Below are 72,089 nucleotides of genomic sequence, written 5' to 3'. Positions count from 1 at the left end.
TTTTTTGTTCCTAAATACACATATTCAAAAATAAAACTAAATTTAAAAGGCAGAATAAAACCTCCAACCCTCAAATTAATCTATATATACTTCACATTGATAACTACACAGAAAAAAATGATATGGGTAACTTGTTTGAACATAGTACTTTAGCTATATAATCTTTAAAAAAATTAAATAAACATTGAAGACAGGTGATGAGTACGTGGTGGTTCGAAGTTTATTATACTCTCATCCCTACTTTTTTATGTGTTTCTAATTGGCGCTCGCCTGTAATTCCAGTGGCTTGGGAGGCTGAAGCAGGAGGACCATGAGTTCAAAGTCAATCTCAGGCAAGGCAAGGCACTAAGCAACTCAGTGAGACCCTGTCTCTAAATAAAATACAAAACAGGGCTGGGGATAGGGCTCAGTGGTGTACCCTTGAGTTCAATCCCCAGTACCAAAAAATAAAATGAAAATAAAAATAAGAAAAAGCTAGATCATAGCATTCTCCTGCTCATAATCCCCCAATGGAATATACATTTTTAAAAGGAAAAGCCAAAAGGAAAAATTTTTTAAAGGAATAAAAATAAAAGCCAATGTTATTGTATCATGACCTCATTAAGGCAATCCAGTCTCCATTACTTCTGGAGCTTCAACTGCTACCAACTATTGTTCCATTTACTGTGCCACACATACTCTGGCCTCTGCTGCCACTTGAATGTGCCAAGCACTCACCTGCTTTAGTGCCTTCTAATTTGCTGCTCTTTATTGCATGCTTCAATATTCATGTCTAGTTCCTTCAACTTTTCAGGCCATTTCTTAAAATCACCATATTGGTTTAAAGACTTTCCTATGCTTCCCCACTCTTTCCATTAGACAGTGAACACACAATAAATAAATAAGTGTGCATACTCAGGCTTATGTTTGGCCTTTCCTATTCTCCTTTTTCTCCTTTATTATTTTCTATAGCACTTATCACCATGAAGTATGCTACGTATTTTACTCATTTTATCTGTCTTTCCTGACAAGAATGTAAGCTTTCTTTTTTTAAAATTAATCATTTATTTTTTACAGACTGCATTTTGATTCATTGCACACAAATGAGGTACATCATTTCGTTTCAATGGTTGTACACGCTGCAGATTCATACCATTTGTGTAACCATACGTGTACACAGGGTAATGATGTCTGTCTCATTCCACAATTTTTCTTAAAGCAGGAATTTGTTTCATTGTTTCATTGCCATATCTCCAGTACTTATAGTTCTTAGAACGCAACACATGCTTAATAAATATCTGTTGAATTTAAAACACTGGTGTTTGCTAAATTTAAAACCAAATTTGGACTGGGCATGGTGGCACATACTTGCATTCCCAGTAGCTCAAGAGGTTGAAGAAGGAGGATCAAGAGTTCAAAGCCAGCCTCAGCAAAAGTGAGGCATTAACCAACTCAGTGAGACCCTGTCTCTAAATCAAATACAAAATAGGGCTGGGGAGGTGGCTCAGTGGTCAAATGGCCCTGAGTTCAATCCCCAGTAAACGGCCTCCCACTCAAAAAAAAGAAACTAAATTTGGTAGACTATCAATACTCAACACTATTTTTGCTTCATTTACCGAAATGTAAATACATATAAAATAGGTTATTTCCTTACCTATTTCACCATGCTTTGTAATGGGTCCTGCATGGATTTTCAAAATATCTAATCTTGCTTGTTCATTTGGTAAATCAATATCTAAAAATAAGAAATTATAATAAATTATTTATACGTATATACATAGTTTAAAGTAAAGTGGGAGTGAGGGAAGTTATAAAAAGAGAAATGAACACAAAGTAAAAACAGATAGCAAGTAAAGAACTTTAACTCACGTATTTTTCTATCTAATCTTCCTGGACGCAATAAAGCAGGGTCCAGCGTATCTGGTCTGTTTGTAGCCATGATCATTTTAACTCTATGCAGAGTATCAAATCCATCCATTTGATTCAGTAACTAAGAACATTAAAAACTGTGAGACATAGTCTACGAAAACATACTACTTAAAAATTAGATAGCACATACTTTTTTATGACTAATACCTTCAAATATGTTGCATACAGATAGAAATGTAACATTCAGAATGGTCATTTGATGAAATTCTGCTTCTTCCTTTCCTTTAGGATATACTGTCTATCCTCAAAGTTCCAAGATAGATTATGTTTTCATAGCTATCTAGTTTTAATAAATCTAAAGGTTTCCATTTAGTCAAGAATTATGAAATTAAACTATGTGGATCTAATTTCCAATGTTCAAATTTTTTTTCATATATTTTTTCAAAAACAATCTAACACATAAAATGATTGATATATCAGACATAACATTTACATTAAGATATGTGAATATAAAGCCTTTCCTATAATCTGATAATAAAGTATCTTTTCAAATAATTCTACCATACATAGAAATACTGAGAGACACCAAAAATATATCCTTTGATTCCTAGTTTTCTTCAATAAATATTGAAAACTCACTACATTTAACAAACTCTAAATATAGGCAGCCTGATAATGGGTGTTAGATGAGGACATTACCGATTCCATGAATAAAACTAATATTTGTGTTGTTTTCTTTGTTTTTTTTTTGGGGGGGGTAGTAGGGGATTCAACCCAGGGGTACTTAACCCCTGAGTCACATCCTCAACCCTTTTTTATTTTTTCTTTTGAGACAGGGTCTTGCTAAGTTGCTTAGGGTCTCATGAACTGCTGAGACTGGATTGGAACTTGAGATCCTCCTGCCTCAGCCTCCTGTGCTGCTGGGATTATAGGTGTGTGCCATTGCACCCAGCTGAGCTGCTTTAAAACAGTTAAGTTTAAGGTTTCTAAGAGACACTAGAATTCAATTTAAAAATACTACATTCTGAGTACATCAGCATTAATTTATAAAGAGTGATTTTCAAATTCCTCTAATGAGATAGAATTTAACATTGCATTGCCTAGTCTACCTAGTTTCTGTTTGCAGAAGTGGAAAAATGTATTTGGGATTATGCCATCACATTCACAAAATCTTGAGTGGGAAAAGAGAAATGTAGAGAAAGGCTTTATGTATACTACTCCATTCCATCATCTATCTTAATTATCAAAACCATTTTAGTTGCTTCTCAATCTCAGCAAGAGAGCAAGAAAGGAAAGAACAATTTTGAGTCATCTCAGACATAATTATAAACATATTGATTGCCAATTTTAATATGTTCATTAGTCCTAAAATGTCTTCATAAAACTAGCACAAGATCACATTCACTATATAAGATGCTCAATATACAATATAAACATCTAAATGGTTGATCTCAAAAAATACAATAGTATGAATGTATACCAAATGGAATTTTGTAGATTACCTTATTTTCTCCTATCTCCTTAAACATATAACATTTCCTTAAGGATAAAATATCTAGAATTCTTTTCTCCTAGCTTTTTGCAATATGCAGTACATAATTGTTATCCAGTCATCCTACTGTGCAACAGCACAACAAAACTTCTTCTTATTCCTAACTGTAGCTTAGTACCCATTGTTCACCTTTCCCTATCCCTCCATCCCCCTCAGTAATAGTCACTTTCTTATTTTGATACAGAAATGTTTTCATTCCTGTCCATATTTTCAAATTTCACTTTTCTTTTTCTTTCCTTTTCCCCCTCCACCAGCACTGAGGATTGAACCCATGTGCTCTACCACCATTTTTTTGTGTGTGTTTTTTGAGATAGGGTCTTGCTAAGCTGCTGAAGCTGGCCCTCCAACTTGCAATTCTCCTGCCTTAGCCTCCTTAGTCACTAGGATTTCAGGAATGCAACACCATGCCACCTTATTTTTAATTCTTCATTAAACTTTGGTACATATTTTGACCTTCAAATATGCAATCTTCAGTTCAGTTCTTCATTTAATAATTATTAATTTCTGTATGAACCCTCTGTACCAAATATTACCTCCATTAAGGTTCTCTGAATCTCTCTGTCAGCTGAAGTACCTTCAGAAAACCGACGACCACCTAAAACAACAGATTTTGAAATTTATATGCTTTACTCACTTTCTCTATAACCATCATTTAAAAAAACAAAATATTAGTAGTTCTAGGGTTAAAAATATTAACATAACTAAGAAAATTAGAAATGATTTTGGTATAATATTCCTCATTTTGTCAATATCAAAGGTTATTTAGTAAAAACTGGTTAAACTTTCTAATCTTTGAAAAATAATATCCAATCATTGTTATCTACTTCATACAAGTTACACTTACAAGTTGAGAGGGGGGGAGAAAGTTCTTTTAAAGTTCTAGAAAACTTTCTCTTAACTCTTTCAAAAAACTTTAAATAAAATCTAAAAGGTTTTATTCTTACCAATAGCATCTATTTCATCCATAAAAATGATGCATGGCTGATGATCCCTGGCATAATTAAACATTTCTCTAATCAAACGAGCACTTTCACCAATGTACTTGTCTACAATAGAACTAGATACAACCTGATTAAAAGAAAAATATTAAGTTAAATACAAGGCAATTTGAATAAAATTTAATTTCAACAACTACAAAAGAATTTTCCTTTTTGTCACCTTTAAGAAATTGCAGTCCAGTTGGCTAGCAACAGCTCGTGCCAAGAGTGTTTTTCCTGTGCCTAGGAATGACAAAAGAAGTTCTAATTAGATAGAAAGTAAAATAAATTTTCAAAAGTCTTTGAAAAATGTAATCCTTTGGCTAGTAAATTTTCCAAAATTAAAGATAAATTCTAAATAAAATTTTCATTTAATATTCTAAAGCTCAATATTAAATACTCAATATTAAATATTAAATTTTACTCAAAATAGCCCTTGTAATTTTATTTTATATTTATTTGTTTATTTATTTATTTTTTGGTACAAGGGATTGAACCCAGGGGCACCTTCCTACCGAGTCACATCCCCAGTCTTTTTATATTGTATCTATTGACAGGGCCTTGCTGAGGTTAGCTTTGAACTCATGAGCCTCCTGCCTCAGCCTCCTGAGCTGCTGGGATTACAGGTATGTGCCACTATGCCCAACTTGTAATTTTATTTTATTTTTTATTTTTTGGGGGGGTACCTGGGATTGAACTCAGAGGCACTCAACCACTGCACCCAATCCCCAGTCCTATTTTGTATTTTATTTAGAGACAGGGTCTCACTGAATTGCTTAGCACCTCGTCATTTCTGAGGTTGGCTTTGAACTTGAGATCCTTCTGCCTCAGCCTCCCAAGCTGCTGGGATTACAGGTATACACCTCTGCACACAGCCTATCATTTTGTTTTTAATTGACAAATAATAATTGAACATATTTAAAATGAGACACTGACACATGTTTATGCACTGGAATGATTAAATCATACTAACATATACTTATCATTACAGTGAGAACATTTAAAGTCTACTCTTACAGCAACTTTGAAGTAGCTAACACATTTAAAAAAATGTACACCTGACTTGGGAAGTAATTCAGTGGTAGAGCACTTGCCTAGCATGTGCAAGATTGTGGTTTGATACCCAACATTGCCAAAAAAAAAAAGGAAAAAAAGAAAAACATTAACTATGGTCACCATGTTATAAATCACTAGCATTTTTCCCTCCTATCTAACTGAACTCTGTACCCTTTGCCTAAATCTCCCCTGTGCATATCTGTATCTTCCTCCCTGCCAAATCACCCCTAGCCTCTTGAAAACCATTCTATTCTCTACTTCTATGATCTCAACTTTTCAAATTCCGCACATAAGACCACGTAGTATTTGTCTTTCTTGGCTGTTTTCCTGGCTTATTTCACTTAGCTTAATATTCTCTAGATTCATCCACATTCTTACGAATGACCAAACTTCTTTTTAAGACTGAAGAGTATTCCTTTGTGTATTTGTACATTTTCTTCATTTTTTTCATCAGCTGATGTGCATTTAGTTTAGTCTTAGCAATTGTATAGTGTTGCAATGAACATGGGAGTGCAGCTGTATTCCAACATATGAATTTCATTTCCTTTGGATATATACTCAAAAGTGAAATTGGTGGATCACATGGTATCACTGTCTGCACTGTTTTCCGTAATGGCGGCACCAATTTACATTCTCGCCATCAGTATACAAAAGTTCCATTTCCCCGAAATCCTTGCCAATAATTATTATCATTCATCATTCTAAAAATTTAGAATAACAGAATTAATAATAGCCATTCTTTAGAAATATATCAAACCCTGCTTACAACATGCATCATGATAAATACTTCTTTTAAATTAAAATGCATTGGTCTATACTGCATAGTAAACGAATCTTTTATCTATGAATATTTTTAACATCAAGCTTTGGTTATTTGGAAACTACTGGTTCAGTGCATTATGCAAATCTCCTAAATGTTGATATTTTTCATTATATAATAATTATCTGATTTATTAATATCACTGTACATCTTTTAAGCAAAGTCTCCAAGAATTAACATTAGAAAGTTGTCAAACTTGCAACACCAGACAATAGTTTTTAAAAGTTCTAATTTACTTGAAAGCTCAAATTTTACTACTAGTAGCAGATGATGTTGTCTGTTTCCTTTTGGTTACTTTTCTTTTTTTGCAATACTGGGTATCAAATCCAGGTCCTCATGCACATGAAGCAAGTGCTCTACCACTAAGCTACCTGCCAGGCCCCCCTGACCACTGCCCAGTCCTTCAGCTGTATTCAACATGATAAGCTCATTTTGTTCACTTTGGAAACAATTTGTACTGGTCTGAATTAGCAGTAACTATTAACCAATAAGCAATAACCAGTCTGAATGATCGCAGATTAAAAATTAGCCTTTTTTTTTTTATTATTATTGTATACAAATGGGATATTTGTTGTTTCTCTATTTGTACATGGAGTCAAGGCATACCATTTGTGTAATCATACGTTTACGTAGGGCAATGATGTTTGATTCATTATTTTTTTTCCCTTCCCCCCACCCCTCCCACCCCTCTTTTCCCTCTATATAGTCCTTCTTTTCTTCATTCTTACCACACTCCTTATCCCTAACCCTAAAATTAGCCTTTTAAGTAAAAATGAAATTCCAAGAAAAGCAGTTCATTCATCTGACAATTCAACTGCCCAAGTGCTTTTCCTAAATACAATTATCCTTTTCAATATGTAGCAGAAATACTTTGTGTATATATATATATACACTTTCCATTTTATCACATAAAACACAAAATTTAAGGATGAGGATTTAATAAAATTAATTTTTTTACTGCTTTACCAACATTTTAAAGTGAAAGTGGCATTTTTTATTATGCTGCAACTATGTGGCAATTAAGAGGACAATGACTATCAGTACTTTCCAAGCCCCAAACAACTGATTTATGTTGTAGACTCAAGTAATTTTACCTACAGAGCTTTTGTACCATCAACACAGATATTAACATGGTAAAGGAGCCAAATAACATGTTACTATCATGAAAGTAGTCTTTTTTTCCCTAATTCAGTAGGGAACCCAGGGCTTCATGTACAGTAGGCAAGTGCTCTATCACTGAGGAGCTATAGTCTCAACCATGAAAGTAGTTTTGATCTTGTTGATCCCAATAAAGTATCTCAGAGACACCTGGGTCTGTGAACCACACTCTGAGAATATTTCATCAAAATCAAATGGTCTGTTATAATACATATATTATGAGGTACAATGAACTAAACATGTCCAAGGGAACAGTAGACACACCTCTCCTATCTAATTCTCTTTCTGAATGTAGTAGAGGTTGGAATTTCCCATATTAAATCCCCACCTTATTTTTAATTCTTTAATTCATTCATTTATAGGTGAGGTAGACATAATTCAATACCAACCTGGTGGTCCATATAACAAACAGCCTTTTGGAGGTATTATTCCTACTCGCTGGAATAATTCTGGATTTGTAAGAGGTAATTCTATTACCTAGAAAAGAAATAGCACATTTCTTAAAAAGTTAGTAGATATTTTAACATATTTTCAAATATTAATTTGCATACTAAACACATTTTCAAAGCCTAATATCAACAGAGTGGGGCATACACATCATAATCCATAAGACATCTAGATTTCTATACTATGTAAAACCATTTATGTTAGAGGTTTATCCGAAATCTAAAAAAATTTTACATGATAGCTATTTTAACAAACTACATACTTGATTATACACAGGCATACAACATGTCAAAACACAGTGAAATGTACACTTAAAAACTGCATTTATCAAATGTAAATTATACCTCAACAAAAAATTGCATTACAAAAAAATAAATAAATAAATCAATGAAGCCAGGCTAGATGGCACATGCCTATAATCCCAGTGACTGAGGAGGCTGAGGCAGGAGAATGTCAAGTTCAAAGCCAGCCTCAGCAACTTAGTGAGGCCCCTACACAACTTAGTGAGATCTTGTCTCAAAAAAAAATAACATTAAAAGGGCTGGGGACATGGCTCAGTGGTTAAGTATCCCTGGGTTCAGTCCCTGGTACAAAAAATAAATAAATAAATAAGTGAACAAAAAGTTTTATACTAGTTTGTTTTGGGAATACAACACAAAATTATCCCAAAACAGGGAACAAATTTGATAAATTATAATTCCCAGAAAGAGAAAATTATGTATAAAATTTCACCTGAGATATATGCTCTACTCTCAATGTCCTACCACAATTAGCAATATACAGAAAAAAAAAAATGGAGAATAGAAAAATTGAATAACTATGTCTACAAGGTGTGATTAGGACAAGTCAAAAGTATGAAAAATCAATATTTTAAAGTGCCTACAGATGAAAAGTACATAGCTGTGTTTTCTTTTGCTTCTATGTTGAAGAACTGATGCAGCAAAATCACTGTAGAAACCAAGTTTTCTATTACATTGAAACAACTGTTCTTCCCTTGGCTGCCCTTTCACTAAATAGAAGGTGAGAACAGGCATTTAATTTACACTTAAGCCAAACTTTCTCAAGTATGATCAGAGAAAAATTTGGTTTCACAATCACCTGGAATGTTTGTTTAAATGCTAATTCCTGTGTCACATCCCTCAACAACTTTATCAAAATCACTCAAAGGACCTAAATATCTTCATTTTTTAATTTTTCTGGAGGCAACAGGAATCAAACCCATGTTGGTGGGCACTCTAAAACTGAGCTGCATCCCCAGCCTTTTAACAACTGAACAAGAATATGTAATGTGCCAAAGTCTAAGAACTACTGGCTTAGGGCTTAAATCAGAGGAGGTAAGACTTTTCAGCCACTCCCATGCATTCCTAAATATTTCCATTTTACATTGAGATAAAATCAAAAGGACATTGTAATCTGCTTCACAGATAACTGAGAAGAAGCCATGTGTGTTGTGATATAAGGCAATCCTGATTTGATCCTTCACCTAAAAGCTTCAAAGATTTAAACCACTCCAAGTCAGTATTTTTCTTAAATAGCAACAAAAGGCTTTAACAAAATAATCTAGCTAAGGCACAGGTAACTTATTCTATTGTAAGAGTGAGAAGCTAGCAAAAACTACAAAATACATGATATCCAAACGTGCTGCAGCTCAGTGGCAGAGTGCTCACCTAGCATACATAAGGCACTGGGTTCACTCCTTAGCACCACATAAAAATAAACAAAGAGCCGGGCACAGTGGCACACAGTGGCACAAGCCTGTAATCCCAACAGCTCAGGAGAGGCTGAGGCAGGAGGATCACAAGTTCAAAGCCAGCCTCAGCAAAAGTGAGTCGCTAAGCAACTCAGTGAGACCCTGTCTCTAAATGAAATACAAAATAGGTTTGGGGATGTGGCTCAGTGATCAAGTACCCCTGAATTCAAAAATTAAAAAAATAAGTTTTTTAAAAAAAGACATTCTGTCCATCTACAACTAGAAAAAGAAATTTAAGAAAAAAACCAAATGTGCTCCAACTCATATACACTATTTTGGCAATCAAAACCACAGATGGCAAGAACACCAGATTATATTTCTGCTTTAACACAGAAAGAACAAGATTTCTAACATCAAATAATCCCCAAATTAACAAATGTTAGTTATTCTCATGCTGAGAAATCAATGCTATTCTACAAGAGAGTTAATTGCATAATATTCAAGAACTATGTATGGACAAAAAGTAATTTTTCATTCTGCTTCTCCCTTCAGGCATCCAAACATCAGCACTATTTATTAGTAATTCAGAGATGAAAGCATAAGACACCAACCTCTCTTAATTCCCGAATCTGTTCTGACAGACCTCCAATCTCAGAATAAGAAACATTCCCAGGATCCTCATGAGACATGTTGTAAACAAGGGGATCCACCTCTCTTGGCAAATATCTAGAATAAAAAGATAGGCATTTTCTCTCACCTTACAAATAACTTGCTTGTAGGTGATCTTATGAGGATGCTTAAATCAATTAGAAATGAGTTAAAGGTAAAAAATACCAAAACATTCATTGATTTCAAGAAGCATATATTCTGGATAAAACTTCCCCTCTGTGAAAATAAAAGAAAACGAAACAATATAAAACCTACCTCATGATAGTTAGTGTAGTCATATCCAAAGCAACTCTTGTTCCTGGCTTCAGCTTACTTTTGTCAAGCTAGTTTTATAAAACAAAGGTATTACATAAACATATAAAATGGAGAATAACACTCTAACAAGAGCGTAATATTCACTTTTACCCAAATACTCATTTTTACTCTTAAAGAGAACACAAATATCAGATAATAAACTCCATGTCAACAGAAGTAATAATTTAAAGTTATTTCCATGTGCTCATTAAAAGAAAGCATTTTTGTGCAATTTCAGTGTTCAATCACTGACACACAGTTTGAGGTAAGTAATGGCCTACCTTTTTAAAAAAATACCTTTATTTTTACGTGATATTGAGTATTGAATCTAGTGCCTCATACATGCAAGACAAGTGCTCTACCACTGAGCTACAACTCTAGTCCTCCTCAGTTTTGAAAAAGGAATGGACTTTAGAATTCCACTTCAAACCCTACTTAATATAGTTTTGCTCATTATTTTGATTCAGGCCCTAAAGCAAAGTGACTTCAGGAACTGGTACAAAAACATTTATAGAAAAATCTCTTGGTGAATATTTTGGGAAGGAAAATAGGCATTTTAAAGGCGCCCCTTAGATTTATTTTGAAAAGTATAACTTCTAAGAAAAATGTGTTACAAAATTCACAAGCAACTGGGGGAAATGCATTTATGGACTTTTGTTTCCCCTTTGAAATTTTTATTAACATACTAAAGAATGCAAAAAGAAAAAAAATAAAGAACCAACAACAAAACTGCAAAACAAACAAAACAAACCCAAACCCAGCAGCTATCATTCATGCCTTTGCTACACGCCAAACACTAAGCCAGGCACATTATATACTACGGTGAATCATGCTAAACAATTTATTGGTATATCTAAGCATGGTAATTTACTTGTTTAGAATTGCATAAACTTATCGAATACACCCAGGATTTTACTTTTCAAAACTAAAGTTGTTGTTCGGTAGTTTTAACAACTTCGCCAATACAAGTTTATGACCACTTTTCATGGGATTTTACAAAGAGCTAGAAATTAAGGACTGAGTGCTAATTAAAATGAAGTGATGATAGGCAAAATATTAGGTTTAATGCAATGGATTAAGCTAGCCAAGGTACAAGGCACATGCCTAGAATCCCAGCTAGTCAGGAGAATAAGGGAGGAGGAGAGCAAGTTCCAGGTCAGTCTGTGCAACTTCATGATACCTTGTCTCAGAATAAAAATAAAAATAGCTAAGGATGTAGTTTAGTGGTAAAACGTTTGCCAAGTATACACAAGGACCTGGGTATAATTCCCAGTATTGGGAGTGGGCAGGGATGGGGACAGGTGGACTAAGTTAAAAAGTATTGCCTATAAGCGAGATCCCTGAAAAAAGTGTTTTTTACTCAATATGAAACTATCTCAATGTTTATTTATACCCACAAGGAATATATACATTGATATATTGATATGTTCCACTTTCCAAATATTCTTATACCCTCATACAAACATGAAATATCTTAGAAATGCCAATTTTTGGCATCCAGAGGGCCCTGAAGGGAAATAAAAATCCCTTGTCAGATTAGGAATCTAATATCTGACTTAGAAAAATGTTACTCACTTATATGCTAGGTAAAATCCTAATATGAGATTTATTCCCTGGGTTAAATTCTATTCTACATCCATGTTGTTATCAATGTTTTAAAACCTGAACCTGTTGTAACATACACTCAGATAAAGTTCTTCCAATGCATATATTAGAATGCTCTACCTCAGGTCACTTCCTAAAGAATAGGATAAAATGTAAGTTTATTTCAGATGCTACTGAATGATTCTAAACTATCTGTTGGCAGGTTTTGATGACTTTAACATGCATTTAGAGTTGTTTCTATTTGTCTTTTCTAATCTAAATGACCTCTAACAAAATTAACTTAGCTCCTAATATAGAACATAAGAAAGATTTTTGAATGTTTAAATGTAAAACATAGGTAACTCATAGTGTCTAATACTTTTTAAGTCCTCTTCAAAAAAGACATTAAAATAAAAAGATCTATTTTCCAGTTATAAAATTCCTTGATTTTTAAGTATGCGGATTTGACTAAGGCAATGTGATACAGTAGAATATATGGAACACCAGGAGACAAAACCCACGATTTGAATTCATGCTTTGCTAATAACTGCTCTGTATGAACAAATCACCCTTGGGAGTTATGAGCATCAGGCCTAATCTGCTTATCTCAATATGTAAATATAAGGTATATGAAAGCACTTTTGTCAATCATTAAGGCACTATACAAATATCAGGTATTACCTGTCGTCGACAACCCACAACATATCTTGGTCCATTTGTAGCTTTAACAATGACTGGAAGAGGAAAACAAAAGAATAAATTGAAAAAGAGTAAAAACACATGTGTATGTGTGTGTATGTATCTCCACATCAATGGAGAGTTGTGTTATTTCTGTCCTCCAAGTAGACAATAGTTAAAACAGTCCACACAAGTATACCATCTCCCTGCATTACTGTCCCTAAAGTAATAAGCATTTCAAAAATTGGGGAAGAACTGGTTATTTTTACTAATTAATAAGTTAATCCACTTACATTTTTCTTCGGTTAGTTGTTTAAGCACTTCACCCACAATCTAAGAAAGGAAAAAAAGCATTACTTGTTGCCAACAGCTAAAAAATACCATCACTCTCTACACCCCTGAATCCATTACCTACCTGCCCAACACTTTGTAGGGCCTTCAGATCATTTTCAGACTTTTCATACTGCTTGGTAAGTTCTTTTAATTGTTCCCTTACTGAAACAACATAATTTAAACATTTTAAATTGAACAATAATCTTAGTGCATTTACTTAAGTCTATTTCACTTTATGTAAATTTCATATCCATTATATCAAGTCAAAAAGAAATTCTGTCATTGGTAATGAAAAGGTAACAAGTGTAAAAATAAACTTTACAAAAAAAGCAATATATCTTTATTTTCTTGGTCTGCAATACTTGTTTAAGCAAATTTTAAGTTACATTCTTACAGATAGATATCCTTACACTTCAGGATTTGCTACTACAAATCCAAATGATTTAATCAGTAAATTATAGAATCATACGGTAGTGGTCTTCCTTCATTTAATCAAACCTCTCAGGATTTTCCATGGAGCACTATAAAAAAAAGTTAAGCGCTCAGGGTGTAAAGGAAACTTAGATGCTTGATATAGTAACAGGAAACACGAGAAGAGTTATTACGATCACTGGACCCCTTCTCTCCCCCACCAATAAGCCAATCTGCCTTCCTGAGGTTGCCCTCTCCGGATCCCCGAATCAACACTGCCTCCTGGCACAACAATCTGGGAAACATCCCTAGCCTACTTGTTTCCCACTTCCCTAGTCCTTTCCCACTCCCATCTCAAAACCCTGGATGTTCTCTATGTCACTCGGACTGGACCGGGCCATTTCCCCACCTGACGGGGTGCTATTCCCCGAGCTCTGGGCCGGATGACAAAGCGCCTTATCCCTGGACCCAGGCCTTCTCATCCCCAGGGCTCGGCTGCTGGGCTTAGTCAAAGGCCTCCTCTTTGTCAGAGGCAGAATTGAGTCCAAGGAAGAGGTTATGTGAAAAGAAAAGTGCACTCACACTCCTTAAGACGGCCGTCGATCTCCTTGTGCTCCAGCAGCTTCTTGCGGTAGTCCTGAAGCGCCTTATCTCTAGGGTCCGCCATGATGAGAAGCCGTCGCTCATAGGGGATGCTGGGAATGGCCATGGCCGCCCGGGCGGGGTAAGGGGCGGGGCGAGGCGGGGAGAGCAGTCCTGGAGGGGCGGATTTTCGAATGCCCACGCCCCTTCCGGTTAGCCCCGCCTCGCTACTCTACGGCTCTCGTCTCTGTGTCTTGTTTCGCCTAGAGTGCCCCTATGCACGAAAGAAGACCTCCTACTATGCCGCATCCTGCAGGACAGAAAGGGAAAAGCAGGACGCGGGTTACCGAAAAGCCTTGGTGTTAAGTCACTGCTTTGCTGGAACCGTGGAAAGCTCGGCATAAACTGAGAAGGGAGTGGAATAACGAATAATATCTACCTCAAAATAGGTCCGATGACCTATCGGTGTAACACAGATGGCCTTTTGGTATAACGCTTGCAATTACGGAACAAGTAAAAGGTTTCGGTGAATGAATGAGGTACTGATAGATCTGCTTATGATTTGGTAGAGAAATTAATAATTTCAAAGTTTTAAGTACTGTGATGGAAATGAAACACGATGATATGATGATAGTATCAGATGGGGATGATTAATTTAGAACAGACATCTGAGATGAGAATGCACCAGCCATGAATCAAACTGTAGAACCTTCTGAACAGAGGAAGAGCAAGTGCAGCGTTCTGAGTTGAAAAAAGAGCTCAGCTACTTCTAGAAACAAAAGGGTTCAATGAGACCAGAAGGTGATGGAGTAGAGAGATGGAGCACAAGATAAGAATGCTGACGTGGCTAAGACAGGGACTTTTGAGCTCTGGTAAAACTGTCATATTTCTGTGATTTTGGAAAAATCGCTTAACCTCTGGTTATCTTTGTAAAATGAACATAATTGGACATCTCTAAAAGGTTGCCCTGAGTATTAAGTAAGATAATGTGCCTAAAGTTGTTAACCCAACATCCATCACATAGTAAGCACTCAATAGTGTCCTTTTAAATGGTTATTTCTGGGCTGAAGGTATAGCTCAGTGGTAGAGCACTTGCCTGATATGTGTAATAATCCTGAGTTTGATCCCTTGCACTGCCAAATAAACAGATAAGTTCATATATGTACACACACATATATATATATGCACTACACTTTACAAACAAGTTGTAAATTTATGTGGATTATCAAATGTCACAGAAAGGATATCTTCAGATTTATTAGAAAAAGATCATATGGGTAATGTGTGAATATTCTTTTTTCTAATATGACTTCTTTGTTTGCAGTAGACAGTGAACAAAGAAGATGAATTGGGCAGGGATAGTCCCTTCTCCCACTCAGTTATAACTAATCTGGTTAGACTAGTCTGTCCATACCAAAATATATCAACACTGACTTCAAGAAGTAGGTAAGATAAGGCAGAGAAAAAAGATGAGTTTTGGTTTAAATCAACAAATATGAGCACATACTAGCAGAGTTATTTAACATCACTCTTACTAATATTTTAAACTCCTAGGACCTTTGTTCTTTTCCTTTTATACCAATTTGGCGAAATTCAATTTCTGATGAACTTTCTATTTTCCCATGGCTATACTAACCCTATTCCTTTTTTATATGCACCTATAAGACTATATTTCTCTCCTTCATCTAATATAGCTCAATTTATAATCGTATGTTCATATATGTGTTAACCTTTAGTGTCTTCCCCTCTTCCAGTAGACAAAACCCAAAAAGTTATATGAGGATTGTGATTATTGCTTATGACTGTATCCCTGGTATCTAGCACAGTGTCTAAAAATAGAAGATATATATATATATATATATATATGCACATATAAGTAGATTAGGAAACTTATATGTAAGTGTATATACATATTCAAAATGAATGAATATTTCAAGCACTATTATATATACGTAAACAGACATACAAAAAAGACTAAGAAATATCACTGGTACTCAAGGAATTTAAAATATCAGAATAGAAGAGATGTGGGAAAGTAGGGCAATATCAGTTTATTTTGGAGTCATAAAAAGTAATGTCATAACAAAAATCAGTGAGCTAGATTTAGGCATTCATAAAGCATGTAAGGATAGTCTCCTATAATCCAGTACTGATCAGTGTGCTGGTTTTAAAATATGTACACAATTTTTTTTTTATACTTTCTACTTTAAGCTTCCTTCCTCTTTCCAAGACTAGAGACTTTTTTTTTTTTTGTACCAGGGGTTGAACCCAGTGGGGCTTAAGCATTAAACCACATCCCTAGCCCTTTTTTTTTTGGGTGCTGGAGTTTGAACCCAGCGCCTTGTGCATGTGAGGCAATCTCCAGTCTTTTTTATTTTTGATTTTGAGACTAGGTCTTGCTGAGTTACTTCGGACCTCGCTAAATTGCTGAGGCTGGCCTTGAACTTTCACTCCTCCTGCCTCAACCTCCCAACTTGCTGGGATTGCAGGTATGCACCACCACACCGGACTGTCATAGTGACTTGTTATGATGAATAAAATAGAGTAGACGTGACAGTGTGTATCTACTGAAACAAAGTCATAGAAAGTATTATGCCTTCCTCTTTCTCCCTCTGAGCACTTCCTCTTGGGAGCCAGCTCTATGCCATAAGGATGCATCAGCAGAGCTACAGAAAGGCCTGCCTGGCAAGGACAGCCTCCTGTCAGCAGGTGTGTGAGTGAGCTGTCTTGGTAGTGGATCACTCACCCCTAGGATGACTTCAGATGACTGCAGCCCTAGTTGTGATTGCAACAGCATGAGACTGAGTCACACAACCCGGTACAGCAGCTCCTAAATCACTGGTCCATAAAAAATGTGAGATGACAAATGTTTGTTGTTTTAAGTCACTAACTTTTGAAGCAGTTTGTTACATAGGGATAGGTAACTAACACACTAGGAACTCATATTTTTTTCTAGAGAGAAATTAGGAAACATTACCATGAAAGCAAGTGACAACAATAACCTTGTTTGTTTGTTTATTTTGAGACAGGGGTCTCAGTATGTTGCCCAAGTTGGTCTTAAACACATGGGCTCAAGTGATCTTCCACCTCAGTCTACCTAGTAGATGAAAGTAACTGGGACTACAGACATGAACCACCACAGCCAGCAGACTCTTGAGTTTTTAGAAAATTTTCATCCCAAATATGTACTCCAAACACCTACCAGAATGTAGTTCATTAGATAGGTCTAAGGCTAAGCAGAAAGATGTCTGAGGTAGGACTAGACATTTGAGTCTCTAGGCTTCTGGAAAATACTCTTTTAACCAAAATAAGAATTATAATATGTGTTATGATTTTTAAATATACTACAAAGATTGGATTGAAAACAAGGAACCTATTACCCTTCCCTACTGTAACCCTGAGTCCCATTTCTCCATTTAAAAAACATGAATATTCTATATTTACCCTATATTTCTAAATAAGAAGCATATACTGCTTCCTTTTTTCTGCTGTATGGGAGCTCAAACTTAGGGCCTTATGCATATTAGGCAAGTGCTCTACCATTGAGCTACATCCCCAGTCCTTAGTTTTCCTAGAGACCAGGTCTCACTAAGTTTCCCAGACTGGTCTTGAAATTGTGATACTTCTGCCTCAACCTCCTGAGCTGCTGAGATTATGAAGGTGTATCACTGTGCCCAGCCTGTCTGCTATTTCTTGATATACCAATCTTAGGATTTTTTTTTTTTTTTTTTTTAGTGTCACTAGGGATTGGACCCAGGGGTACTTTACCATTGAGCTGCACCCCAAACTTTTTTCAATTTTTATTTTGAGATAGGGTCTCACTAAATTGCTGAGGTTGGCCTCTAACTTACTATCCTCCCACCTCAGCCTCCCAAATCACTTGGATTGTAAGTAAGCTTGACCAGAATTTATCTTTTTTTTTTTTTTTTTTTTTTTGGTGGTACTGGGTATTGAACCCAGGGCTTTGTGCATGTGAGGCAAGCACTCTACCAACTGAGCTACATCCTCCCCAGCCCCAGATTTTATCTTTTGGCTTTCCAGTTAAGAAGGTAAAGATTTACCACCTTCATATCACTCTAGACTCTCACTTTTCTTACTTCTATCTATAATTTCACTATGGGGCTATATATATCAAGTAAAAGGCTTTAGTTATATTTCCCTTATAAAACTTTTTCTTTTTTTTACTTTCTGGAATAAAAAGTTACCTTGTTTTAACAAATGGGCTTAGTTTTGTTTTATTTAATCTTTTATTTTCCCCAACTTTTCTGCACAATTGTAAACCTCCTCTGAATAGTGCTTTTCAGAAAGTCAGTCATATCTTGAATTCCCCAATTCTACTTTTCACCTATGGACGATGCTTCTGGAGTCTCAATCTTCTTGTTCTAAATTCTCTTAAACTTCTCTAACTCCTCTCCTAAGTGCTATCTTCTCTTTCCTGATACTTCAGTTTTTTTTCGGTTCACTCCTTTGGTTAGTTGGATCATATACTTTCAGTAATTTTCTGAAAAAGGATTCAAAGCTATACATTTGAGACCCTGCATATTTAAATATATCTTAAATCTACTCTAACACTTGAATGCCTGACTGTAGAATTCTCTCAGAATTTTGAAGGCCTTGATTCATTGTCTTGTAGCTTCAAGTGCTTCTAAAGCACCCTTCTGAGTCTTAGTTCTTGGCAGCAGACCAGGTTTCTGGTTTTTCTGAAAGTTTTGTCTCTATTAGGACCATTTTCTACCCACTGAAGTAAGCATTCACGGTCCCTATCAATCTAAAAAGTCATCCTTGAATTTTTGGCTATTTTTGGGGGGTTGGTGCTACCCAGGGTCCCTTTACTGTTAAGCTATATCCCCAGCCCTTTTTATTGTTTATTTTGAGATAGGGTCTCACTAAGTTGCTTGATCTTCCTGCCTCAGGCTCCCAAAGCACTGGTGCATAGGTGTGCACCACCGAGTCTAGCTTTGGTTAGTCTCTTGAATTACTTCTAAGGTTATTTCCTTTTCTCTGTTTTCTTGTTTTGTCTAGTGATACTCTCAGTTAGTCTGTTCTCCTTGGATTAATCCTCTAATTTGTCATCTTTTCTCATCTACCTCTTTGTCTATTCATTTCGCTCTCTGGAGACTTCCTCAATGTTTCTGTTGAAGCCTTTTGTTTTAATTAGTTTACAAGAGCCCACTCTTGTTCTCTGGTTGTTCCCCTTTGTAGAATTCATTTCATGTCTTTGAGGATATTAATTATCACTTTGCTTTTCTTTCTTCACTCTTCTTTTTCCTCGGTTCCTTTTTCCTATGTGTTTTGGTCTACTTCATGTTGGAGGCTTTCCTCATGAGCCTTGGTTTTCTGATCCTAAGAGTAGGTGAGGCGCTATAAAGACAGTGAAATTTTTAATGAGTGTGTGGTGGGGGGGCGGGGGGGTGGTACCTGTCTTGTTATTTTTGATGCCACTGTTTATTCTGGGAAGAATTTTACAATCCCCTTTCAAAATGGGAGAGAAGGGGATTGGGCAGAATGGGGTGAGTAGAAAGCAAGTGGGGATATGGGCTGCAGTCCAGGAGCTGAGCACTATCAGAGGAGGTGAGGGAGAGGTTTTAACATGGAGCACCTGGTGGGGAAGCGTTCAGATAATCCACTTTTTTTCCAGTTCAGAACTCTCTCCTTTCTTTGGAATCGTTCTGAATTTAGAGTCTCTAGAGTTTGTAGCCACTCTGAACTAGATAATACTGACCTTGAAATATTTTCTAAATGAATTTAGAAACTTTAATTTTTTTTCTAGTGAATCAACTGATAGTTGACCTCTGCTTTGTCTTTGGTTTTCTTGCAGCACCTTTTGTGTATTTTTGTCTTGTCAATTTGAATTCTTTTGTGTCCTATCCCTCACCCAAAATTACTGTCCAAAATTATTGCTTGGCTTCTAAGCTTATAGTATTTGTTTGACTATGTTTGTTTAAACAACACATTGCCCTGTGACATATTAGGTTGTTATTATCTTTTCAGGTTTGTTAATTAACTAATTTATTTGTACACTCATTAATTCACTCACAAGTTGTCTTCTGAAACACATATATACTACTAGGTGCTGAGGAACTGAAAATACTAAGACAAGTTCTCTACCTACCTGTTGAATAGAGGAAAACCTATACATAAACACATATTTTATTCCATATGGTAAGTACATTATACAAATGACCAAAGAGGAGGAACTAATTCAGTCTGAGACGAGGGGTTAGGGAAGACTTCATGGAGGTAACAGGGCCTGAGCAAAATTTTAAGGTAGTTAAAGTCACCCAAAGTGAGGCCTATAGCTTGGGGCAGGGTAAACATTACAGGAGTGGAAGCTCATTTCAGGTAAGAAAGATGTCAAGGCTGGGAACAACAGGCACGTACAGGGGAATGTTAGCAGTTGGATGATTTTAAGACAGAGCGCTATTGAAAATGAAGCTGGAGTAGATGGGAAAGATCATGGGGGACCCTGACTGACATTACAAGAGTCTTGAGCTTAATTTTTCAGACAACTAGGAGCATTGGAAAATTTTAAAAGAGGTATAATGTGGTCTCAAAAATGTAAATTTTTGAGAAATCAGCCTAGTGAGTAGCATGTTTTTTGAGGAGTACAAGCCTGGAAGCTGGGTGATTAGTTAATGGAATGAAGAACTAAATCAGGTGAGGGACAATAAAGTCCTTGGTCATAAAGATGGAGCAAAAGGAGTCAATGAAGATATATGTAGAGAACAGGCAGACAGGACTTGATGTATCAACAGATCATGGGAAGTGAGAGAGCAGCAGAAATTGAAAATAGCTTCCTGCTTTATAGATGCCTAGATATAGATGGTATAACCAAATGTTTCTGAGAAAATCAGAAGATGTGTCCAATTAGACAGTTGGATCTTGAAGTTCAAGGGGGAGATCTGAACTAGAGATACAGATTTGGGAGTGATGGGTATAGAGGAGGTATTTAGAATCAGGAGACTGGGTGACTTCCTCCTGGGGTAGGCTTAGATGAACACTGAACAAAAGATGGAATCATGGGGAATATTCACATCCTAGAAGTGGGTTGGGGAAAAGCTCATAGAGAACATAATTAAGTAATATTGGAAAAGTATAGAGAGCGTTGGTAATTAGGAAATGGAATTGAAGGAGAGAAGAATTGGCATTATCAAAACACGGCAGAGGTTCCATGAAAAATGATCACTGATTTTGGCACTAAGAATTTCACATAAAAAGGAGTTTCAGGAGGGTGGAGCCAGAAACCAGTGGATTACGGCATGAAATGGAAATTAAGGAGTGGCATCAGTGGCTATACATAGCTCCTCTTTCAGGAACTCGAGATAAAGGCAAAAACAGAGCTTGGGTGGCCTGCCTTCCCATCTCAGTGGATTCTAAGCACCTTAAGAGAGGCATACAGAAATGTAACATGCACATTTATACTTAGTAAAGATTAATTAGATAAGTGGCTTTAATCAAATAGGGCCAAACTCTTAAATTTTTACTTAGCCATTTTTCTTTGATAATTTTTTTTCTGTTTTACTTTATTTCCTTTCCTGTCTATTTGAATGTTGGAAAAAGTTTAAGTACTCAGAAACTTCCCACAGAAATCTCCATGTCCCATTTTGAGAAACTGGGCTCAAGCCATTTCCTGCTTTCGTCATTAAAAATAAATAAATAATCGCTGTCATTTGCACAGTAATCAGAATTCCATCAAGAAATGCTGTGTACATTAAGTTTAAGTTGTGTGTTATTATAATCACTAGTATTAGAATAACAAGGTTGTAATCATGTTCATCTCTAAAAAATTTGTTTAGTAAAGTCATAATAGATGCAAGGCTAGGCTTTCAGAAATCAAAGGTTGAACTATGTACCCTGTGAGTGCTCTTGAAATAGTTATTGAATGACTAACCAGTTATTTCATGGGCCAACATAGATGAGCACTGCCCAAGTAAGACTATTTGAAGAAGTACACTCACACAAAAGACTGACTTAGAGGACTCTCAGAGAGACTTCAGTGATTTTCAAACCACATGCATAAAACTATTAGACATGTCTAAAATCTCTTACAAATCTGAAAGAAAACAATTATAACTATCAAGATGATAAATTAAAAATGTATGTCTTGCATAGATATTATTTCTGATTTTAAGTTTGTTAGAAATCTGTTCTGAGCAAGATTTTGAGTTTTATGGGATAGAATTATCATGGGGATACTGAAAGTTTTAAACTTCCCCAGGTTACAGACTGTTGCAGCAGGGTGAAATCTTAAGCTGATTCATGCTTCCTTCTGAAGCTTTATTAATTTAGGTTCCTCTTTTCTTAGTGTGTGTCTTATTTTTGATGGCCTAATCTTTGATTAATACTTTGGTCATAAGAAAGTCATTCACTCCAAAACATGGCAAAAGGCTCCTTGTTAGTATCTCTGGAACTCTCAGGTATGTTTGAGACATAATCCGTGCTGAAGGAGTAATGTCATAAGATTACATAGTGATGCTGAAATAAACATGAGGGTGCAGATTTACTGATTTAAATTCATGTGCGTATATATGATGTGTGGTATAGATTCAAAAGATCATATGGTAATTTTGTGTTGAATTTCTTGAGGAATCTCCATACTATTTTCCAAGTTGGTCATCATTGGTGCCCGCCCCTCTCAATGGGGATGGAATCCAGGGTCTCCTACATACTAGGCAAGTGTTGAACCACTGAGCTACATCCCAGCCCTTTTTAATTTATTTGGAGACAAAGTCTCCCTAATTTGCCCATCTGATCTTGAACTTATGCTCCTTCTGCCTCCCAACTACCTGGTATTTCAGGCTCCTAAACAGCTGGTATTACAGGCCTGTTCCACTGCACCAGGCTATTGTCTTTCAGATAATAGCTATTTTAACAGGTGTGTTTTAAATTTGCATTTCCTTGATGGTTAGTGATGAGGTTACCTTTTCATATACCTGTTAGCTATTTGTATGTACTCTTTGGAAAGATGTCTGTTTAGCTTCTTTTCTCAATTTTTAAAATCCTGCCCAACCCCTCAGTGCATGGAGGAGCCGGACATCAGAACTTGAACCTGACCATGTGAGATGAACTCTACCACTGAGCTACACCCCATGTCCAAAATATCCCAACTTTTAATGTACAAGATGTTGTAAAGTATCAGTTCTTCTTAAAAACAACAATAACAACAAAAATTCATAGACTGATCCCATGACTGAAGGCACTAGGAATCAGAGGACTTGGATCTGTCGCTGCCCAGCTGTCAATTCTTGTTCACATCATCTCACCTCTCTAGGCTAGTTTTGCTCTATGTTAAATGAGAAGGTGGGTTTGACAATCCAGTTCACAGTAGCCACATCTGGCTATGAAATGTGCCCAGTTCGTATAGGATACACACTGGATTTAAAAACAAAAGTGAAATATTTATGAATAAAGTTAATGCTGATTGCATTTTGACATATTTTGCACATACTGGACACTAAACAAAACATTGAAAACAGTTTCACCTGTTTCTTCTTGTTCTTTTGATGTAGCTACCAGAAAATCCGAATTATAATATGCAACCCTGGTCTAAATGAACTCTAATATGCCTTTCAGCTTTAAGACTCTGACAGCGGCACTACGGACACGTAATTCGTACGGTCGATTTCCTTGCATTGAGATACGGAAGGATTGGCCGGCAGTGAACCGCTTGGGGCGGGGCGGGGCGGGGGCGGTGGCCCCGCAGGATAACACAGGCCCCTCGGGCTTTGGCTTCCTCAGAGGGTGGGCAGGACCCGGACACCGGCGCGGGGTCTGGGGGCTTCGGGCTGGGCCGAGTCTCCAGGCCCGGGGTGTGGGGGACTCGGGGCCTGGGGGCGGGCGCGGCGGGGTCGAGCCTGGAAGCGGGTTCGTGCGTCAGCCTCACGCGGCGGGAAGGAAGCCGGCCCCAGGCCCCGGGCGGCCAGCGCGGGCGCCGCCGCACGTCCGCAGGCTCTGCGGAGAGGTGGCGGCTGCTGAGAGGCGGGAGAGCCGAGGGCGGGCCTGGGAGGCGGCCGGGAGGTGGGGCGCCGCCGGGGGCCGGCCCGCGCGGGCTTCATCTTTGGGCGCGCGGCCTGCGCCTAGTGCTGGGGACTCGGAGGCGCGGGGCGACGAACGGCCAGAGCGGCTATGGGCCGCGGCTGCGTCTTCCTGATCGGCCTTCTGGGTGCTGTGTGGCTGCTGTGCTCGGGCCACGGCGGGCAGCAGCCCCCGGAGACGGCGGCGCAGAGGTGCTTCTGCCAGGTGAGGGTGTGCGTGTGGGTGCTGCGGGTCCTGGCACTCCGTGCCCCGGCTGCGCGCTGGGTGTGGAGATCCCGGCAGGTGACAGGATGGGGTGCGTCACTGCACCTCCTTCTTCCTGGAACGAGCCCCCTGTGCTTCGTCACCGGGGTCTGAGTCCTCGGTAGCTGGTCTGGGTGGGCGAGGACAGGTCCTCCACCGCTGCCTGGACCTCGGCGCGCCCTCAGGAGCTTAGCTGCAGGAGAGGGGTGTGGGTGCATGCTCTGTTTTTACCAAGTTGGTTTATGCATCTCTTTTGGCCTTCCGTTCCCGGGTGTGCTGACAGCACCCACGCTCAGTATTCCCTATTTTCACAGAACCTGGGTTTTCCTAACTTCTAACTTTACCTGGAACTTGTGTACCCCGTACCTGTGCTGGATGTCTCCGCCAACCTTTCTGGCTAGGACGGGCTTTTGTAGGCGGGGGATACTCTCATTCTTGTTGTCAGGCGGAAGAATGGCTTTGTGCGACTGTTTCTGTGTCCAAGCCTAGCTGCCTGGTGTCTTTGGGGCTCTTGGTTGCCCTATGGCCTCTCGCCCTGTGCTTTCTTTTTCCTGAATGTAATGATCTCTTATCGTGACACTTTCAAAGGTGGTCTGAATGGAAGGATGGCCAAGGAGTCCGATTACAAGCTTATTATGATTATTTCCTTCAGTGAGTAAGAGATGTGGAGTTCTGGGAGCAAAATATTTTCAAAAAAACTTAGTTTTCCTGTATCTCAGTATTTGATAGTTCAAAGTCATTTTCCTTAAAGTCACCTTTTGGAGGACTTCTATCAAATAAAAATTACGTTTTATACAAAATTGAGGCATCCAAATTATTCAAGTGGATTTTATTATTTGTGATCAGAAGTAACATTTATGGGTGTAGGGGTATGTTGCTATATCATGGATGAAAGAAGCACTTTATGGGAGCAAGAGGTGTCATCCCTTTCACTGCTTTAAATTCTTGGATCTCATTTTGCTGAGCGATTTGGGAGTAGAGATGAGTGTTATCTGGGAACCTGTAATGGAACTTGAAAGAAAATTGCTGCATTACAACTAGGACATTATAACCTGCTATGATTGCAAACAGCACACAATCAAGTACTTAAAAGGAAAAAGTCCATCTCCTTCTGAATGCAAATATAACATACACAAATTTTAAACATTCAAAAAATAAGGAAGGTAAAAATAAATCTTTAATGTATTCAGTGCTTAAAGATGTCTGGTGTAACATTTTCAATGACATTCTGGAGGTTTGGATAATGAAAAGCAGTTTTATTTAACTCTTTGACTTTCACTTTCTCCCCAGTAACCTTTTTAGAGATCTGCTTAAAATTGGGGAAGTTTTAATTATTTTACACTTTTTTCCTGATTAATGAGTAAGGTTTTTTTTCCCTCTTTCATAATATCCTCTGATGTACTTCCCAACATAAAAATATGGTTTCTTTTTCTTTTTTTTTTTTTTTTTCCCCTTTTAGGCAAGATTGGTTGTTTTTCAGAGTTAACTTTAACAAATAGTCAACTAGCTGGGTGTGGTGGCCCATGCCTGTAATACGAACTACTTGGGAGCTGGGACAGGAGGATTGTAAGTTCAAGGTCAGCCTGGGCAATTTAGAGAGACCCTGTTCAAACAAAACAACAAAACGAAACAAAAACCAAAATAGACAACAACAAAAAAACCCAAAACGGAATAGTAAACAAGGTAGCATAGCAAAAAACAATTTTAAGAGAAATTTAAAATGGTGTACTTAAGAACAGAGATCATCAATTCTCATTTAAAAAATAAAACAGGGGCTGGGGAGATAGCTCATTCGGTAAAGTGCTTGCCTTGCAAGCACAAGGCCATGGGTTCAATTCCCAGCACCAAAAATAAATAAATAAATAAATGAATAATTAAAAGTGTACTTTAGTTCTATTGTGACCAAAAATGGAAGGAATGAGGGTGAGAGGAGAAGTGGTATGGCCAGAGATGAATAGACAAGCAGAGAATAGAGACAGACATGCATAAAAAAAACAGAATGAGAGAGAACAGCAACAACAACAACAACAACAAAAAATGGAGAAAAGACAAGAAGAGATGAGCCGTGCAAATCATTTATTCAACAAACATTTATAACTGCTGTGTACATGATTGGAGAGTTTGGGATACAGAAATAACTAGGGTATGCTCACTCCCCTGAAGAGCTTGTAGTTTGGTGAGTGATATTCATTGGGAGCTGGTAGGACGTACAGATCCTAGGCACTTAAAAGAACAAGTTAGTAAATCTTGCTAGAAAATATATTAAAAACTAAAATTTCACCTAATGTTTGGAAATACAACTTAAAATATTCTCTGGTTTGATTTACAGTATCCAATGAGCTGCAAAGACTTGTGAATTCTGTTGTTATTAGTCTTATGTTTCTGTCCCTTCCTGTTATCTGTCCTTGCCACTTCTGCTTTGGGTTACCACATCACCATCTTATAGTAGCACGGGTGCTTGTCTTAGAGTTGGGGTTCAGTTTATAATATATCAGCTCTGATTTGAGCCAGAGCAGCATATAATTGTTCTACTTTAGGAAGTCATTGAAAAAAAGTGTATAGAGTTCTACAAATGATTAGATTAATTTAAATAAGTATTTGTTAAGGCCTACTGTCAAAAAGTTTTGAGAGATCAAAAAATGAATTAAAAGCTGGGCATGGTGGCACATACCTATAATTCCAGTGACAGGGGAAGCTGAGGCAGGAGAATCCCAAGTTCAAAGCCAGCCTCCACATCTTAGCAAGCTCCTAAGCAGTTTAGGGAAACCCTGTCTCAAAACGAAAAATAAAAAGGGCTAGGGATGTGACTCAGTGGTTAAATGCCCCTAGGTTCAATCTCTGGTACCTCCCATCTCAAAAAAAAAAAAAAAAAAAAAAAGAATTAAAACAGGATTTTGACTTCCAGAATACTTAATCTGGTTTATGATTGGTGCTCAGCATATATTAGGGAAATTATAGTACAAGATATAAGCACTATGCTAGTAGAAGTGTTGTTTAAAATTTTTTTTCTGATAAGCAAGGCATTTGCATGTTTTTCTGGAATAATTCTTTCAGAATGGGTTGATGGCTACAAATGTATTTTTGTTTGAACTTGGTCAGTTATTATATATGCCTGTTAGTTGATATCAAATCCTACTAAACCCATTTTTACTATATGTTGTAAATTCTTTTGGTAATAGCATTTCAGTGTCAGTTGTTCAAACAACTAATGATTAATTGCTTGGGACTTGTAAATCTTCCTTGTATACTAACCCTTGCTTTTCTTTTCTTTCTTTCTTTTTTTTTTTGTTTTAAACCATTCTGTTTTAACAAATTTACAGAAAATTGGCTCTTATTTTATTTGAATTTATAAGCCTATGAAGTTTAATATGTGTATAGTTTGTATAAACAACCTTATAACCAGGACCAAACCTTTCTTTAAACCAAAATAGTATTTGTAATATTTGTATGTGCTTAAGGCAAATGAAGTCCTTTTGCAGTTTATTATTTTTGCCAATTACTGTCCCATTATTTACCATTAGAAAGAATGAAATGACAGAACTTCAGTCCCAATTAATGGAATCCTAGGATATATTTTAAAGAAATAACCTCAGAAGCAGTATGGATGCAGTATGGACATCTTTTCCATTTAAGTGACTGTAAACTCCTATGTACTCACATGTTTTTCCAATCTTAATATGGCAAGAACTAATAACACTCAGAGCCACTGAAGTGTGGTAGATCTTCATCAGGCCAATGAGAGGAGAGTAGCTCAGATATTCTGAAGGGACTTCTCCAAAAGTGGATTATTTTTAGTTTGGAGCACATTGTATATATATTCTGCAAACAGGTATTTTAGTATATTTAACCTGTCAGGTGTCTTGTTAGGTCAATTTTTAAAGTGGATATAATTGTCAGCCTGAGTGACAGAGCCATGGGAGAGACACTTGGTAATACCTTGAATGGTGGGTGGAAATAAGCCCAGAATTAAAACCTGATCTTTGAAACAGGTTTTACTGGAGAGGTGTTCATTGACTCTGAGTGCCTGCTACATTCCAGGCTTTTCTGAATAAAAGTGTGTAAAACAAATATTTTCATAATGGTTATATATAACAAATTAAGTTTTAGAGAGACATCAGACTTTAAAATGGTAGTAACTCTTTGTTTCCCCCCTATTTTTTTGTGGTGCTAGGGACCAAACCCAGGACCTCCTATAAGCTAGGCAAGGACTCAGCTGCTGAGTACACCCCCAACCCTATTGAGCTGGTAGCTCTTACCATTCCCTGTCCTTCTACCTGGGATAGAACTTTGGCATCTCCATGCTCCCATTGACAGGGTTGCCCTAGTATACTGTCAATAAGTGAATCCTCTGCATGTTCTTCCTCCTACACTTGTGCTGTTTTTTATCCTTTGATCTACATCTTCTCATTTCCTTCTCCCCTCACCATAAGTAACCACAGTTTCAGTCTCTATATTTGAACACCCATGCTCCCTTTTTTACCTCCATAAAGTCTGTATATGAATAAGATCATGCAATATTTTTTCTGTGTCTTGCATATTTCACTTAGCATAGTATCTTCTAGGTCCATCCAGATTATGGTCAATATCGTGTGTGTGTGTGTGTGTGTGTGTGTGTGTGACATTTTCTTTATCCATTTGTGGGTGGGTATTTAGAAATCTAAATATGAGGACCATAGATAATAATAGTGTATCATATTCAGGATTTTTACTAAATAAGTAGATAATAGTTCCTCTTGCTATGGGGTTTGGGGTGGGGGGAAAACTGACATGAGGGATATGTTAATTTGCCCCATTAGTAAATGTTTTACTACATATCTATATCTGTATTTGTAATATCCCATGTTGCATATCTTAAATATGCACAAAAGATTTATTTTAAAAATTTCATTTTTTATGGTCCCAGAACAAAATAAAATCAAATATACCTGAAGCTCTGTACCAAATAAAGCACACTTTGAGCATATACATTTATTTATTTATGTCTCCCTCCTCTGTATTGAGCCATAATGGACAAAATTGCATATATTCAAGGAAAACAACATGATATTTTGATATACATATATTTTGGGAGATGATTACTATAATAAAACTGACTTACATATCTATTACTTCACATAGTTACCTTTTTTGTATACCTGCATGGTGAGATACTTAAAAATATCAAGTATATGATACATTACATGACCTTATACAGTAGTAGTCACCATACTGTACATTAAGTCTCCAGAATTTATTCATCTTTTAACGTCTCCCTACTTCCCCGCACCCACAACCCCTGGTAACCACTCTTCTACTTTCTGTTGCTGTAAATTTGACTCGTTTTTTAGATTTCACAAGTAAATGAAATCACAATAGCATTTGACTTTGTGTCTGGCTGATTTTGCTTAGCATAACCTCCTCCCGGTTCATTCAGGTCGTTACAAATGGCAGAACTTTCTTCTTTTAAAAGGTGATATAATAACCCATCATGTGCCATATTGTATTTTTTTCTTTTATCTATTCACTCTTTGATGGATACTTGGATTGTTTCTACATCCCAGGTATTGTGAATAATGATGCAATGAACATGGGAGTGCAGATATCTCTTTATTGAAATAGAGATTTTTATTTTCTTTGGCTATATATCAAGAAGTGGAATTGCTGGATCATGTGATAGGTCTATTTTTTTTTTTTTTGAGGAAACTCCATACTGTTTACCATAGTGGGACTGTACCAATTTACATTCCTACCAACAATGTATAAGGGTTCTGGTTTCTCTACATTCTCATCAATACTTGTTATTTATTTTATTGTGGGTTTGATCTGAATTCCCCTGATGATTACATGGTAAGTGATGTTGAGCACATTTTCCACATATTTGTTTGTTGGTCCTTTGTATGTCTTTGTAAAAAAAGTCTTTCAGGTCCTTTTGTCATTCTTTTAAAAAAATTTTATAATTTGTTTTAATTAGTTGTATATGACAATAGAATGCACTTTGATATATCATATATAATGGAGTATAATTTCTCCTTCTTCTGATTATACATGATGTAGAATACCACTAGTTGTATAGTTATATATGTACATGGAGTAATAATGTCTGATTCATTCTATTGTCCTTCCTACCCCCATACCCCTTCCTCTTCCTTCATTCCCCTCTATCCAATCCAAAGTAACTCTATTCTTCCCTAACCCCTGCCCCCATTTTGAATTAGCATCTGCATATCAGAGAAATATTCAGCTTTTGGTTTTTTGGAATTGGCTAATTTCCCTTAGCATGATATTCTCCCGCACCATCCATTTACCAGCAAGTACCATAATTTCATTCTTCTTTAAGGCTGAGTAATAATGCAGTATACACACACACACACACACACACACACACACACACACACGTGATTATATATATCACATTTTTTATCATTCATCTGTTGAAGGGCACCTAGGTTGGTTCCATAGTTTAGCTATTGCAAATTGAGCTGCTATAAACATTGATGTGACTGCATCACTGTAATATGCTGATTTTAAGTCCTTTGGGTGTATGCCGAGGAGTGGGATGACTGGGTCAAATGGTGGTTCCATTCCAAGTTTTCTGAGGAATCTTCATACCGCTTTCCAAAGTGGTTGCACAAATTTGCACTCCCACCAGCAATGTATGAGTGTACCTCCCCCTGCATCCTTACCAACAGTTACTGTTGTTTGTATTCTTGATAATTGCCATTCTGCCTGAAGTGAGATGAAATCTTCAAATAGTTTTGATTGGATTTCTCTAATTGCTAAAGATGTTGAACATTTTTAATACATTTGTTGATTGATTATATTTCTTCTTCTGTTTAGTGTCTGTTCAGTTCCTTTGCTCATTTATTGACTGGGTTTTTTTTTTTTTTTGGTGTTAAATTTTTTAAGTTCTTTATATATCCTGGAGATTAGTGTTCTGAGGTGCATGTGGTAAAGATTTTCTCCCATTCTGTAGGCTCTCTCTTCACATTATTGATTGTTTTCTTGGCTGAGAAGAAGCTTTTTAGTTTGAATCCATCTCATTCATTGATTCTTGATTTTACTTCTTGCACTCTTTAGGTGTCTTGTTAAGGAACTCAGATACTAAGCCCACATGGTGAAGATTTGGGCCTACTTTTTCTTCTATTAAGTGCAGGGTCTCTGGTCTAGTGCCTAAGTCTTTGATCCATTTTGAGTTGAGTTTCATGTAGGGTGAGAGATAGGGGTTTAATTTCATTTTGTTATATGTGCATTTCCAATTTTTCCCAGCACCATTAATTGAATAGGCTATCTTTTCTCCAGTGAATGTTTTTGGTGCCTTTGTCTAAAATGAGATAACTGTGTTAATGTGGGTTTGTGTCTGTGTCTTCTATTTTGTACCATTGGTCTACGGGTCTGTTTTGGTGCCAATACCATGCAGTTTTTGTTACTGTGGCTCTGTAGTATAGTTTAAGGTCTGGAATTTGATGCCTCCTGCTTCACTCTTCTTGCTAAGGATTGCTTTCACTGTTCTAGGTTTTTTATTTTTCCAAGTGAATTTCATGATTACTTTTTGTAGTTATATGAAGAATGTCATCGGGATTTTAATTGGAATTTCATTAAATCTGTATAATGCTTTTGGTAGGATGGCCTTTTTGGTAGGAGCACTAATCTCCAGGATATATAAAGAACTTAAAAAACTTAACACACACAAAAAAAACAACAAACAAACAAACAAAAAACCCCAGGATATTAATTCTGCCTGTCCAGGAGCATGGGAGGTCTTTCCATCTTCTAATGTCTTCTTCAATTTATTTCTTTAGTGTTCTGTAATTTTCATTGTAGAGGTCTTTCACCTCTCTTGTTAGATTGATTCCCAAGTATTTATATTTTTTCAAGCTATCACGAATGGGGTCATTTTCCTAATTTCTCTTTCAGTAGATTTGTCACTGATGTATCAGCAGGACATACACAATTTGAACAAATGAATTATAATTAATGAAATAGAAAACACCATCAATTGCCTACCAATCAAGAAAAGCCCAGGACCAGATGGATTCTCAGCTGAGTTTTACAAGACCTTCAAAGAAGAATGAACACCAATACTCCTCAAAGTATTTCATGAGATAGAAAAAGAGGGAACCCTTCCAAACTCATTCTATGAGGCTAATGTCATCCTGATACCAAAACGAGACAAAGACACATCAAAGAAAGAAAATTTCAGACCAATATCCCTGATGAACATAGATGTAAAAATTCTCAATAAAATTTTGGCAAATTGCATATAAAAATATTTTGAAAATATAGTGCACCATAGTGGGGTTCATCCCAGGGATACAATGTTGGTTCAACATAAGGAAATCAATAAACGTAATAGACTTAAAAAGAAGAATCATAGGATCATTTCAATAGGTGCAGAAAAAGCATTTGACAAAATAAGCACCCCTTTATGTTTAAAACAGTAGAAAAACTAGGGATAGTAGAAACATATCTTAACATTTTAAAGCTATGTATGCTAAACCCAAGGCCAACATCATTCTAAATGGAGAAAAATTGAAAGCATTCCCTCTAAAAACTGTAACAAGACAAGGATGCCCTCTTTCACCACTTCTACTCAACATCATTCTTGAAACTCTAGCCAGAGAAATTAAAGGATACTAATAGGAAAAGAACTCAAACTATCGCTATTTGCTGATGACATAATTCTATATTTAGAAGAGCCAAAAAATTCTACGAGAAAACTTATAAAACTCATAAATTAATTCAACAAGGTAGCAGGTTATAAAATCAACACCCATAAATCAAATGCACTCCTATACATCTGCAACAAACCTCTTTTCATTCTTTTTAATCAGCTTTTCCCTCTCTCTCTCTCATTGTATGAATTCCTTGTATATTTTGGATATTAATCCCTCATCAGACAGTAGTTTGCAAATTTTCTCCCATTCTACAGACTGTATTTTTATTTTCTTGATCATTTCCTTTGCTGTTAAGAAATATTTTAGTTTGATGTAGTCCCAATTATTTAATCACTGTTGCTGTTAAAAAACATTCAGGGCTGGGGTTGTGGCTCAGTGGGAGAACGCTTGCCTAGCAAGTGTGAGGCACTGAGTTTGAGTCTCAGCACCACATATAGATACATAGAATGGAGGTCCATTTGCAACTAAAAAAATTTATAAAATCATTCAAAGTTATGTCCATCTTTAAGAATAAATGCTAGTAAACCACGTTTTTAATTGTCAGCATTATGCTTTGTTCTTGGTAGAATCATCTCTGTTTCTGCTCTTTACATCCCGGTTTAAACCCTGGCCATTTGGACTTCTGTAGTACTACATTGATCTTGAATAAAGTCAAGGTCTTCCTCAAGAGAATCCAGATTCTTTGTGGCAGTTGATAAAGTCTTTTCCAACAATGCCTGAGCTTCACCAGTATCATATTCAACCATTACATTAGCCTCCAGCCACAGACAAACTATCACTAGGAGGAAACAAAGCTTTGCAGTACAGGTTATTTGTCAGTAAGAATCTGGTCTCCAGTCAGCTGGTGGATGATTTTTTTCATGTGCATGTGTTTTAGAATTTACAAAATCTGCCTCATTTCAGGAATCTGACCTTTTAGTCTCCTTTTCTTTCAAGCAAGGTTCTTGTATTCTTGGTACTGTTCTTCCAGCTTCTTTAGTATTGTAGCTACAGTCTCATTCCCAGGCTGTTTCATGAAGAAATTCACATCCTCCACACACATGTTCTCAGGAGTCCCTAGGTGGAGCTGCCTGTACCCTGCAACCCATTCTTGTATGCCCCAACAATTCTCAGTGGCCACCTTCTCAAGAAAGCTAGCACTAGACTAACTGCCTACTCCAACTTATTTTTGTTATTGTTGCCTGTGCTTTTGCTACCATTTCCAAAATATCACTGCCAAGACCAATGTTGTGGAACTTTCTCCTGTGTTTTCTTTTAGTAGTTTTGTGATTTAGCATTTCGTTTATGTATTTAATTCTTAAGTTGATTTTTTTTATGTAAGTGATGTAAGATAAAAAAAAAGATTATTTTTTGCACGTGGATATCCAGTTTTCCCAGCACCATTTAATGAAGAAACCATTCTTTACTCATTGTGGGTTTTGGCACCTTTGTAAAAATTTGGTTGTCCATGTATACGTAGGCTTGTCTTTGTACCCTCCATATGTACCATTGGTCTGTGTGTCTGTTTTTGTGCTGGTACCATACTGTTTTATTACTATAGCTTTATAATATAATTTGAAATTAAGAAGAAGGCTGCTTCCAGGTCTGTTCTTGCTTAAAATTGCTTTAATTATTTGGGGTCTTTTGTGTTCATATGAATTTTAGGATTTTTTTTTATGCCTGTGAAAAATGTCATTGGAATTTTGAGAGGGATTGCATTGCATCTGTAGATTGCTTTGCATATTATGGACATTTTAGTAATATTAATTCTTTAAAATCCATGAACATGGGTATCTTTCCATTTATTTGTGTTATTTTCAATATCTTTCATTGGTATTTTAGTTTTCAGAGTACAGCTCTTTCACTTTCTCAGTTACATTTCTTGCTTAGTATTTTTATTCCTTTTGATGCGATTGTAAGTGGGATTGTTTTATTTCTTTTTCAGATATTTCGTGGCTAGTTAATAAAAATTCAACTGATGTTTGTTTATTTATTTATTTATTTCAGTGCTGGAGATCAGACCCAGAGCCTCATGCATGCTAGGAAGTACTTTAAGCTACCCCGCCCCCATTCCTGAAATTGATTTTTGTAGTTGACTTTGTATTCTAAAATTTATTTACTAGTTCTATCAGTTTTTTTGGTGGAGTGTTTAGGGTTTTCTACACACTGTGTAAGATCATGTCATCTGTAAACAGACAATTTTACTTCTTCCTTTTTAATTTATGTACCTTTTATTTCTTTTTCTTGCCCAGTCAACACTTTGAACACTTTTAAAGTCATTTCATAAAAAAATAAGTACGAAGAGTATAGTCTTACAGTACTTTGAGTGAAAACCTAAAATGATAGGACTAAAATTTGCTGATATTTTAAGAAGAAAACTAGAAGGTATTTAGAAGATGTTTAGAGAATGTCTGTAACTAGAAAGTAGTGAGCAACTAGACCAGTGGAATTTTCTTTTCTCTTGTCTTTTGCATTTGACTTTTCCCAGAGTCAATGGGGAAAGTTTCTGAGACTCCCTCCAGTGTTAATTTTTTATTATGTAGTCCTTTATTCCATTGGAGACAGATGTCAAATTTTTAGAAAATTTTAACTATAATTTTACCCTATTTTTTTCTTCCTAAGAAAATGTCACAGAAGCAGAAACATTTAAAGAGATTGGGTAATAATAATGATGAACATTTACTGAACATTTACTTTGAATTATTTTATACTGATATCAAATCCATGAGATGAGACCTATTATTATTTTGCATTAAGATATTGAACTGAGGAATAGAGAGATTAACTAACTTGGATAAGGTCACAAACTAGCTAGGTGGCAAAGATAGAAATCGAACCTAAGAAGGTCTGACTCCAGAGCATGCATACTAACCATCGATACACACTCTCTCCTCCTTGAGGGGCATCTATGGAGGGGTTTGCTGTTTTGCTTGAGAGGTTGCAATAGAAGGCCTTCAAAGACTTTTCAACTCTTCAGGGGCCAGGACTTTAAACTGGGTGATGTTACATGTCACTTCTACCTTGGTATTTATACCTACCATCCCTTAATCAGGGCCTTTTTATTTCTACCTATTATTTTGGCTCTTTACCCAAGGCTGATGATTTCATGAATGAAGTCAAGAACACTGAGCTTCATATTTTAGCATATATTATGCATTTTGGAATGGAGAAACTTTTTAAAAATTCAGATTCTTGAGGCAGGTCCAGAGTTGTCTCCCAGTGGGAGACAGTGCATAGTTACTTCAGCACAAAGTTATCCTTGTTATAGACTGGCACCTGTCTTAAAGGTCTTAGATTAGGTAATAGAATTTTGATTTGTTTCCAAGAGTCTATCCTGTTTCCATTAACAGGTTTTCTACCTTAGCCCTTTCCTGTGACTTTGTTTTGCTAACATGCCTTGTTCTCTAGTTATTAGAACTGGACCTTGCGATATACCTGCCAAGCTTCCTTCTAGGGATCAGGTTCTGCTGTTGGCAGGCTCACTTGAACTGTAAGATGGCTTGGATTTCCAAGTAGCTACCTGTCTTGTCTTTGCTGGACTCTCTTCACCTACTGAAACCTCTGCCATCTTTATGTCGCTTCCTTATCTGTCTTACTACCTATATTTATAGTGGAGAACACCTCCTATTCCATATCTAACATAAGGGGCAGGAGATTTAAAAACCCACCATTTGACCTGCCTCCTTTCCCCACTTTTCACCTCTGCTCTGGAGGATCTGCACTTCTTTCTGGCTGGGGGCTTCTCAGAACTTCCTTTGTATTTAGGATATAGATAGGTAGAATGTTGGGTGTGAAGGGTTGCTTATCATAGCTGCCTGCTTATCTTACTGTGTTAAGTGACTTCCTGCCCAAATGTGCTTGTGTGCTCTGGGGCACTGAACACCATCACAGGCGACATGTTAGTACAGAGGTACATTTAGAGAGTGTGGCACTATTCTCCAGTGAGGAGTGACAGTGGACAGCATCCACCCATTCCATAAATAATTCTTGTTCATCTACAGTGCACTTTCTAAAAGCATGTGCCAGGTATTGGAAACACAAAGATGAACAAACATGATTTTGCCCTCAAGGATTTTGCTCTCTGGTGGGCAGTAAATTCAGCACAGTGAGGCATTTTTATACTATAGCAGTATGTGGGATACGCTGGGAGCACACGGGAAAAGCAGTTAACACAACAGTGGTGAGGTATTCCTGAGAGATGGCTTCTGTAAAGTGGTGACACTGAGCTAGGTCTTGAAGACATATTTTTACTGTGAAAATGAATTTCTGGGGGAAAAATGGATTGCTTCAAACTCTCTCAGATTTCTTTTGTTCAGTTGTTTCATTTTGTAACTTAATGTCTCTGCTTTGCTTGTGTCCTTTTGGCCTTTGTGGTCTTTCTGGGCCTGTTATTCTTTGAATAATAATTTGTACCTAAGGGGAGAAACAGCTACTTTTTTGTCTTTAGAAGTTTTGCTTTAAAGCTTCAAAAGAAAATGTGAAAAATGGAATCATCTAGATTAAAAGCACTTTAATGCTGTTAGTATCCAAAATTAAGATTCATAGAGGCTGGGGGTGTAGTTCAGTGCTAGAGTGCTGCTTCAGGAGCTTCAGGCCCTGGGTTCAACCCCCTACACCAAACATGTGCACGCACATAGAATTAGGACTCTAAGATTATGGTGTACTCAGAATTTTCAGTAGGAAACAAGGACACATTTGCATATGAAATGAAAATAGTTATTATATGACAAAATATGTAGATCAGATTTCTAGAAACTGAATTAGCCCCAAACAAATAAGATTAGAAAAATTAGTAAGAAAATCTTAGCTCTTGAATGTTGCTGTGATCATTCAAAGGCTTCTCGTCTCTTAAGTGAAAATTTTCCATACTGTTTTGTGATATTCTCAAATTAAAAGTTATTGTAGGATTTTATATATTCCAAAGGGGAAACATCTTTAGTATTTCAATAAATATTTTTACTTGCTTTCTTACAAGTAGATTTTAACATTATGTTTTTATAGGTAGTAGGGATCCCTAAAATATAATCCAGTGTAGTTTACAATGAAGACATTGAGACTAAAGAACGAGCTCGTTTTTCTACAGCATTCCTCCTGTCCTCACAACTCCCCCCGCCACCAAGGTTTTTTTGGAATCATTATGTGCTTGTTACTTAAAAGCAATGTTTAATTACTTCCATTAGGTGTTTGCCTATCCCCAAATAAACATCTAGGAATTTTAGTTTCACAACTGAAAACATCATATAATGTGACATCATTATAATATAACTTCCCACTGTATCCTCATAAAGGTACATTTAATAGTTTCTAGTAACTAGGGTTTAAGACCTCAATCTTGAGCATTTGAAGATCAGGATTGGCTTTGTGGTCAGTTTGCTATTTCAATTTTGCTAATGATAAATAATTTCTAAGCACCATTCCAAACCTATAAAAATCATTATGGCCCATTAGCTAGGGATTGTTAGAAATTTATAATGATTTATTGTTTTTTTTTTAATAAATTCAGTGTCACTTCTTTTTATATAGTCATCAAGTCTCTGACCTATACATACTCTGGAAATTAAAGGAAAAATGGAAACAACTGAAATTTATAAGAATACAGAGTCTCAGGAAAACCAAGAATGGGAGTACACTTGGGTTTCAGGAAAGATGTGGGGGAAGTGGGAAACCCCTAGGGAATCTGAGTAACATGTGCTGTCTCTTATCAGTGCTTCTTGGAGTGTCTTTTATAATCTTTCCTCTCTCTGCTGACTGGCTCACATGCTCATCTGTTCACATGCTGGAATATGGTCTGAGTTTATGTGTTTACAGGTAAGGTCACAGGCAGCTACATCTCAGTGCCCATCTTTAGTCTAGTCAACTGGGGTCTGGAGGGTAGGGGTAAAGAACGACCGTGAGGGCACCAGCTCTGTGTGTGTGTATTTTCATGAGCTCAGTATACCCTACGAAAGTATCCACTGCATTGGGTTAGGGATATAGAAAGAACAACAGTATCACTAGATTATGCCCCATCTCAGAAAATTATGAGGCGTGGTTAAAGGTTGGTTGAGTAAGAGGTATTTTTGTAATAACCATCTGAGGAAAAAGAATCTGTTGCATCTAGGACATTTTGATTTAATATTTCATTTTTTTCGGAACAGGTTAGTGGTTACTTGGATGATTGTACTTGTGATGTTGAAACCATCGATAGATTTAATAACTACAGACTTTTCCCACGACTACAAAAACTTCTTGAAAGTGACTACTTCAGATATTACAAGGTACTTTTAATTTTAATTTTTGTATAAGAATGCTTTTAATGGATAATTACATTTTAAAAATTACTAAGCTTCAAAATTGTGTTTATTATTTAAAATTGAGAGAAGCTTTAGTCAGGAAATTCAGTTTATATTAGTGAACCATTTGGTTTTGAACTCATCAATTGGATACTTTTAATTTCAATGATAGTTTTGCACTCCGGAGTTAGGAACTACCAGGTTAAATTAAAGTTAGAACAAAAAAATATTGCTATCTAAACAGTGAGTTCATGATTTTCTCAAATATCAGATTGGCTCTAATTAATGAAGATAATTAAATTTAAAAAAATTTTAGGAACAGTATGGTTTTATTTAGACTCATTATTTTAACAAGTCACTTTATCCTGAGATAACTACTGGAAGAATTTAAAAAATCTGATCATTGGAGTCTTTAGTTGTAGTTCACATTCACAATTTAACTTTTCTCTATTGGTAACTATTTCTTGCTTTAAAAAATATGAGTTGAATAGTGATGATATGAGCTGTTTGGACTCCTGGTTGCCATACATTCAGGGTCTGGTTAGTGGCTGTCTGTTTTTCTAACCACCTATCAATTTGCCTATGCCAGCTGTACAAATACAGCCAATGAAACTGGACCACTGGTAAGTGGAAGAAATAGCATGATTGCGACATATCACATAACTAGTTCATAGCATCTTAATTCAGCAGCTGTCATTTATAATCTTGAGGTTCTTATTTTTAAAACTCCTACTCTTATTCTACAGGTAAACTTGAAGAGGCCATGTCCTTTCTGGAATGATATCAGCCAGTGTGGAAGAAGGGACTGTGCAGTCAGACCTTGCCAATCTGTAAGAACTGTGTACCTTTAATATCTATTGTATCTTTTTTTATCCATTACAATTTTTTAAAGGGGGCCAAGATAACCAAATAATAATTCAATCCTTATTTTAAATATAACATTTGATAGTTACATATTACAAACCTAAACATCTAAGTGTAAAACCTATTTTGAATCATACTGACTTTGTAATGATAAAATTAAAATTTAGTGGTTAACATAACTCTTTGATTTATTAGAGAGAGTAATAGTTCTTTTGGCTTGATATTTGTTTTTTTTCCTACATCTTACCTGAAAAAGTTATGTGTATGGTAATCAAACCATAAGTTATGTGTATGGTATATCAAACCACATACATCAAATGTATGTGTATGGTAATTAAATCAAAGGGAATTAATTGAAGTATAAATAAAATTCCTTCACTTTTTTCAGTATAATTTTTCCTTGGATATCCTGGGGTAGAGATTGAGAGTGGACAAAACACCTGATTATACTTTGGAATCTGACAGCATCAAAATTTGAAGTATTCTATGAAAGTAGAGATGTTTACAATACTTTCAAATGAAGTAGTTTTTTTTTTCCCCTTTAAAAGTATATAGGGGCCTGGGGATGTAGCTCAGTTGGTAGAGTGCTTACCTCGCATGAACAAGACCCTGTGTTTAATCCCCAGCACCAAAAAAAAAGTATATAGGGTTGCAGGTTGCAGCTCAGTGATAAGAATGCTTGCCTGTATGCAAGGCCCTGGTATGATCACCAGCACCGAAGAAAAAAAAGTATATTTTCATTTTATTTGTTTTTATTGTGACAAAATACATATAACATTAAATTTACCATTTAACCATTTCAAGTGTGTAGTTCAGTGGAATTAAGTACATTCATATTGTTGTGCAGCCCTCACCCTCCACCCATCTCCAAAACTTTCTCATCCTCCCAAACTGAAACTGTTGCCACTTGACTACTAACTCCCCAGTCTCCCCTCCTCACAGTCCTTGGCAACCACCACTCTATTTTTTTCTCTATGAATTTGACCATTATAAGCACCTCCTATAAGGGAAATAAGACAATTTGGTTCAATAATGATTATTTTGTGAGGGCCTACTAGGTGCTGGAACCTGGGCACACGAGCTTAGCTCTAACCTTGAGAAGCTTGTGGTTTAGTAGAGAAGAGAAATACTAAGTGATTAGTATGATTAAGGAGCTCCAGTTCTTTTCAGAAGAAACTAGAACTGGCTTTTAGCTGTGTTGGCCACTTACTTACTGCAGGAACTATCTGCTTACCCTCAAAGTGATGCTGTGGGTAGATAAGGATGTAGCATAACTCTATAAACTCTTTTCCAGTGCAAGGTATATTCCCAGAAGGGTACACAACACTTTATTGTGTACATTTCCCAAATAGATCAGAGGATATTCTTTTTCAATAGCTACAAATTTGGAAGATTTGTATGATTGCCCAATTATAGGCTAAAGTATTCAAACTGAGAAGAGAGAGGAAGAGCAAGCAGAGGGAGAGTGGGAGAAACTCCACTCAAGTGCCCGTGAGGGAATGAATTATTTTTATTCCTCTTAGGATGAACCTGGCTTCAGTTCTAATACTTCTTAATTGGGTGGTGTGTTGGAAACAAAGAGTGATTAAAGATCATTTTGAGTCGTTTGGAATATTTGCTACAGTCTAAGTAATCAGCTTTCAGATCTAGCATTATATTGTGCATTCCTGATATCTCAACATCTCAATATTGCATGCTTTGGTATAGAAGGGACATTACTTAATGACCAGAGTGCCATCCTCTCCCCTAAAACAATGAGCAGTTCTTCCTTAAACTAATACATGCATTTGGTGAAACTCAGTCAACTCACTACACAAATGGTCTGCTGCTGCTTTGGTATTGCCTTTTGGGGCTGAACAAGGGACAAAGATCAGTTCCGTTTTTGTCAACACTTTGATTTCCCTTTTTAGTTCAGGTTATACCCTATGACCCAGCATGAGTGAGAAAAATAATAAAAATTAACGTTTTCTTCCTTACATTGGACACTTTGAAAACCACATCTCTTGATTTGCACCCTGATTCCAGAGATTTGAGTGAGACAGATGGTCTGCCCATCGAGGCTAGAATCTTTCTGTCATTTATTCTCTATAATTCAACAATTCTCTCACCTCCATTATTGATTGACCAATGCAGAAAAAGAGCAACAATATTCAGTATTAGTCTGGGAATAAGAAATAAGTATTGTGGTGGTTATGTCTTTTTGGAGATACTTTGGCAAGTGTATCAAAATGTATCAAAAATAAAAAGGCACATACCCTTTGACCTAGAAATCCTATTAGGAATTTCATTTAGTAATTGTTCAAAGATGACCATAAAGCAGTTCTGAATATTGTATAGATGTAAGTTCTACTGAAATATTTCTATAAATTTGGCATTCTTTGTTTTGTGAAAAAATTAGAAATCTTCCAAATTTGTAGCTATTGAAAAAGAATATCCTCTAATCTATTTGGGAAATGTACACAATAAAGTGTTTTGTACCCTTCCGGGAATATACCTTGCACTGGAAAAGAGTTTATAGTGTTATGCTACATCCTTATCTACCCACAGCATCACTTTGAGGGTAAGCAGATAGTTCCTGCAGTAAGTAAGTGGCCAACACAGCTAAAAGCCAGTTCTAGTTTCTTCTGAAAAGAACTGGAGCTCCTTAAAATATGATTGATTCCAAGAGTGGAGCAAGAGATACACAAGATGAACCTGAAATATTTTGTCGTTACAGAAAGCAAAACAAAACAAAACATGCTACTAAGGACTACCAAAGTAATATCAAAAGGATACAGATGCTAAGATTAAGTCAGCACTTAGTGACTTACAGAGGGACAATTTGAACATCAAAAAAGAATAATGGCTCAATAACTGTTTTTACATTTCCATGCTGTATTATGTGACTATTTTACTTTGTTTTTGAATTTTTATTTACTTTTAAGAAATAATATAAAAACTGCCTGAGTATTCTTAGTTAAAAATAACCTGTTAATTTCAATAATTTGCTTCATGATTTTTTCTCATAAATCATAGAAGTTTAAATTTTTTTCAGAAGATAGAATAAATGTTATCTAAAAAAAATACGAATCTTTTCTTTTTCAGGATGAAGTTCCTGATGGCATTAAATCTGCGAGCTACAAGGTGTGTACATATACTTACTGATGTGTCTAGTATCTTAATGGAAAACTTGAAAAGCCCATTTCCCCTTGCCATCTAGACGCCTACATCTCTGTTTCTCATTACAGTGAAATCCCATGAACGTTATTTTTAGTCAGTGGCTCTAATTCCTTTTGTTTGTTTTTATTTAACCTTTTATTATTCAAAGAATCAAAAATAAAAGTAGAGAAAAATAAACAAAAATACCTGTCACTCAGCAATTATCAGCATATGGTCAAGCTTGCCTCATCTGTACCGCTTACTTTGTTTTCACAATTATTTTAAAGCCAATCTCAGATAAATCATTATGTTTACACATAATTCACATAAATCTCTAAGACAAAAATACTCTTTTTAAAAAATTCCCACAGTCAGGTTCATATTTCTCTGGCTGTTTCATAAATACATTAATACTTTGTTTGAAACAGGATTCAGATTTGACCCACACATTGCATTTGATTTATATGTTTTTTATGTCTCTCTTTTATAATAAACTTTTTTTGGTGGGAAGGTTTACTGGGGATTGAACAACCCAGTGGTGTTTTACTACTAAGCCACATCTCCTAGTCCTTTTTATGTTTTATTTTGAGACAAGATTTCTCTAAGTTCCTGAGGGCCTCACTAAGTTGCTGAGGATAGCCTTGAACTTGAACTCCTGCCTCAGCCTCCTGAGTTGCTGGAATTACAGGCGTGTGCCACCTTACCTGGCTTAAAATGAACTTTTAATTTTATAACAGTTTTAGATTTACCAAAAAACTGAGAAGGTATTTTAGTGTTCCCATATAACACTCAACCAATTTCCTTTATAAGTATCATCCTACATATCATCCCACATAACTTTGGTATATTTGTGGGTTTTTTAATTGTTGCTACTGGGGATTGTACCAAGGGCCTCATGCATTCTAAGGACTCACTCTATCACTGAGCCACATCCCCACCTTGGTACATTTGTTACAATCAATGAACCAACACTGATACATTTTCACTAACTAAAGTTCACACTTTATTCAGATTTCTTTAATTTTCACCTAATGTCCTTTTTCTGTACCAGAATCCCCAGTCTTATCCCAGAGGCAACAACTTTCTGAACCTTTCCACCATAGATCCTAAACTAATTTTGTTAATTTTTGATTCCATATTTCCTTGTACACATGAAGAGTTGAAATATGAACTCACAGCATTGACTTGTTGACTTCAATGAGAGAACTTTATGGATAAATGATGTATTAACTGTTTCAAATAGAAAATAATTTAATTCAAAAAAATTATTTGACTTCTTTCACTCAATTAATGAACTCATTACTTTGAGTTTATTCAAAGTAAAACTTGAGCCAGGTATCATGGTACATGCCTATAAATCCCAGTGATTCAGGAGGCTGAGGCAGGAGGACTGCAAGTTAGAGGCCAGCCTCAGCAACTTAGTGAGACCCTGTCTCAAAATAAAATAAAAAGGGCTGGGGATGTGACTCAGAGGTAGAGTGCCCTTGTGTTCAATCCCATGTACTTCCAAAAAGCAAAACAAAACATAACCAAATCTGAACACAATAATAAAAACTTTTGGAAGTTTCTTCTATAGAAGGGAAATTTTTATCACTCTTGTGAATGCAGGTGTAATTCAGTTAAAGTTCAAATTAAAGATAAAATAATTTTTGTGGTGATAATACATATATAGATTTTGATAAAAATAATTTTCTGGGTAAAAATGGTGTATTACCTAAATCAAGAAATCCAAAGCGCAGAATTGGATTTGTCATGAAGACACATGCATAACTCATATTTGTGTTCAAATTTTACCAATGAAGATAAAAATGTTAATTATCAAATTACATTCATACTAAGTAATGACCATGAAGTTTTTAAGATGAAGCTAATGTTGAAAACAAATTACTGGAGGCTGGGCATGGTGACAGATTCCTATAATCCAGTGACTCTGGAGGCTAAGGCAGGAGGATGGCAAATTCAAGGCTAAACTGCAAGTTAATGAGAGCATGTCTCAAAAAAAAAAAAAAGTACCACAAATTAGCTCAGTGGTAAAGTGCTCTTAGATTAGACTTAGTCATTAAAAAGAAGTATGATTGCTTAAGAATATCTTTTAAATGCCTAAAGATGTCAGAATCCTTTTTATAAGACTCGGGAAGCTCCAAGGTACTCTTAGCATCATGGCATGATCTTCCCACTGCTTATTTTATGGAAGAGAAAACTGATCCTGTTAGGCCATTAGAAAAACGGACAATATCTTTTGACTACTTGACACATGGCTTTCTTATACCACAAAAATTTTCTTCATGGACGTTTTAAAGGGAAAGCTTTTATATTTTAACTTCAAGAGGAATGTGAGCACTTAATTTTTTTTTTGTTTGTTTCAAAGTCAAGATGATGGTGCCAGATATCAAGAGAGCCTTAAATAACTCCTAGTTTTTTTTTTTTAATGTAGTAAGTTGTATTCTATTTACTCTCTTTTTTCCTTTCAGTATTCTGAAGAAGCCAATAATCTCATTGAAGAATGTGAGCAAGCAGAACGACTTGGAGCAGTGGATGAATCGCTGAGGTGTGATTTTTCTTTTCTTTTCTTTTTTTAGTGGTGCTTTGTTTCTTTCATATCACATGTTAATTTGCAAAAAGAATCACCCTGTTCATTTTCTTTATAGTGAGGAAACACAGAAGGCTGTTCTTCAGTGGACCAAGCATGATGATTCTTCTGACAACTTCTGTGAAGCTGATGGTAAAACATTTTTTAAAAAAAATTTTTTTTGTAGTTGTAGATGGGCAGCATGCCTTTATTTTATTCATTTATTTATATGTGGTGCTGAGAATCAAACCCAGTGCCTCACACATGCTAGGCAAGCGCTCTACCACTGAGCCACGACCCCAGCCCACATTTTTTTATAGTATACATTGTGCTTAAAATTATACCTACAGAAAAAGTTTTAAATTAAAAAAAAAAAAAAACTCAGTTTCTAATCGTTTGACAGTTCCTCAAAAAAGCTAAATTCTAAAAACAGAATTACCATGTGACCTAAGAGTTCCATTCCTAGGTATATATTCAAAAGAATTGAAGAAAGAGACTTAAGCAGATTTGAGTAAAGCAGTGTTCATTGCAGCATCATTCATAGTAGCCAGAAAGTACAAATAATCTGTGTCTATCACCAGATTAATGAATAAGCAAATGTGGTATATCTATTCAATGGAATACTATCAAGCCATAAAATGGAATGAAGTTCTGGACACAGGCTATAACATGGATGAACCTTGAAAACATGCTAAGTGAAATAAACCAGACACAAAAGACAAGTATTGTATGAGTCCACTTATATAAATTATCTAGAATGGGCAAATTCATAGGCAGAAAATAGATCAGAGGTTACTGGAGGTTGCAGGGTTGGAGATGGGGAATTATTGTTAGATGACTAAAGAGTTTCTCTTGGGGTGATGGAGAAGTTTTGGAAACAGTTAACTGGTGACAGGTACACAGCATTGTGAATGTAATTAATGTGGATTAAGTGTATACTTAAATATGGTTGAACTTGCAGATTTTGTTACATATATATTTTACCACAATAAAAATATTTAAAAAGAAAACTCAATTCCTAGAAAAAAATTTACCTCGTTAAGTTTTACAGTTCTGAGTATGTAGTAATTTCTGTAATTTTTGTAATATACACATGCATTTTGCATAAGTAGCTAAAATGTAAGAATTAAGAAAACTTACTTTTGGCTGGGTGTGGTGGTGCATGCCTGTAATCCTAGCAGCTTGGGAGACTGAGGCAGGAGGATTGCAAGTTCAAAGTCAGTCTCAGCAACTTAGTGAGGCCCTAAACAACTTAGTGAGATCCTGTCTTTAAATAAAACATAAAAAGGGCTGAGGATGAGACTCTGCCCCTGAGTTCAATCCCTGGTACCAAACAAAAACAAAACAAAAATTAAAAATACTTACTTCTGTTATATTACTGTTGAATTGTTTTACATTTTCCTTAATGATGGCCTAGTTGCTTTCAAAAAAGAGAATATTGTACCACAGAGTCATACCTGCAGCATCTAAAACTAATCCACAGTATTGGTCTTTTAAACTCTAGCAGCCTACATTTATGGATCCTCCCATTCTTTTTTTTTTGTTTGTTTGTTTGTTTGTTTTCCTAAGTTGGATTGTTAGCCTCTTAATTGCCTAAATGAAATTTAATCTAATTGAGTTTTGGTATCCTTTTGTAGTGTATTAATGATCTTTAAAAAAACTAGTGAAAAGAATAATACAGGTCATTAAAGTTACAAGTAAAAGAGAAGCCTGCAATTCCCATAAAAGAGAAAGGGAGGGAAAGTGCTTACTTATAATTTTGTGGCTTCTTTTTGAAAGAAAGAAAAAGAATGGATGAAGGGAGAAAAAAGAAAAAGAAAAAGAAGAGCTTTCCTTGATAGGAAACATGACCATGTTTTAGTATATACTTATCTATAATACCTCCTTTCTATTTTCAAAATCTGGAAAATAAACATCTTTCCTCCTAAGTTTTATACACATTCAGTGTGAGCATTCATGTGTTTCACTGCAGAAATGTGTATGTGTGTGGGGTTTTGTTTGTTTTGTTTTTGTTCAATGCTGCGATCAAACCCAGGCCCTGGAGCGTGCTAGGCAAGTGCTCTATCACTGAGCTCCAGTTCCAGCCCTGTGGTCTCACTTTAAATTAGTGATATTAACTATCGTTGCTGCCTAGAAGCCATTTATTTCCAGGCCTCCTGAGGAACTAGTTCATGGCTTCCTTTCTCATACCAGTTGACGCCTTTATTTCCATGCGATGCCTCTACCCCTCTGGATTGCTGCCCCAGACCCTGTTGGAGGAGTATTTAATGTATGTTGCATGCACTGTATTGCTTTTGTTCTCAGTTCCTGAACGTCTGTTCTCAAGGATGTTAGATGTGGGGTTGTAGACTTACATCAAGACTTAGACTAGTAAAGGAAGGAGATGAAAACATTCTCCTACATTTTTTGTTTTGCTGCCTTTTCCACAAGGATCTTTGGGCCTTAAATGGTATCATATGAGATAAACTAAATTTATAGTGTATAGCAAAATTGTTTAGGCATGTAATGTTAGGAAAATGATGGTAATTCTTTACCTTCCATTTTAATGAACTGCTATCCTTTTGAGACTACACTGTGAGTGCCAATTGAGAACCAATAACTCACTCACATGGTGGAGTTTGGTGAATCACTTGCCCCTTTACATTCATTTCTTCTGTTAAAAGATGAGTATTTTTAAAAAGCATAGCTTCATAGGGAATAAATAGCATATGCAAACAGTGTGTGAAGTATAGAGGGTATTTTATAAATCCTTATAAGAATTTTGAGCTTTAGTCTTGTGGCAAAATATGGATATAACAAAATATATTTTTTATTTTGTCATAAGTAAAAATCAAGAGGCCAAAATGTTTATCTCTAGGCAGAATATTAAAAAAAATTAATCATATCTTGGTGGCTAGTTTTGTGTTTTAAAGTATGGGATATTGAAGATTATTTATATATTTTAAAAAAGAGGAGGTTTAAAAATCAAGTTAGTGTAATTTTCTGTGGTAATTGCCTTTAGTATTAATTGGAATGAACAGTTGTCCATTTCTGAACTGGATGAGTCCCTGCTAAATTTATTTTTTAAGTTCTTATATTTATTTTTTCTAGGTATTTTATTTATTTTTTGAGGGTCCCAGGGATTGAACTCAGGGGTACTCCACCACTGAGCCACATCTCCAGCCCTAATTTGTATTTTATTTAGAGACAGGGTCTCACTGGGTTGCTTAGCGCCTCCCACATGCTGAGGCTGGCTTTGAGATCTCCATCCTCCTGCCTCAGCCTCCTGAGATGCTGGGACTGTAGGTGTATACCACTGCATCCAGCTTTTCTAGTTGTTTTAATTGCTACTTCTGCATTGGGTTCAGTTATTTCTAGATGCTAGTTCTAGAAGTTATTTTCTCCCTAATTCGTGCCTTTATTATACTATGAATTGGAATAAAAATAACTAAACTCAGTTCTTTTTTTTTTTTTTGTCTTTGTTCTTTAATAAAATGAAGTAGGTATTATTGAGAGCTTGATGGACTCTCTATTGCTCACTTGCTTTTTTTTTTTCCTTTCTTTTTTATCTTGCAGTACTAGGGATCAAACCCATGCTAGGCAAGTGCTCTACCACAGATCTACAATCCTTTGATGGACTCTTATAAGGAACTTTGTGCTCTGTTTCTTGTCATCTACTCTGCTTTGAGGCCATTTTTGCCCATATTTTGGTGCATACTGTTAAACTTTATAGATGAGTAATATACTGCTGTACTGTTAAATAATTTCCCAGTGCCACTGAAGGACTAGGGCCATCATTTCTATTTTGAAGTTTGAGTTTTTTGTTTTTGGTACCAGGAGATTGAAGCTGGGGTTGCTTTAATCACTGACCCACATCCCCAGACTTTTTTTTTTTTTTTTTTTTTTTAATTTTGAGGCAATGTCTCACTATGTTTTTTAGGATTTGCTAAATGGCTGAGGCTGACTTTGAACTTGTGAGCCAAAGTCATTCTGAGCCACTGGGATTATAGGCATGTACCACTGTGCCCAGCAAAGTTTAACGGTTTTAAATTAGGAATAGGTGGCAGGACCTGGATCCTAACCCAGGCGTTCTGGCTCCAGAGTCCAGGATTCTAACTGCTCTGCTATGTTGGGTGCTTAGGTTGCTTCCAGTGTTCCTTTTTATAAAGGATGCTGACACAAAATCATCCTACATACAACTTTTGCTTATTTAGTGTTATATCTTTTGGACAGCTTGGTAGTGGATCCTGATGGTGGTCATTGAAGAAGAAAGTATTTGGTAACAAATAGTATATGGCACTAATACTTCTTCACTTGCCTAAGTTACCAATGAGCTGCTCTGATTAACATGGAAATAAGTATCTATTATATTTATTGTTGGAAAAGCCTATGAGAATTGGATTATGATTCTTCAATCTGAACAGATTTCTGTTTTTACCATTTCTAAAACCAGGATGCTTTTGCAATTAGTGTGCACAGTTAATATGGCCATTTGTCTCTCCCTCTTTTCTTTCCTTTCTCTTAAAAAATTGTTTTAAAATCCCTGATCCATTGTTACATTTGTGACACCTTAGAATCAATGGCACATAGTCTTGTATACTAACTTTTTAAGGTATCTAAAGATAAGAAAGATTTAATGGAAATGTTTATTTTACAGACATACAGTCCCCTGATGCTGAATATGTGGATTTGCTCCTTAATCCTGAGCGCTACACTGGTTATAAGGGACCAGATGCTTGGAAGATATGGAATGTCATCTATGAAGAAAACTGTTTTAAGTATGTATCATTTTCATTTAGAAATTCCTGTAAGAGGTGGTGATTTCTCTTTTTAAACAAAATCATAATGATTTAAAATTACTAATCAAGTTCATTTTGTTAAAAGATACATTCAGACATAGAAACGTACCTTTCATTAATCCAGTTCCCTTTGAGGGAAACATTGGCATAAATTTTAACAAATATTTTTTTCTTCTTTGAAAGACTGGGAAGAGTATTAGAACTTTATGGGAATATTGTAGGTACAAACAAATATTCCTTGATTAGGTTGTAGAATCTCATTTTGTATGCAAGGAGGCAGAGCCAAGGAAGTTGACGTGATTTCCCAAGATCAGGTATTAGTGGCAGCATGTAGATTAGAATCTACAGCTCTCAATTCTCTTTTTGGTGCTCTACATTCTTTTCTGTCATTGTAGTTATTTTACCTGCTCACTGTGTTAACTGTTCTATCCGTTTTCTTCTCTAGTTCATTATAATTGTACATGCTAGGAGGATTTATTGTTACATATTTGTACATGCATACTATATAACAATATAATTTGGTCAATATTATTTCCCAGTATTTCCCCTTTTCAGCCCCCTGGTTCCCTTACTTTGTTGATCTCCCTTCTATTTTCATAAGATTCCCATGCCATCTTTTATCCTTTGTGACTTCCACTCACGAGAGAAAACATTGACCCTTGACTTTCTGAGTTTGTCTTATTTTGCTTAACATGATAGTCTCAAGTTCCATCCATTTTTCTGTAAATGACATAATTTCATTTTTCTTTATGGCTGTATATACCACATTTTATATATCCATTTGTCCATTGATAGACATCTGGACTAGTTCCATAGTTTGGCCATTGTGAATTATGTGGCTATAAACATGGATATGCATGTATTGCTATAGTATGCTGACCTTTAATTCTTTAGGATATCAAGAAGTGGTATAGCTGAGTCATATTTACCTTGTGTTAGAGTCATCACTGTTTTACGGAGGGAGAATCTGAGAACCCAGAGAGGTTAAGAGTGTGTGTGTGTGTGTGTGTGTGTGTGTGTGTGTAAATTCTCTTGACTCTTATTAGGAATATTTGGTTTACTAACTTGAAAGTTTGTTTTTAAAGGGTTTTTCTTTTTAGGAGGTTGTTTTAATGGAAACTAGAAAAGTTTATGAAGCATTTGTTAGATTTGTTTTGGATTTATGGCATTTTCTAATTAATATCCTGATCCTATAACATTTCTAACAATATAAATATTGTAGGAGGCATTTATTATGTTAAAATATAGATTATGGTATTTTTTCTCAAAATGTCTCAAGTTGTATAAAGTTTCAAAATTTAAATTATGGACATTAAAATAATCCCTACACTTTACTAAACATTATGAATGTATATTTATTTTGAGATTTAGAAGCACTAAGTTACATTATCTAGAAAGCTTTGGTTTTTTTCCTATTAAAAACCCTTTTATTTAAATCATAATAAACTTAATGGCCATAGGGTACACTGAAGTGTCTAAGAGTTCCTAAGTGGAAAATAATCTTTTAGGAAAATAATGTTTTCATGTTCAACTTTAATGTTTGTATTAGATATTTATATTTTTGCTTGTTTGTTTTTCGATTAAGGGTGCATTTTGTACCATACAACATACGCTCCTGCATACATATAAAAGCATATTAGTGACTCTAGGAGAAAAGTTGACTGATATTATTTTTCTTCCTCTGTTTGAAGAGGTGATTAGGAAATGACCTGATGACTATTATAATGGGAAAAGATCATGAATCTATTATCACTAAAACAAATAACAGGCAATAATTTCTCAAAAGCAATTAGAGAAAATTAAATATTTTATAATCTCAATAAAACAATTTGACTTTAGATATAATCATTAAGCAACTTTCTGAGATATTATCACTTCAATTAAATAATTATAACATGACTGGTAACATATTTGTATTTCATACAGTACTTTTAATTCTTTTGTTTCTAGGCCACAGACAATTAAAAGGCCTTTAAATCCTTTGGCTTCTGGTCAAGGTGAGCTATTTGTTTGCATTATTATATTATTTATCAGCTGATGAACTTCAGTTAGGGAGAAGGAAAGGCAAGATAAATGACAAGAGCAGATGGAGTCAATTAATCCACAGTCCTGTTTCCATAGAGGTTATACCTCTCCCTCACAGAGGTATATTTATATTTTGATAAGGAGTATTTTTGTAATGAAGCTTGTGGATTATCATAAGATAAAAATTAGTATGTATTTTATTTATCTATTTACTTACTTACTTACTAACTTACTTATTTTGGCAATTCCGGGGATTGAGCCTAAGGGTGTTCCCCAGCCCTTTTCATTTTATATGTTGAGATAGGCACTTGCTAAATTGCCCGAGAACTTGCCATCCTCCTGCCTCAGCCTCCTGGATAATGAGATTGCAGGCATGCCCCACTGTGCCCAACTATTCTTGGTATTTTTGTGGGCACACTGATGGGTGTGCTGCCTCTTTTTTAGTTTTTACTCATCTTCCAGATATATGAATATAAAAAAAAAAACTTTAAATTTTTTCCAAAACCTTGAAATTATATGTAGACTCCATATATTGCACTCTTTATATTGCATTAAAATTTTTTATTTTCTACATTCAAGGTGTGATCCAAATGCTACCTTTCTCACAAAACCTTCCCTGACCCTCCTAACCAGATATAATGTTTCCTTCCTCATTAAATATGAACTCTGTTTTATTTATCTCTTATAGCCTTTTTTATTGTGCAGCATTATTTTATTGTTATTTATAAATCTGTCGATCTACCCTAGTACCTTGGATGTATGGGCAGCATTTGTCTTTTTTATCCCCTATTATAGAACCCAACACCTAATATATGGAGTAGTTGTTAGGTTAGTTATCATTGAAAATTGCCCTCCTCATGGAGTGGTTTTATCTATATCAGTGAAAATCACTTGTTCTAACAACAAATGATTACTCACCATTTACCTCATGCTAGGCACTGTGTGTAGCTGCCAGAGGGAATGTAAAATTGAAACTCACAAACCCTGTCCGGTCAATAATAGGCAGACTAGTTTGTTGAATAAACCATTTTAGTGTATGATTTATGACTTTTTCCTTAGAAAATATATATCTTGCTCTTTTAGAAAATGTGCTTACCAATATAATCTTTGATGTGCTTTTAGCAAATGTGTAAGGTGTTAAAATTTGTGTGAAAAGATGCTGATGTCCTATAGTCAATAAATATAAATTTCCTCCTGTAAATCAGTGAGATTGCATCATGCCTTAAATGCTGGCAGCCTTGGCTTTCTTATGCTAGGAAAGAAATTATTTCTAAACAAGTCTCTTGGGTTTTTGCAGAGTCACATGAGGTGACTCAGTGGAAGCTATTGATTTAACATCAGATGAAATGTAAATCCACAGGAAAGAAGTGATCTTTACTAGGGACTCACATGAGGACTCAATAAAGTAATTAGCTACCCTCACTTACTTTAAAGCTAAATGGGAACCATTTAAGTGTTTCTCATTGGGGACAGGTTGAATTATGGTATAGCCACATACTAAAATAAGGTCATAATAAATGTTGCCGTAGATTTGTATCCATTTAAATAAAAATGTTTGACAATATCCTGAGGAAAGGAAGCAGATATAAAAGCAGTATGTGTAATATATTTTTATAAAACCAAAATATAATTTCTAAATATCCATACACAAAGAATAAAGGACATTTATCAAAATTTAAATAGTATAAATGGTGAGGGGAGGAGGTTCTGGATAACTTTATTTTGTTTCTCTTTTTTCTTCTTAAACTTGTATTATTTAAGAAATATATGTTTTTTTTTTTTTTTTTTTTTTTTTTGCTGTACTGGGGATCGAACTCAGGGCCTTATACTTGCAAGGCAAGGCAAGCACTCTACCAGCTGAGCTATCTCCCCAGCCCGAAATATATGTTCTTTAAACATATATTTACAATGAATGTTTAATAAACAATGATGGCATTAAACAAAAATGGTAAAAATGAAGATTGTTTGTTTATATATTTATTTTTAGTACTGGGTGTTGAGCCCAAATCTACCACTGAGCTATATCTGCATTTGTTTTTATTTATTTATTTTTTATTTTGAGACAGGGCCTCACTAAGTTGCTGAGGCTGGTCTGGGACTTGCAGTCCTCTGCCTCAAATTTTTCTGAGATCATAAATCAGCAGCTGTGTACAAACTGCTACATCATGTATAGTTTGAATCTCAGTCTTTGAAAATATTTCTAAGTCTAAATCTTATAATGTCATTCTGCAGGTTTAAAAGCAATAATGCAAATCTTTAACAGAAATTATGTTATAATTTTAAGATAATCAATGTGGAAAAGAGTCTGAGCCACATAAACATAAGTCCTTGAGATATTTTAGAATACTCAGATATGGGTTTGATTTTTCTCTTTTGTCGCCCATATTAAATCTTATGTGATCTGGAGCTACTTGTCATGCATGCTTCTGGAGAAAATGCCATTTAGTATAACCAGGCACTATTCATACTACTGTTAGGTAGAGTTGCTGTCATGAGTGTCACCTTCAGATTTTACTTGTAGGGATGAATGGATGGACTAAAACTAATCATTATTAAAAAGGTCTCATTTTAATGAAAATGCAGCAGTAGAAAAGGGGCAGCTGGAAGGAATTTATAATAATAAGCATTTTGTTTTGTTTTTCAGGAAAAAGTAAAGGTAAGTATAATTTCTTTATCATACATTACATACATGACATTGCTTATATATTTGGATGTTTAAAAGGACAAACTCTTTTTCCTTCCTACCTCTGAGACTCAGAAGAACTTAATTTTTATTTCTTTATCTAAAATTCTGGAGGTGAAAGCACAGGTTAGGACTGTGACTGTGTGCTCAGCATTGGAGATCCTTCCTCAGCCAACAGCCCAGCTGCACATTTACTGTGCTGTCCACCTCCCCCTCCTGTCACCTCCCCACACACATAACTCTGGCAGGGAAGACTTCTTCCTCTCCACTGCTTGAAGTCTGGGATATGCTGCTGGTATCACATAGGAAGGTCCTGGGCATGACTGGAATGTTGATTCCAGAGCTGGCATCTAGGGTTTATGCTCTTGCCAAATCTAAGTTAATAGTAATGCTAAGAATTTTTAACCTATTTTAGGTTCATTTTGTCTTTTTGAGAATCATTTTGCTTTAAGGGTAAAATTCGAATGACTTTTGCTATTCTTAAAACCACATGCTTTAACAATGTGAAAAGACTGAATCAGTGCTTAGTTTTAACCCATCTAAATGAAACTGCTAAAATACAAAGTATCACTTTTCTCTTACTCAAAATCTTCTATTTTCAGAACATGATTTTATGAATTACTTTTGTGTTGTGTTTAAATAACAAAATAATAAAGTCTGATAACGTTGCTATTTTATCATTGTACTTTATATTATAGTAACAGTAGCAGCTAAATGATATGCTAAATCAGAACTGAATTGTTTGAATGAGAAATTTTTAGTAGAATGAGATGGATATCATTACCCTATGTACATGTATGATTACATGAATGGTGTGACTCTACATTGTATAGAACCATAGAAACGAAAAGTTGTACCCCATTTGTGTGCAATGAATCAAAATGCAGTCTATAAAAATAAAATTTAAAAAAAGAAATTTTTAGCAGTAATGTTATTTTTCCAAAGTTGCCTTTCATTTGTTAGTGGTGGAGGTGGTTTTCAGTTTTGAGTAACCTTATTCCACCTTGGGCATTAACCTAGTTCTGTGCTGTAGTTTAGCTATGTTAGAGAAGGCTACTTTGGTTTTCCAAAACTAATCTAAAGACCATGACTTGTCTCTTGTTATCAAAGAAAAGATCACTAACCTGTGGGTGCAATTCTTAGAGAAACTATCTCATTTATAAGTGCCAAACTGATTTTGGCCAAATGTCAAAGGATTATTACTGACAGCTGTCATATTAGGCGCTTTATGAACTAGATCACAGTCAGGTCATGTTGAGAACAGCTATTTGGGGATTATAAAACTGAACTGAATTGAAAATGTCATTGGAAGTCTAGGTCCCAAGCAGTGTTATCGCTAGCCCTCCAATTTCTAGTCAAATAAAAGAAAAAAAGAAAAGATTTTATAAAGGAGTTAATTACTTTTAACCCCAAAGTAATAATGGTAACTACTTGAGAGGCACTCTTTTAGGCAGTGTATTATTTCATTTAATTCTTTCAACAATCCTAGGAGGTATTCTTTCTTTTTTTTTTTCTTTATTTTTTTTATTATTATACACAAATGGGATACATGTCGTTTCTCTATTTGTACATGGCGTAAAGGCATACCATTTGTGTAATCATAAATTTACATAGGGTAATGTTTGATTCATTCTGTTATTTTTTTCCCTTCCCCCCACCCCTCCCACCCCTCTTTTCCCTCTATACAGTCCTTCCTTCCTCCATTCTTGCCCCCCTCCCTAAACCTAACTCTAACCCTAACACTAACTCTTCCCACCCCCCATTATGTGTCCTCATCCACTTATTAGCGATATCATTCTTCCTTTGGTTTTTTGAGATTGGCTTATCTCACTTAGCATGATATTCTCCAGTTTCATCCATTTGCCTGCAAACGCCATAATTTTATCATTCTTTATGGCTGAGTAATATTCCATTGTATATATATGCCACAGTTTCTTTATCCATTCATCAATTGAAGGACATCTAGGTTGGTTCCACAATCTGGCTATTGTGAACTGAGCAGCTATGAACATTGATGTGGCTGTATCTCTGTAATATGCTGATTTTAAATCCTTTGGGTATAGGCCAAGGAGTGGGATAGCTGGGTCAAATGGTGGTTCCATTCCAAGTTTTCTAAGGAGTCTCCATACTGCTTTCCAGAGTGGCTGCACTAATTTGCAGCCCCACCAGCAATGTATGAGTGTACCTTTCTCCCCACATCCTCGCCAACACCTGTTGTTGCTTGTATTCTTGATAATCGCCATTCTAATTGGGGTGAGATGGAATCTTAGGGTGGTTTTGATTTGCATTTCTCTTATTACTAGAGATGTTGAACATTTTTCCATATGTTTGTTGATTGCTTGTAGATCTTCTGTGAAGTGTCTGTTCATTTCTTTAGCCCATTTGTCGATTGGATTACTTGCATTCTTGGTGTAGAGTTTTTTGAGTTCTTTATAGATTCTGGAGATTAGTGCTCTATCTGAAGTATGATTGGCAAAGATTTTCTCCCACTCTGTAGGCTCTTTCTTCGCATTACTGATAGTTTCCTTTGCTGAGAGAAAGCTTTTTAGTTTGAATCTATCCCAGTTATTAATTCTTGCTTTTATTTCTTGTGCTATGGGAGTCCTGTTGAGGAAGTCTGGTCCTAAGCCGACATGTTGAAGCTCTGGACCTACTTTTTCTTCTATAAGATGCAAGGTCTCTGGTCTGATTCTGAGGTCCTTAATCCATTTTGAGTTTAGTTTCGTGCATGGTGAGAGATATGGGTTTAGTTTCATTCTGTTGCATATGGATTTCCAATTCTCCCAGCACCATTTGTTGAAGAGGCTATCTTTTCTCCATTGCATATTTTTGGCCCCTTTGTCTAGTATGAGAAAATTGTATTTATTTGGGTTTGTGTCCGTGTCCTCTATTCTGTACCATTGATCCACCTTTCTATTTTGGTACCAATACCATGCCGTTTTTGTTACTATTGCTTTGTAGTAGAGTTGAAGATCTGGTATTGCGATACCCCCTGCTTCACTCTTTCTGCCAAGGATTGCTTTAGCTATTCTGGGTTTTTTATTCTTCCAGATGAATTTCATAAGTTCTTGCTCTATTTCTGTAAAGTACATCATTGGGATTTTAATTGGAATTGCATTGAATCTGTATAGCACTTTTGGTAGTATGGCCATTTTGACGATATTAATTCTTCCTATCCAAGAACATGGGAGATCTTTCTATCTTCTGAGGTTTTCTTTAATTTCTTTCTTTAGTGTTCTGTAGTTCTCATTGTAGAGGTCTTTCACCTCTTTTGTGAGATTGATTCCCAAGTATTTTATTTTTTTCGAAGCTATTGTGAATGGGGTAGTTTTCCTAATTTCTCTTTCTGAAGATTCATCGCTTATATATAGAAATGCCTTAGATTTATGTGCATTGATCTTATATCCCGCTACTTTACTGAATTCACTTATGAGATCTAAAAGTTTTCTGGTGGAATTTCCTGGTTCCTCTAAGTATATAATCATATCATCAGCAAATAGGGATAGTTTGAGTTCTTCTTTTCCTATTCGTATCCCTTTAATTTCTTTGGTCTGTCTAATTGCTCTGGCTAGAGTTTCAAGGACGATATTGAATAGAAGTGGTGAAAGAGGGCATCCCTGCCTTGTTCCAGTTTTTAGAGGGAATGCTTTCAGTTTTTCACCATTTAGAATAATATTAGCCATGGGCTTAGCGTAGATGGCCTTTACAATGTTAAGGAATGTTCCCACTATCCCTATTTTTTCTAGTGTTTTGAGCATGAAGGGATGCTGTATTTTATCAAATGCTTTTTCTGCATCTATCGAAATAATCATGTGATTCTTGACTTTAAGTCTATTGATATGGTGAATTACATTTATTGATTTCCTGATGTTGAACCAACCTTGCATCCCTGGGATGAAACCCACTTGATCATGGTGCACTATCTTTTTAATATGTTTTTGTATGTGATTTGCTAAAATTTTGTTTAGAATTTTTGCGTCGATGTTCATTAAGGATATTGGTCTGAAATTTTCTTTCCTCGATGTGTCTCTGTCTGGTTTAGGTATCAGGGTAATATTGGCTTCGTAGAATGAGTTTGGGAGGATTCCCTCCTCTTCTATTTCATGGAATACTTTGAGAAGTATTGGAATGAGCTCTTCTTTAAAAGTTTTGTAGAACTCGGCTGAGAACCCATCTGGTCCTGGACTTTTCTTTGTTGGTAGGCTTTTGATGACTTCTTCTATTTCATTACTTGAAATTGGTGTAATTAAATTGTGTATGTCCTCCTTGTTCAGTTTAGGCAATTCATATGTCTCTAGAAACCTGTTGATGTCTTCGAAATTTTCTATTTTGTTGGAGTATAGATTTTCAAAATAACTTCTAATTATGTTTTGTATTTCAGTCGTGTCTGTTGTGATATTTCCTTGTTCATTCCGAATTTTAGTGATTTGGGTTTTCTCTCGTCTTCTCTTTGTTAGTGTGGCTAAAGGTTTATCAATTTTGTTTATTTTTTCGAAGAACCAACTATTTATTTTGTCAATTTTTTGTGTTGTTTCTTTTGTTTTAATTTCATCGATTTCAGCTCTGAGTTTGACTATTTCCTGTCTTCTACTACTTTTGGTGTTGGTCTGTTCTTCTTTTTCTAGGGCTTTGAGCTGTAGTGTTAGGTCATTTATTTTTTGAGTTTTACTTCTTTTATTAAATGCGCTCCATGAAATAAATTTTCCTCTAAGTACTGCTTTCATAGTGTCCCAGAGATTTTGATATGATGTTTCTTTGTTCTCGTTTACCTCTAAGAATTTTTTAATTTCCTTCCTAATATCTTTTGTTATCCATTCATCATATAATAGCATATTGTTTAATCTCCAGGTGTTGGAGTAGTTTCTGTTTTTTACTCTTTCATTTATTTCTAACTTCAATCCATTGGAGGTATTCTTTCTATCCCCATTTTATAGATGAGGAAAATGAGTCCCAGAGAGGTTCAGAAGCAATCTGGCTACAGTCAGGTGACTTATAAATAGCAGTTAGATTTCAAATCAGGAAGTTTGGCTTCAGGGACCATGTTCTTGGCTACTACCTTACTCCACTTTTCTATTAACATTTTGCTATTTTCTATATATTTCTCCATATATACATACCTACTTTATTTATAATACATAAATACATATTATGTTCTTTTTCCACCTTTGTGGGCATTAAGTCGTATCATATTTTTATCTTTACTAATTTGATAGGAAAAGTGGTATAGCTTTCTTTTAATTTGAAATATTTATTACTGACAAGATTGATCAGTTTTTGTCTGATTTGTGTTTTTTCCTTTCCCTACTCATCTTCTGTACCCCCTTTAGTGGCATTTTAGGATTTTATTCAGTTTATGAGATTTTTATACATTTAGGACATTATACCTTTGTTATGTTTGCAGCGTACATTTTATGTAGTTTGCTGTTTGCATTTTGCTTTTGTTTATGTAGTTATGAAGGCAAATGGCACATTATGTTATCAACTATATACAACTACTACACTTCTAATATGATTTTATAATTTTTATTTTTCTAATAATAATTTTCATGCATGAATTGTTATTTAAGTTAGGTATTTTCCTATATTTTGACATCATATGAACTGTTTATCCAGAAAGTTATGAGAATGGGGCTGCCTAAGGCGATGCTAAAATCTTTATTTTAGAGTGGTCCTTAACTGCATCATTTCAAGAATTTCTCTTCTTCCTTTGAGAAAATTGCAAATAAGATTTTATTTAGGTTGAACAATCTTTAAAACAGTGTTTGCCATAAATTTGCTATAATGCTTTTAAACTTTTAAAAGACATATTTTGGTATTTTTACAATCTTGTAATTTATATTTCTTTTAATTTCAGAGAATGCTTTTTACAGTTGGCTAGAAGGTAATTAGAAACTTTTAAATAAATTTAAATGACTTTCCCCCATCTTGTTACAGTCATGAAATTAATTTTATAGTTACAAGACTCACATATGAAATTTTATTTGCAAATCACTGATTTTTTTTTTAGGCCTCTGTGTAGAAAAAAGGGCATTCTATAGACTTATATCTGGCCTCCATGCAAGCATTAATGTGCATTTGAGTGCGAGATATCTTTTACAAGGTATGTGACATTTACTTTTATTCACTTACCCACACTTATTTTCAGGTTTCTCAAAAAGTTTCTGGTATTTACCTGATTGAATATTAGGCAGTAAAAATGCATTCTTAAATTGTAGTAATCAGGGAACATGGGAACTCTCTTTCTTCTTTTAAGAAGCTGCTCAAATTTAGACACATTATTTTGGAAGTATTCTTTGTTTTGTTCTGGTAATTCAAATAGCTCCTAAGCACATTTTGTTATTTATTAAATATTATTATATCAGCATCTTTTTAATTTATGTGCTAGTTTTCAGGGGTAAAGAATGTCATGCTGCTCTTTATTCTTTAGGGATGTGGTCGGAAAATGAGATAATGGTTGGTTTTAATCAGTAGTATATTTCTTTTGGAATTAAAGGATTTTACTTTTTTTTTTTTTTTTTTTTTTGCAGTACTGGGGATTGAACCCAGGGCCTTGTGCTTGCGAGGCAAACACTCTACCAACTGAGCCATATCCCCAGCCCAGGATTTTACTTCTTATAAACAAAATATAGTAACTTGAATTTGAAACAGCTCTTCAAACTCATTAGTAACTTCAGATGATCACTTATATATTTCAGTTTTATACGTGCAGAAATTTTATTTTTTATTAAAACCTGCTTTCTTGGTAAAACATTGTATTCATTTTAGTTTTAAGGAGATTCTAGAAGATAAAATGCCAATATAGAATACTTACAGGCTAAATTATGAAAAAAATAGCTTTCTTGATTATATTCATTATGTATTTTAGTGGGTTTTTGATTTTTTTTTTTTTTTTTTTGCGGTGCTGGGGATTGAACCCAGGGCCTTGTGCTTGCAAGGCAAGCGCTCTACCAACTGAGCTATCTCCCCAGCCCTGATTTGTTTGTTTTGATTTTTGTTTTTTTGTTTTTGTGGTACTGGGTATTGAACCCAGGGCTTCATGCATGCCAGGCAAGCACTCTTCCACTGAGCTACATTCCCAGCCCTCTTTATGTATTTTATTTATTTATTTTAATTTTTTTCTTAGTTGTAGATGGACACAATACCTTTGTATTATTTATTTTTATGTGGTGTTGAGGAACGAACCCAGTGCCTCACATGGGTTAGGCAAGTGCGTTACCACTGAGCTACAAACCCAACCCCTCATTATATATTTTAAAATACAAAATGAAACTAACTTCTGCAGGTATAAATAGCCTATTGTAATTTAAGTGGAAATTAATTATAAAATTCAGTTTTTACTATGTAATTCTTACTTTCCAGATACCTGGTTGGAAAAGAAATGGGGACACAACATTACAGAGTTTCAACAGCGGTTTGATGGAGTTTTAACTGAAGGAGAAGGTCCAAGAAGACTTAAGAACCTATATTTTCTCTACTTGATAGAATTAAGGGCTTTGTCTAAAGTTTTGCCATTCTTTGAGCGCCCAGATTTTCAACTCTTCACTGGAAATAAAATTCAGGATGCAGAAAACAAAATGTTACTTCTGGAAATACTTCACGAAATCAAGTAAATTACAACTTTGCATTAATAGAGGAGTGGCAAGCGATAGCCAAAGTTAAATGCTTAAACATTTAAACAGAGTAAAACTATTTTTAAATAATTCAAAACCAATCTTGCCCATCTGTCTTTTAGAATTGAGTTTTTGTTTTTGCGTTGCTCTGTGTACTAAAAAACATACATTTTTAGTTTTAAGAGCCATTCTTTTAGTACTTGATACTTGTCTTATTTTTATATTTAGTTGGGCAAATTGAGTTTGGGACCAAACTTTTATGTTATATAGTTAGCATTTAGATTTGAGGATAAGAATTTGTTTGCATCAGAGTGTTGGTTTTACTTTGTTTTCTACCATATTTTAATTATATTATTTATTGTTGACTTGTAAAATATTATATTAGATGGACCTATAATTTTAATAATACATAAAATGAATAGTCTCTGTTTTAAAATGCAGATCATTTCCTTTGCATTTTGATGAGAATTCATTTTTTGCTGGGGATAAAAAAGAAGCACACAAACTAAAGGTAATTATATTATAGTTTAACTTTATTATTAGATTAAAAACTGATTAACATGCAAGTATGAATATGAATTCATGTGTTATTTATAGAGGTAGAGAGTAAAATGGTGTTTTATCAAAAGCTGCGGGGGGAAATAGAAGAGCAAACAAGATATTGATCAAAGGGTACAAAGTTTCAGTCAGGAGGAAGAAGTTTCAGTGATCTGTTGTACACAGTGGCAACTACAATAAATAATGTATATTATAAAAATTAATGAGAGTACATTTTAAGTGTTTTCACCACACCTAAATAAATATGTGAGGTGATGGATTTGTTAATTAGCCTAATTTAATCATTCTACCTTGTAAACATATATCAAAATGTCATATTGCATCCCATAAGTATATCTAATTAACATTTGTCAATTTTAAAAAATGAATAAACCTATGTATTTATACTAATGATAGATCTTGATACACATTCTGAAATTCCAAGAAAAATTGGAGTCATGTTTTTTTCCTTTTCCTTTAAAAAAAGGAATTCTATAGGCAAGTCTGAGTTAAGTTCTCATTTTCATCATGTTTGGAGTAACAAGTGGAAGATGTGTATCACTGTATACTTTACATTGATGGTCTTATGTAACAAATAGAGGTTATAAATTAAAGGAAAGGGATCCAGAGCACAAGTGGCAATATTAGTCTATCTTTTGCTGCAGACAGTTCTAAAACACACATTGTGGTGTGTTGTCTTTATCTTATTTACTGGAATTTAAAGGCAGCATCTGTTGGGGAAAGGACAGACATGACACCCCAGAAAATGGGGTCCAGTCGTTGTCTTGCTTCTTAACAGGGGTACAACCTTAGGCAAGACCACTTCTGAATATGTATTTGCCTCAAAAAAACCACAAATATAAAATATTACTAGGAAGATTTATTAAACACTTTGTATAGAGCATAATTTTTGTCATCAAAGGAATAGACAACTCCTACCCCCAAGGGATTTGCAAAATATTTTGGGGGTTAAGTGAAATTCTGTTCCTCTTCTCTTTATAAAGCTACTGGTAAGTAAAAGCAGGTGGCCCTTAGAATCTCTAGGTTCAATCTGATTTCACCAGAATATTTATAACAATCTTCCCATTTCTTATTCTTTCTTTCCATGATGAAAGACCTGATTTTATGTAGCTAGCAAAGAAAGTACTTTTTTGCGCTCGTTTTTTTTCCCATTAGATAATAGTTATTCTTGACCTCCCATCTATCTCCTACTTAAAGCATTCTTGCTACAAAAACATACTTCAGTGATTATATAACCTCCCAAACAGCTTCCAGGAACTTGAGAGTGAGGGGGAAGATGCTGCAATAAGACTTCTCTTTTTCTTACTATTTTCAATATGTTCCTTATTTTTAGTTCACTTGCTGGCTTAGTGGAGAGTGTTTTGGCATCAGCTCTTTTTAGATTGTGCAAATTAGAAATATTTCTCACAATGTTTTAATTTGCTCAAAACTCCAAAACACTCAGTTTTCATGTCCTGCGAGGTTTATGTAGAGAATCCTTACTAACAGAATTTTTCTGAATCTTTTACAGCAAAGAAATAAAACAAAGAAGTGAGAAAATAGGAAAACATGGTATTATCAGATATTTACTTTTTAAAAAGTAGTTTCTGGTACACTTGGATTTGAATACTCATATTCGTAAATTCATTTCAAATAATCTCATTGTGACTCCTTTTATACTCTATTCATATATGGCTAGAAATAGAGGACTTGCATGAAATGGAGTTATTTAGTGTTCAAAATACAACAGGGTTGCTTTGAAGGCTTATAAAACATTTGAGAAATTGGGCAAGAAATGGTCAGTTGGTGCCACTGAATATAAATCACAGCTTGTAACTATATCATATTTGATCATTCTGTTAAATGACTGTAGTTTAAAACAATGACCTAAAACTGTATGCCTGAACAAGGGGAAACTGAAAGTGATTTACGTTATTTAGGATTCCAGTTTTTTTCCAATCTGAGATAATTTTGAAGTTGTCTTGTGGGGGGTCTCTCAGCCACATCCTGCATGGATGAGAAAAGGGTTAACTGCTGGAGGATGATGTTGGTTATAAATCAATCAATTACCCATAAACTTATCTAATCAACAACAACACAAGAGCCAATATTCTTTTTAAATGAGAAGAAGGCGTCACGGCTCTGGCCGTACCAGTTCTTGCCTCTAACAACATGGAGTTGCCCAACTCTCTTTTATTTATAATCACACAGGTAAAAGGGCCCAGAACGGGAGGGGCTTCTTCTGTGATGAACAGGATGGGGTAGAGTTATGGGAGCCAGTTTGCTCAGGGAAACTGTCATAGAACCAGATAGGGAACCACCCCCACAGTGCCACATACCCCCCCCACCCCCAAATCTGGCACAGACCTCCGAGTCTGTCAGTTCCGAGAAGTCAGCCTGCTGTGTCATGAGGCTCAACATAGTCTGATTCTGCTAGATAAGGATGGCTTCCCACATTGTCTCAAGTTCTTAGACATGATTGTTTTTTGTGGAAGTCTTGAAGGACTTTCTCTTATTCTGATCTAGTCAGTTTCTAGTCTTATTAATTTGGTTCCAGTGTGTTAAATTCACCTAAGTCAGAGATTCATGCTATTTCAGGTGCTTGGTTTTAATTTATAATATTTATTTGGCTACTATAAGCAATCATAAGTGCCCTAAGTTAAAGTCAAACACTAGTTTAAGGAAAACCTTAATTTTGTTGGGTAGTTATTCCTAAAAGTGGGTTTCAAATTAGCATTACCTCTGATTGAACAGGCACAGAAATAAAAGATTGAGAATATTGTTTACATATAGGAACAATTAATAATTTGGACTTTTTACTAAATAAAGATACAAGATCTGGGATCTTAGTAAAAGTCATTTACATGTTATAGCTGTTTTGGTCTTCAGCTGAATAAAGCAACTGGGAAAAGTTTGTCTCCAGAGCAATTCAAGGTCTGTTCTGAATATAGTAGATGCCAATCTTTGATTTAATCCTAGTTTTAGATATGTAGTCCTATTATCTTGTTGAGCCAGTGTATGATTTATTATATTATAAAAAGAAAAATACTATATGCTTTCAAAATTACAGGTCATTTGGAATAAGGGATAGTCTATCTGAATTATATGACAATTTTCAAAAGTTTTTAAAATTCTGAGGGATTCCAGGACAGAGAGAGTCACTTGGAGGATCAATTAATAATTTCCCTTGGAGTAAAAGAAAGATGTGTTCTTGGCTTCGCTCCTTTATTTAATTCCTTAAGAACATATGCTACTTTTGGATGAGCTGGATGCATGTTGCCACATTGTAAACAATATAATAATCTAGTGTTCATGGATATATACATACATATGCATTAAATGTATAAAAACATAAAGGTAACAGTAAACACTGAATTTAGCATGGCAATATAGGATGGAATACAGTTCTTTGGATCAATACATAAGGAGCTTTAATTGTACTTGAAGTGGTTTCTTTCTAAAACTTGGTGGGAGGTACATGGATATTCATTATATTTTGTATATTAATAATATTGTTAACCTTAATAATAAAATATCTGATTGTTTTACCCAATTAATACCAGAAAGAAGGCCTGTAATTTAACTTTTATGAAACCAAAGGCTTTCCTCCATTTCTCCTTCCCTCTTATTTGGTGAATGATACCTTCTAATATCTCCTCTTGCCACATAGTGACACATAGTTAATAATTGCATATAATAGGACATATCAACCAAGTTAACTTTTCATATTTTTGCATATCATTTTGGAGTCAGGCAGGCCTGGATTCAAAGTTTGTTATATACTAGAATTTAGGCAAAGTATCTAACCTTTCTGAATCTTGTTTTGTTAATTCATTAGGGGTAGATTATAATAATATTTACTTTTGTATTTGTCACGAACATTAAATGAGTGTACATGTAAAATTCTAGTGTGTAGATGTTCAGTTAAATGTTTTAGGTACCCTATAGTACCTTGCCCAGTATTAGGCACATAGAAAGCACTTGGAAAATACTTATTAGTTGACCATATATTACATCCTAATAAAATTTCGTTAAATTGTTTTTAGGAGGACTTTCGATTGCATTTTAGAAATATTTCAAGAATCATGGATTGCGTTGGTTGTTTTAAATGTCGACTGTGGGGAAAGCTTCAGGTAAGTAATTCTAGTTCAGTCCTAATTCTCATTTATTTTTTGCACGAAGAATTTCTTAGTTTCTTTATTTATTCTTTTCTTTATTTCTATTATAGACTCAGGGTTTGGGGACTGCTCTGAAGATCTTGTTTTCTGAGAAACTGATAGCCAATATGCCAGAAAGTGGACCCAGTTATGAATTCCATCTAACCAGACAAGAAATAGTATCATTATTTAATGCATTTGGAAGGTTAGTTTGAATGTACTAAAATTGTTTCTGCTAGCCAAGTAAGTCTAATGCAACATGTATACTCTCAGATAAAACTAGATAAGGAATATCTTTTTAGTGAAATTGTCTTATTACAGAATTATATGATCTTATGAAATACTTCAAGAATGTAGATGAATACAATCACTGATGATTGTTTATTTTTATCTGTTAACTCTTATATTCATGATTAATTTACTGATTAGATTTCAATATTCATCTTTTTTGAATTTGTGCAGTTTTTCTAATTGTTTAAAAGTGTTTTTTATACTATCCAGTTATTTTTCTTCAGATCATTGAAAAATCATATGTTTAATATAGGCATATATGTAAGTTTGTGAAGTCATCATTATATAAAAATGTTAATAATTTTTTTCTTTATTGGTACATTATAATTAGATGTAAAATGGAATTCATTATCTTAAAGTACATGAGTATTTATATAAAAACATAAGCATTTAAATACTTATGTGCTTATATTTTTATATAAATACTCATGTACTTTAATACCTTAATATTAAGTAATGAATGTAGTTTTGAATACTTAAAGTACATAAGTGTTTCAATACTTGTGTACTTCATAATTATGTATTTTTTGTTTAATACTAAAAATAATGTCAAATTAACTAAAGTACCTTAAAATAGATTAAATGGTTTATGTACCTTTTGATTTGTTGAAATAAATTAAAATTTTTGTATACTCTAAAAATGCAAAGCGAATAACTTTTACAAAACAAATTTTTCTAAAATGATTTCTGAGTAAAATATTTTTTGATTACAGAATTTCTACAAGTGTGAAAGAATTAGAAAACTTCAGGAACTTGTTACAAAATATTCATTAAAGAAAACGAGTTGAATATGCCTGTTTCTGGACAATGGAGGCCAAAGAGTGGAATTTCATTCAAAGGCATAAAAGCAATGACAGTCTTAAGCCAAACATTTTATATAAAGCTGCTTTTGTAAAGGAGAATTATATTGTTTTAAGTAAATTTTTTTAATTGTGCTAAGTCTATGTTTAATATTATTGTGAGTAAAAGTAATACTTTGATAATGTGGTACAAATTTTAAAGTTTAATATTGAATAAAAGCAGGATTATCAGATTCACATATGATAAAACTAAGTGAATAATGTTTCTCAACAGAGTTCTATGTAAGAAGATGAAACAATAAAACTATGGCAATGTGGCAAGCATTTAATAGGAAAATGCTAATGAGGTTCATGAATGGCCCATAATAGTCTAGAATTTTTAAATACATTTAGGGTTGCCAGATTTAACAAATAAAAATAGAGAATTCCCAGTTAGATTTGAATTTCAGATGAACAACTAGTTTTCTTTTAAATATGTTGCATATAATATTTGGGACATACTTGTACTAAAAATTATTCATTATTTGTTTGAAATTCAAATTTAACTGGGAGCCCCATGTTTTATTTGGAAACCCTAAGATACTTTGGTATGAAACAAATCACATTGAGAGTTATATTGCTATTTTGATTGGGTTGTTTGGTATGTAAAAATTACAATAACAAGTCAAAGGCCTAGGAGATTTCTAAGCATTGTGAAAAGTCAAATAGATTATATATTTATTCTCATAATACTTTCCCTGAAACTGAATAAAATTTGGGGAAAACTTTTTATTTTTATATCATTTTCAATTTACAGAAGAGTTTCAAAAATAGTACACTCTTTTACCCAGATTCGCCAACAGTTCACATTTGCTCTTGTCTTTGATACTCTCTGTGTCGATATGCACACATGCTATTTTTTCCTTAATCATCTGAAAGTCAGTTACAGGCATCTTTCCCTTTTAACCGTAAACACTTTAGTATGTAATACTGAATGATTTTCTAAAAATGATTTTCTTAGAAAGAAAGCCCCAAAGCCCCCCTACAAATCTGAAACTAAAGTACTATAAGCCTTAAAATAAGGAATCATTTGGGGTCCCAATCTAAAGTTTTGTCACCCTTTATATGTTTAATCTGTATAGTCATAGAGCATACAATTTCTGTTTTTAATACATGAACTTCATTTCCTTTGTCTCCCCAAAAGTGAACCATAATTTTGGGAGATTTTCATTAGTGGAAGCTCTTCAGTGATACAAATATTTGAAGGAGCTTAGGAATTAATGTCATATGATAATTGTGGGGAAAAAGAAACTGTATACCTCAAAATTATGTGCCCTCTTTCTATGAATCTTAGCAGGGATAACATGTTGAGATGTTATGGTATTAGTAAAGCAGGGTTTATTTATATAATGGCTGAGAAATGTCACTTTACACTGCTGTATACTTTTTCCTCTCTGTGTCCCTAAGGCCTGGAACAATGCCAAGCCCATAATTGGTATCCAATAAATATTTGTTAAATGAATGTATGAATATGTATTTGGTATATTTTAAATGAATGATCACTGAATTAAGTTAAAAATATTTGTTTTGTTTTCCTTCTTCTGCCCCCTCTCCCCATTTTCTTTGAATAGGGCAGGAAAAAAAGACATTAACCCACTAATTAAGTCAATTATTTTGGAGACTCAAAGGACTATGAAGTGATCTCCATATATAAATATTTAAGGATCTTTCTCATGCTCTGAAAATACGGTAGATGAACTTAAATATTTGTTTGTGTGTATACCTCCCTTCCCTGCTTTCTTAGCAGCCAATTGTTTTGAAACCACTGCTTTTCGATGTCCCCCTTGACCCTGAACTAAAATTGGGCATTTGGCTCTAGTTATTCTCAGTCCTTTCCTGTGAGTTCTAAAATCTTAATTCTAAATCCACAGTTCAGTTCACAAACTATTTTCTTTCTTTTTTGGGGGGCTGGGGACTCAAACTACTTCTTATTTGACCTTTTTTCCATGTTTCACACTACTGATGATAATGTCCTTTAAAAATTTCTGTTCCTTGGGTTCCTCATTTTACTTGCTCCTAGACCCCTCTTTTTGACCTCTTAATTTATTCCCAAAATGTTATTACTCAGACTTTCATTCTTGGTCTCTTAATCACTATACCACTTCTCACTCTTGGGTAATGCCAAATCAATGATTCCTAAATCCTTATCTTTAGCTCAAACTTCTCCATCTGTTTGCCTACTGCATGTACTTTACTTGGTTGTCCCACAGTTACCTATGTGTGTGTTTAAATGCTTTTTCTTCTCCTTACTCTTAGATCTATTTCCCTTACTTTGGTTAATTTCAGAACCAGGATCTTCTAAGCCTTATTGGCTCATTCCTTTCTCTACCTTCTCCCTAGTGTCTAGGGTATACTGTTTTTCTTCCACCTTTCTAATGCATCACTCTTCCCATTTTCATTGCTCTTACCTGAAGGACTACTTATAACCAATCTGTCCCCTCTTTGATGCTCTAGAGTGTTATCAAATTAGCTTTCTAGGAGCATTCTGACTATTTTACTTTCTGCTTTACACCCTTCAGTGAGTTCATGAACTTTCTAGAGAAAGCCAAAGTCCTTTGGTGTACAAGCTCCTCTCCTATGTCTTCCCACCCAATGCACTGGTAAAACAGACTTGTAGTTCTTCACATGCCCCATGTGGCTGGGCCTCTACACCTTGGTGAAGGCTATATTCTTTGCCTCAAGTGTCCTAGCCATCCTTGCTCACCTGGAAATTTCCATGCATCTCTGCAGGCTTAGCTTTAGCATTCCTTCTGTGAATGCCCCCTTGCTATATCCAGGGAGAGTCATCTAACTTCCTCTTGTGTCACCACTGTAACATTATAACCTACCTCTACTGTATCACTTACTGTACTGTATTTTTGTTTTTTTTTTAAAGTCTCCTTTACTAGAATGTGAGCTCCTCAAGGGCAGGAAAAGGAACTTTATTCATTCTGGCATCTCCATGGCATAGTTTTTGGCATATGAACATTTAATAAATATTTGTTGAATAAATTGCTTTTAAAGTGACAAATTTATTATATGAGAGGTCATACCTTCACTCCAAATACCTCCACTCACTTCACTCTACAGTAAGGGTCAGTAGACTCCCAAGGATTCATAGAATTTAGGGTGTCAATAAAACTGAAGTTCAATTTGAAATTGGGTGTGGTTTTTGGTGGGCCATGAAAGGGGTCTATTCTGGGAGCAGGTGTAGAACTCTCAGAGGAAAAGGCAGCATCACTGAGGAATTTCTTGAATAATGAAAGATAGCTGGGATTATGGGTTAAATAAATTGATTTCTGTTTATGATACGAAGGGGAAAGAGGGAGGTGTCATA

At 35.2% G+C, this 72,089-nt stretch overlaps 2 protein-coding genes, 1 non-coding gene and 1 pseudogene across 3 annotated transcripts in view; 1 reads left to right on the top strand and 3 right to left on the bottom strand.

Moving 5' to 3' along the window:
* Nucleotides 1–14,229, bottom strand: part of Psmc6 (proteasome 26S subunit, ATPase 6) — a 22,180-nt gene extending 7,951 nt beyond the window's left edge. The window contains exons 1-12 of the mRNA XM_047541869.1: nt 14,100–14,229; nt 13,189–13,268; nt 13,067–13,106; nt 12,777–12,829; nt 10,473–10,540; nt 10,160–10,274; nt 7,801–7,888; nt 4,559–4,620; nt 4,345–4,468; nt 3,934–3,995; nt 1,849–1,969; nt 1,634–1,714 (exon numbers count right to left, since the gene is read on the bottom strand). Of these exons, the coding sequence (XP_047397825.1) occupies nt 1,634–1,714; nt 1,849–1,969; nt 3,934–3,995; nt 4,345–4,468; nt 4,559–4,620; nt 7,801–7,888; nt 10,160–10,274; nt 10,473–10,540; nt 12,777–12,829; nt 13,067–13,106; nt 13,189–13,268; nt 14,100–14,226 (1,021 nt within the window). The 5' untranslated portion in view covers nt 14,227–14,229. The remainder of the gene's footprint in view (nt 1–1,633; nt 1,715–1,848; nt 1,970–3,933; nt 3,996–4,344; nt 4,469–4,558; nt 4,621–7,800; nt 7,889–10,159; nt 10,275–10,472; nt 10,541–12,776; nt 12,830–13,066; nt 13,107–13,188; nt 13,269–14,099) is intronic.
* Nucleotides 14,230–23,828: 9,599 nt separating this feature from the next.
* Nucleotides 23,829–71,767, top strand: Ero1a (endoplasmic reticulum oxidoreductase 1 alpha). The gene is made up of 16 exons (XM_047540167.1): nt 23,829–24,338; nt 39,148–39,267; nt 40,029–40,112; nt 43,231–43,269; nt 45,756–45,832; nt 45,933–46,006; nt 50,490–50,610; nt 52,582–52,628; nt 55,301–55,312; nt 61,194–61,220; nt 61,347–61,439; nt 62,699–62,945; nt 63,391–63,460; nt 67,533–67,619; nt 67,715–67,848; nt 68,648–71,767. The coding sequence occupies exons 1-16, from the start codon at nt 24,225–24,227 to the stop codon at nt 68,706–68,708; spliced, it is 1,407 nt and encodes a 468-aa protein (XP_047396123.1). The 5' UTR covers nt 23,829–24,224; the 3' UTR covers nt 68,709–71,767.
* On the bottom strand, nt 33,578–34,142 carry LOC124977005 (prefoldin subunit 3-like; annotated as a pseudogene).
* Trnaa-cgc (transfer RNA alanine (anticodon CGC)) lies at nt 61,861–61,934 on the bottom strand. The gene has a single exon. It is a non-coding gene; the product is annotated as a tRNA-Ala (tRNA).
* Nucleotides 71,768–72,089: the final 322 nt, after the last annotated feature.

The sequence above is a fragment of the Sciurus carolinensis genome, chromosome 2, assembly GCF_902686445.1.
Source record: "Sciurus carolinensis chromosome 2, mSciCar1.2, whole genome shotgun sequence".
Classification (NCBI taxonomy): Eukaryota; Metazoa; Chordata; class Mammalia; order Rodentia; family Sciuridae; genus Sciurus; species Sciurus carolinensis.
Note: the sequence above shows the minus strand (reverse complement) of the source record. Positions and strands in the feature narration are given on the sequence as shown.

Bases quoted from the DNA above. Each gene is read 5' to 3' on its own strand.
- Ero1a (XM_047540167.1), top strand. From the start codon at position 24,225: ATGGGCCGCGGCTGCGTCTTCCTGATCGGCCTTCTGGGTGCTGTGTGG. The intron at 40,113-43,230 runs GTAAGAACTGTG...TTTCTTTTTCAG, and splicing joins CAGTCAGACCTTGCCAATCT to GATGAAGTTCCTGATGGCAT. The intron at 63,461-67,532 runs GTAATTATATTA...AATTGTTTTTAG, and splicing joins AAGAAGCACACAAACTAAAG to GAGGACTTTCGATTGCATTT.